Source organism: Phaseolus vulgaris, chromosome 3 (assembly GCF_051622355.1).
Source record: "Phaseolus vulgaris cultivar YP4 chromosome 3, ASM5162235v1, whole genome shotgun sequence".
Classification (NCBI taxonomy): Eukaryota; Viridiplantae; Streptophyta; class Magnoliopsida; order Fabales; family Fabaceae; genus Phaseolus; species Phaseolus vulgaris.
In genome coordinates, this window is record NC_143500.1 from 53,023,377 (window position 1) to 53,091,038 (window position 67,662).

General features: G+C 27.9%; 5 protein-coding genes across 8 annotated transcripts; 3 read left to right on the forward strand and 2 right to left on the reverse strand.

Annotated features, from left to right (window-relative positions):
* Positions 1 to 8,039: 8,039 nt before the first annotated feature.
* LOC137808605 (long-chain-alcohol oxidase FAO4A) lies at positions 8,040 to 16,134 on the forward strand. Its single transcript, XM_068609795.2, has 3 exons — positions 8,040 to 8,550; positions 8,651 to 8,920; positions 14,074 to 16,134. The coding sequence occupies exons 1-3, from the start codon at positions 8,203 to 8,205 to the stop codon at positions 15,910 to 15,912; spliced, it is 2,457 nt and encodes an 818-aa protein (XP_068465896.2). The 5' UTR covers positions 8,040 to 8,202; the 3' UTR covers positions 15,913 to 16,134.
* A 1,751-nt stretch (positions 16,135 to 17,885) lies between these two features.
* On the forward strand, positions 17,886 to 19,692 carry LOC137808606 (protein MODIFYING WALL LIGNIN-1). 2 transcript variants are annotated; one of them, XM_068609797.2, is made up of 3 exons: positions 17,886 to 18,493; positions 18,578 to 18,780; positions 19,141 to 19,692. In XM_068609797.2, the coding sequence occupies exons 1-3, from the start codon at positions 18,350 to 18,352 to the stop codon at positions 19,373 to 19,375; spliced, it is 582 nt and encodes a 193-aa protein (XP_068465898.2). In that variant the 5' UTR covers positions 17,886 to 18,349; the 3' UTR covers positions 19,376 to 19,692. The 2 variants fall into 2 exon arrangements, with proteins under 2 accessions (XP_068465898.2, XP_068465899.2); XM_068609798.2 differs by having other exon boundaries at positions 17,888 to 18,308.
* An 11,181-nt stretch (positions 19,693 to 30,873) lies between these two features.
* LOC137808607 (abscisic acid 8'-hydroxylase CYP707A2) lies at positions 30,874 to 33,835 on the reverse strand. The gene is made up of 7 exons (XM_068609799.2): positions 33,194 to 33,835; positions 32,775 to 33,090; positions 32,238 to 32,624; positions 31,895 to 32,069; positions 31,680 to 31,786; positions 31,434 to 31,552; positions 30,874 to 31,322 (listed from the first exon to the last, which is right to left on the reverse strand). The coding sequence occupies exons 1-7, from the start codon at positions 33,400 to 33,402 to the stop codon at positions 31,229 to 31,231; spliced, it is 1,407 nt and encodes a 468-aa protein (XP_068465900.2). The 5' UTR covers positions 33,403 to 33,835; the 3' UTR covers positions 30,874 to 31,228.
* Positions 33,836 to 52,900: 19,065 nt separating this feature from the next.
* On the forward strand, positions 52,901 to 59,515 carry LOC137808608 (arabinosyltransferase XEG113). Of its 2 annotated transcripts, none has more exons than XM_068609800.2 (13): positions 52,901 to 53,454; positions 53,855 to 54,148; positions 54,275 to 54,480; positions 54,877 to 54,982; positions 55,605 to 55,861; positions 56,038 to 56,173; positions 56,474 to 56,568; positions 56,656 to 56,709; positions 57,905 to 58,018; positions 58,257 to 58,355; positions 58,459 to 58,581; positions 58,770 to 58,856; positions 58,954 to 59,515. In XM_068609800.2, exons 1-13 carry the CDS (start codon positions 53,283 to 53,285, stop codon positions 59,119 to 59,121), a joined length of 1,911 nt encoding a protein of 636 aa, XP_068465901.2. In that variant the 5' UTR covers positions 52,901 to 53,282; the 3' UTR covers positions 59,122 to 59,515. The 2 variants fall into 2 exon arrangements, 1 of the variants encoding a protein (XP_068465901.2); XR_016519342.1 differs by having other exon boundaries at positions 53,006 to 53,454; positions 56,474 to 56,572.
* Positions 59,516 to 61,074: 1,559 nt separating this feature from the next.
* On the reverse strand, positions 61,075 to 62,912 carry LOC137808610 (uncharacterized). Of its 2 annotated transcripts, none has more exons than XM_068609801.2 (3): positions 62,715 to 62,912; positions 62,076 to 62,385; positions 61,075 to 61,515 (listed from the first exon to the last, which is right to left on the reverse strand). In XM_068609801.2, exons 2-3 carry the CDS (start codon positions 62,353 to 62,355, stop codon positions 61,211 to 61,213), a joined length of 585 nt encoding a protein of 194 aa, XP_068465902.2. In that variant the 5' UTR covers positions 62,356 to 62,385; positions 62,715 to 62,912; the 3' UTR covers positions 61,075 to 61,210. The 2 variants fall into 2 exon arrangements, with proteins under 2 accessions (XP_068465902.2, XP_068465903.2); XM_068609802.2 differs by having other exon boundaries at positions 62,076 to 62,388; positions 62,715 to 62,858.
* Between the last annotated feature and the right edge of the window lie 4,750 nt (positions 62,913 to 67,662).

Below are 67,662 nucleotides of genomic sequence, written 5' to 3' on the forward strand. Positions count from 1 at the left end.
ATAATAAAATGGAAATATAAATTACTAACCTCAATAATAAATATTCATCGATAAATACTTCCATAAAAATGTGCACCTTCACAGAGTCAAAGACGAAAGCACACTACATATGATAAAGTTTTGTTTGGGCTTGTTGCTCTTTGCACCATCCTTTTTCCTTTTGTGCGTTCTTTCTCTTTTTCGGCCCATATGTTTGGCCCACACATTTACTGTTTTTCTTTTATATATGTACTCCTCTAATTACTAAACAAATAATAATACTCTATTCAGTTCTTCACCTTGACGTGTATTGTTCTTTCTGTTTTTCCCTTTCTCTTAGGTTCCTCTGCACTTTCTTGTTTTCTCTATTTTCCTAAATCACTATCACAGTGTTGAAAGTGCTCTCTTCTCTGTGTTGCAGTGATGATGCGGTGATGAAGAACAACACTGTGAATGACGAACAAGACACAGAGAAGAAGTGAGAATTTTTTTTATTATACCAAACAAAAAAAAAAGAAAAAAACACTATAATTATTTAAATAATTTTATGTTAATAGAAAAATCCATATTTATTATATCTAACATAAAACTTCATATTTACATCAAATAACGTAATTATCTTACATAAATATAGATGTTTACATCATGCTCTTAAGCACCCCACATTTTGTTGTTATTATATTTTAAAATTTTAAACCAAGTCTTTCCAATCACAAGGAAAACGTTAGCCATTAGATAAAAAATTTGATCATATTATCATTTTTATTATACTTATTATTAACGTAATTTATACATATTAATATAATTATTATTAATAATAATAAAATAAATTATATTCATATTATTAATATTATTAATATTTTTACTAAAATTATTAATATTAATATTATAAATAATATTATTAATGTTATTAATATTATAATTAATGTTATTAATATTATTATTAAAGTTATTAATATTATTAGTATTAATATTCATATTATTAATATTATATTCATATTATTAATATTAGCGGGAACACATCCCGTGCCTGTGTATCCGCATTTTTCATTTTTACTATTTATATATTCATATAATTTTAATAAATATTAAATTATATGAGAAGATATGTAAATTATCTAAATGCACCATTGATAATAGTTTTATTAAGATTTTATGTTAATTTTTTTATATTTTCATTTTATTGTTTTTGAATATTAAATTTTGATTTAACTTTGGTGTAATCTTGAACTTTGTAAGGTTATCAAGATTAAAATTAAGGTTTAAAAAAAATGGACCAGCAACACAATGTCAAAACATAATGCAAATGGTTGTATGTTGGAAGTGGTAGAATCTATCACCATATCAATTGAATCCACAACTTCCATGACAAAGAAGTTGAAAAAAATAAAATAATAAACTAAATACAAATTACCAAACTTCCAACTTATGTAATATCTAATAGATCAAAGTATCAGTAGACATCAAAACTTTGTCCGCAAAGTTAGGCTTAGGATTCATACAAAAATATTAAAAAAAATTATGAAAGCAATAGAAACAAAAATGTACAAATCCTATAACAATGAGACACGTCTCTGCTTCGAACGCTTTGGGAAGTGCGAGAAGGAGGAAGCAATGGTGGTTGTTGTACAATGGTGATTGAAGGGGGACTAAGATGGGTGAGAGTAGGAAAAGAACATGGAGCGTGAAGGAAGAGGGTTCAAAATGTGTCAAAATTTATGAGCATTTTTTTTTTCTTTGGATGCAACTGGTGAAAACTACTTCTTATAAGGAGGTGGAAGAAAGTGGTAACCGCTCAACTACTCCTTATAAGGGAACCGCTCAGTAATAATCAAATTGTTCACGTTTGGTCACTACTCACATTTCCTAATATTTATTTCTCTCTCATGAAACAACACTTCCTCTCATTATGCAATTAATTTTCAAAATAAATTATCTCTTTTAATTCAACGGTTGCTCCATTTATTTCAAATATTTTATTAACAGACACTCTCTCATTATGCAATTAATTTTCAAAATAAATTATCTCTTTCAATTCCTAATCACTCATCCACCTCTCTTTCAATTCATAATCGTTCATCCACCTCTCTTTCCATTCATAATTGTTCCTCCACATCTCTTTCAATTCAAAATCACTTTTCCACCTCTCTTTCAATTCAAAATCGGCCCACTGCGTATACCAAATATTGTAGAAAAAATAAGAAAGGGCACAATGACCATAATACAATATAAGGAAAAAATGGGAAAAAATTAAGAGCAGTTAAGAGGGAAATAAGAAATGACATAATGACCATAATAGAATAATAAAATTAAATATTAATATAAGGATAAAATAGAAAAAAAAACAAAGAGCAGTTAAGATGGGAATACCCTTTATATATAGGTATAGATTATATTCATATTATTAATATTATATTCATATTATTAATATTAATATTGTTAATAATAATACTAAATAATTTACTCGGTGTAGTGGTTAAATTTTCTTTGGTTATCTCATTGCTTCGAATCCCATTCATTAAAAAAAAATAACAACAATCAATCCTTACAAATTAGTTCAACAACTCTACATTCACATTACAAATGATTTGTTCACTCCTCTATCTCCTAAACTAGCAACACATATTACATACACTTTGTGAAATACATTAGAAGAGTGATATGTTGCAAACCCTTGTGAGCAGCATCATATATTTATTGTGATGTGAACTAATCGATGCTCTTTCAATTAAATGAAGGGGGCATTGTTCATCGCACAACATTAATTTTATTTAGGTTTGAAATTTTCATAAATATTTTTGCAGACAATTATATTTTTGCGCAATAGGGTATCTGCTTCTACGTGTCTTGCATGCATAAATAGAAATACGTGTGGTGAAGAAAACCTCTCATCCTTCATCTACCTCTATTTTCTTCCTTTCAAATTCATCATTATTATTGCCCTTGTACACCCTCATTTTGCATTGTTAGGTCAGACATGGTCCTCACGCTAGGGTCACACCTACATCCATTTTTATTTTTTTTACTTTTTAAAAAAATAGGTTTATTCTTTAAAAAATCACAAAAAGAGTAAATATAAAGTTTGCATGTGTTCTACAGTGGTAAAGTAATTGTTTCAATTCTGAAAGTGACTCATTGAGTCAGCTGAGAAAACTTAAATCGGTGTCACCATGCATGTGATTGCACAAACACGTTGCCAATGAGTGCAGTTCTTTTTTACTGTTCCAGGGTAATTGATTGACACGTTTATTTAATCAAACTTCATTTATTATTCAAATACCTAAAGTCCTATTCATACAACTTCATCTAATAGTAAATATAGAATACAAAGGTGTAATATGGAAAACAAAATTTACCCTTTAAAAATTATATTTCTGTAATTTGTACACAAAGTTTACTCTGAAAGGTGAAAAACCAAAGGTTTTTATTTTCACGCAATATTTTTTTATATGAAGTTTTTATTGATGATATAACAAAATATTCTAACTTGTATATAGACTTACAAGACCATATTAAAATGATAGATATAGCTGCGGTAATAAAAAAAATATAGAACACTATCCTTCTTGATTGAAACTGTGTTTTAATGTTGGCAAAAAATGTTAATATATATTTAATTTCCTCATGGTCTACATTATTTATTATTTATTATTCCTTTTCATTTTATTTTCTTTCTATCTCTCTCTCTTCGTCCTACCTCATTTTGTCAAGTCTATTTTCATAGTTGTGCAACCTCGTTTTATGCTAAGACAGTTACTGTCATTAATGAAAACAGCTACTATAGCAGAATAGCAGGGTCCCAGAACTTAAATATGAGCATGCCCACCAAATATCTTAAGCATATATAAAAATAATACAATTTAATTCTTTGCTCTTAAAAAAACAATTGTTAAAATGTATGTTGACTAAATATTACTTTTACCTTTCTAATCTGTGTGCTTGTATTTTACGTTGTTTTATGTTTGCTGGAAAAGAGTATTTTGTACAGTTTTTATAATTTATATACGATTTTTTCTTTGCCCGAATAAAAAAAAAACTGAAAGGAAACCAGATCTTATATGCATATTTTATTTCCCAAATTCGTTATCATAAGAAAATATGAGTCTCCATATTTCAAACTCATTAATAAGCATATAGTGTATTTCTATTTAAGATGTAACATTTTCTAAATAAGGAGCGGAAGAATGGAGAGAATATGAACTAGCAAGGTACGAGGCCACTGAAAATGTTTGTATCTAGGTTCTATTTTAGAGTACTAAGTTTCTCTTTAATGGCAAGAATATATTTTAGATAAAATAAGATAGATATTTTTATATTTCTTACACCAATTTTGTCTTCTATTTTTCATTTTTGGTCTTTTGTTTTCTTAACTTTTTTTTTTTTTTTGTCTTGGGCTCTTTTATTTATGGTCTTCGACTTCTTAGATTATGATTTTCATATGAATGATTAAATTAAACTAAAGTAAGCTCAAGTACAATTAATCATGGTTTACAAATTGTTTACAATTCAATACTTGTTAATTGTATTGTCAGGCTCTTATTTCTTCTTACGTTGTTGAGGTGCTGAAATACTAGACGATATCTCAGATATTCGGATAGTACACTTACTCCTTAAACTCGAGATGAAGAGTCTAGAAGGAAAATTCATGTCAGTTAAAAGAAAACAATTATTTTTTTGTTACGTCCACATATTTTTGGTCTTGCATGGTATATTGGCCCCAAGCTCGAGTAGTGGTAACTTGCGAAAGGTCTAGAACGTTAGAGGTGACATGTTGTCAAAGGATGTGAAGGGACGCGTGATCATGATCATCAATGATGAAGCGATCTGACGGTTGGGGATAGTCGCGACAGTTGACATTCTCTCGTGTCCAAGCTTATAATTAGGTGGATCGTGTGTTCCATATTTCACCTTTGTTGATTTCTTTTTGTGTATGAGTGTATCGGTTGAAGAGTTTGCTGAGGTAAACCATATGTCTTCCTTCTTGTCTAATAGTAGTTTGTTTTAGGCTGAGTCAGGTGGTATTGGCAGGGGCATACTATAATATTTTGTAAATATATGTAGATCGAACTCCGGTGACTTTGAGAGCATGAGTAAATAATCCTAGGTTAGTCGTAGGTAAGGTGTTATAGGTAGCATTGCACCCGAAGTAAAGTCACCTCTCTTGGCATCATCGACTATGGTCTAGGAGTCATGTAAGAACCTTATCCAAAGTATCCGATTACGCATGGGGTGGATGGTCGAGTTCAAGAGTATTTTTTCAAATTTTAGTACACATTCATGCTTCAATCTCTCGCTACTAGCGTAGATATATTAGAGGACGATGTGTCGTACAATATCATTTTCTTGTGCAAATGCAAGGCTTCTAATACCATGTGTCTTGGACGAGAAGATTTGTCTAAATTTTTTTTTTATTCATGTTTAAATAAATATAGATATAAACTAATTTAAATATAATTTTTAAGATATATTTAAAATTTAAAATTGTTTTTTATCCCTATCAAGAGAATTTAGATTAAATTTGGATGTGTTGAATTTGAATATGGATAAAATGAATTGATTCCCAGCCCTACCAAAAGCTCAAAAAGTGTAAGAGATTAGTGTACGTGTGAGTCCCAACAAGAACAAAATTAAGTTACAACTTATATAATCAATGTCGTGCGGTCCCCAAGACACGAAGTTCTATTAATTTTGAATCATAAAATTTATGTTCAATATTCATCAAATCTACACTCTATGTTACTTTTCATGACACTACTTTAGAAAACGATATGAATCATATCTCTATAATAATGTTATTTTATAACATCAACAATAAAATAAATGATTTTACATGGTTTTATCAACTACTTTGACCTCTAATTATTTAGGTCAAGATTATTTTCTTGTTAAACAATAAAATATTAAATTAATTTTCAAATATCAATGTCTAATAAATTATGACACTATTAGAGTTAGTTCAATAATTCTAATATGATACAAAAGGATAATTTTTTTAATAAAAAATTAAAATTATTATAAAATTATTTTTTAAATAATTTAATTGTTAAACAATATCGTTAAGGTATTGGACACTAAAGTATGTTTGTTTTCCTCATAATGAATAAACATCTATATTATTTTCACTTGCATTCATTTGGTGTACCTATTTTTTTTTTAATAAATATTAAAAAATTATTAAATAAAATTAATTTTTAAAATTAAAAATAATTAATTATTATATAATAAAATTAAATATTATTTTAGAGACTAAAAAATCATTAATATGATACAAAAGGATAAATTTTTAATAAAAAATTAAAATTATAAAATTATTTTTTAAATAGTTTAGTTGTTAAACAATATCGTTATTGGACACTAATAGAGTATCTTTGTTTTCCTGACAATGAATAAAAATCTATATTATTTTTAATCTAAATGTCTAAATTTAAAGATGACAGGTCTCTTAATTTAAATTTTTTTATTTTTTATGTAAATTTTGTTACTCTAATTTTTTTTATTCACACTCCTTTCTTTCATGCATATTCACCTTTGGCATTTAGACTTATCACTTTCATCTACACTAATCTCTTTCGTCAACATATGTATTATCCACCATACTCATCTCCTCTATCCACTACAATATTTTTTTTGTATTTTATTTTGTTCAAAATGAAGACATTTTATGATAATTGTTTTTAAACTTATTGTCATTAGCTTTGGTCAAACCAATGTAAATTAAATTAATATTTAAAAGGGATTTTATTTAATATCAGTTTAATCTTTGTAAATTAAATAAATTTTAAAATAATAGTACATTAGCATGATTTAGCTTACACTAACCTACTTTAATTAAAAATTAATTTAAAAAATTGATGATGAATTAACATTAACTTAGGCGATGCTACTTATAGTTTCTCTATTAGTTTGGTGGTTTTTTTGTTTGAGTTGAAGTTTTATACCATGTATAAGGTTTGAGCCATCTCTGAAGTGACTTCTATTTATTTATTTTTTATTGCTGATAAAAAAAACTTATAGTCTATCTTTAGAAGTCGATGCTAATAAATTAGTGTTTATAATTTCAGAGTTTATTACATGTACAATGCAAACACGACAAGAAAATCGTTAAATAAAAATTAATTTTGGAGACCAAAATAATTAATTGTTATTTGATTAAATTAGAGACTATTTTATAAACTAAAAAAATTATTAGTATCTAAATTAGTTTCTATTATTAATATTTATAAAATAGTTTCTAAAGTTGTATCTAACCATTAACTACCAAAGTTTGAGCTACTTACTACTTTATATTCTAAAATAATCTTTATTAATTTTTTAAAGATTAATTTAAAATCTATAAATATTAATAGCTAAAATTTTAGTAATTATAATTAGATAGTAATTTAAAATTTATTTAATTTTTTTATTAATAATATAAACTACTTTAATATTAATAAAATTTAAATTTATAAAATAATATCTAATTTAATTAATATAAAAATTAATTTTTTATTTTTAAAATTAGTTTTTTTATTGATTTTTTTAATTATTCAAAAGTTACCGTCAATAAAAAGATTTGATGAACTGTTTTTTTTATGAAAAGAAATAAGCAAGTTATCAATTAGTCACCGTTTTTATTTTGAAAAATATTATTTCACACCCATTTTTTCACTTGCATTCATTTGGTGTACCTATTTTTTATAATAAACATTAAAAAAATTATTAAATAAAAATTAAAATAATTAATTATCATATTAACAAATTTAAATATTATATTAGAAACTAAAAAAATTATTAATATTTAAATTATCTTTTATTAATAAATAATTTTTAAATTAATATCTAATTAGATACATACTAATTTTAAAATCTAAATAATTGATAATTAAAACTTAGATAACTAACAATTTATAAAATATTTATTAATAGAAACTAATTTAAAAATAAATATTTTTTAATCTTAAAATAGTATATAATTTAATTAATATTAAAATTATTAATTTTTTTTCTCTAAAATTAATTTTTAATTAATAATTTTCTAATAGTGAAAATATTATAATAAAATAATAATTTATAAAGTTATAATTTGAGAATAAAAAAAAATAAAAGTGTGAAATTGTGATAACCCTCATTTTATTTTATTTGGAATTTGGTGTGAGGTTGTATTTATTGCATGAAGTCATAGCCAGAGCAGAGGCCTTGCACAGTGTTTGTATATATAGCAGTTGGCATGAAGAAAGAAAAAGGATGAACACAACAAATATGGAAAACAATGGGGAGAGCCATAGCAGAAGTGCTAGTTTCAGAATGGGGTTTGGGTTGAGTGTGAACGAGGCAAAAGTTCACACTGTGCTTCACCTTGGTACTCCCACTCTTCTACATGCTCATGGTGATGCCGATGTTGGTGATGAGGAGAGAGACAAACACCAAAAACCTCTCACAAACTCTCTCTCTCCTAGGCAGATGAAGTCCCTAGTTGCTCTCTGCGACACCATCATACCTTCCATCGACAACAACGTTGTTCGTTCCTCCGATGATGAATCTGTCGCCAACTTCTACAAGACTTCAGCTTCCATGGCTGGAACACCTCAACATGTAGCCACCTTTAATTAACCTTTCAACATTCTGTCTTTCTCTTTTTCTTCTTTTGATCTGCGTGAATTTCGTTGATGGTAATTTTGTGTTATTGTTGAAGCTTGGGAAATTGATAAGTGAGAAAGTGAAGCACCCAAGTACATGGCTGTTGCTGCTGACACTGTGGCTGCTGTCAACATGGTTTGGGACGTTGATACTGTGTGGGATGGCGAGTGTGTCATCAAGGTTTCCCTTCTTCCATAGCTACCCTGAAATGTCTCTGCTAAAACGCCAAAGGGTTATGCAGTCTTGGTCTCTGAGTTACCTTCGTCCCCTTAGGATGTTTTTCAGAACTATAAAGCTTCTCACTCTCCTTACCTTCTTCACTCAGGTAATTTATCTCCTCACTCTACCAACCCACAACATTTAATGCTTCTTCCTACCATCTTTCTATCTCTAAAATTCTTTCTTAGGATCTTGCCTTAGATTCTAAACTTCTAATTATACTTTTTATTTTTTAAATTAAACAATTTTGATTCGTATCACCTAATTATTAATATAAATATTAATACTTATAGTCTGATTTGGAGATTGGTGTTCCGTCATGATTTTATCACGTCTAAACAAGTTTAAGGATAAGAAGTATATAAAATGTCTTTGACATCGACTCCTAAGTTAGGTAGGACTATGATCGTACCAGAACATTAACTAAATTATATATTATTTTATATACTAAAAAAATATGAGTATTTAAATTATTATTGATAAATAATTTCTAAATTGATATTAGTTATCAATTATTTAAAGTGCAAAGTTGGTATCTAATTAAATATTAATTTAGAAATTATTTATTAATATTAATAATTTAGATATCAATAATTTTTTTAATCTATAAAATAATATCTATTTAGTCAATATAATAATTAATTATTTAAAAAAAAATTAATATATATGAATAATGTGTTAAAACTTATTATTAGTATCTTATGTGAAAAAGTAATTAATATTATTCTCACTTATGAATATGTGTTTTGGTAGTATGATAATAATTGAATGAACATTAAGAATGGACTCACAACTATGTAATTTGAGCTTTATAAGAACTAAAATTACATAAATATACGTAACAAAGTGAATTTAAGTCCTGGTATTTCTTAAAATATGTTATTTTTCTCTCTTTCTTTGATGTGATTAGTTTATATAGTTTGTGAAAATCAATAAATCTTTTTTACAAAAGTCTTTGAAGTGATGAATATACTACATACTTTTCTTAACTATAATATTACCTTTAATTATCATTAATGTACCTTTAACTATCATTAACGTAGGAGTTTTCTTTTTTATCAGCAATAAAATAAATAAGTAAATAGGAACCACTTCAAGAGTGGTCCAACCCTTATACATAAATACCTGACAATAACTCTTATTAACTCCTATCATTAACGTAGGAGTTAATTTATAAATTTGGAATAATAACATGAAAGATTATACATTCCATTATTGTTCGGAGTTTACATGTGATCTTTCTGGTAAGGTAATAAATAATGTGAATTAAGAGAATAATTAATGTTTTGTCTACAAATATATGATAGAAAAGGACAGGGGAAAGAAAAAAATGAAGCAAGTGGGTGAATTATTGTGTCCTTTTCTTAAGTAAAAAACAAAACAAAAAAATCTCACATTCACAGTTGAACTCGAAAAGAGGAACTGAGGAAATTAATAAACTCACTGTTATAACATTCTCACCATTTTGTAACTTATAATGTTTATACCAATTTGTATTTTTCTCTAAATCTTTTTTATCTCCTTTTAATGTTTTATTTATAAAAAATAGGAATCACATCAGATACGTTTTCTACATGGTTCATTTGATTAAATCGAAACACTGTTCTAACTAAAAATACTGTTCTTTTGTTTTGGTAAAGATTTTTTTCTTTTTTTTCTAAGTCAACGTGGGAGATAAAGGTATGTAAGACAATTTCTGTATAGATACATAAATATACATTAATGCATGTCCATTATTGGAAGTCGCAATTAATAATAGTTAAGAAAAGAAAATTAGAAATAGATATATTCAAAGTAGATTTATTATATAAAAGAGTAATTAAAAGTATTAAATGGTCTGGATATTTTGACGTGTTGACTTGCACACCCAAGAAAAAGAAATAATGGAGGAACTTTAATGTCTTAAATGATTTTTTTTATTATATATATAATAAAAATATTTTAGAAATTCCTCAACTTTTATACAAAAGAAATAAATAATCTCTAACTTGTATAAGAATTATAAACAATTTTAAATCTATAATATTTTCTACATTAAGCAAATCTGTTATTCCTAACCTTTATATTTTTTATAGACCTCATATATATTTATGGTTTTAAACATCAATTAAAGTAAGAAAAACACTTTAAACATAGCTTAAATGATACTCATAACCAAATTTTCATATCGATCTATTTTTTAAAAATCTTCTTATTTTTTATTTATTCTTTGTTTCTATCTATAATTGCTATTCACAAGAGTGTGAAATGTCTTCATGATACATGCACAACACAATAAAAACGTATGACAGCAACTACTTCTGTCACCCCACACTTTTGAGAAGATATTCAAATACAACAATAATTATAGGGAACATATTCTTATGATTCTTGGTATGCTAAATGAGAGAGAAAGGGTTTTACTAACACTGAAAACACAGAAATGCAGTAAAACTGTTTCTTTGTATATGATCATAGTTGCAGCCCAAGCCAGTTTCTTCATAATAGTATAAGATCAAACATTACAATCTTCAAAGAATTGTCTCCATGCAAGAACTTTTCAAATTATCACCATTTGAGGAAGTTGGTGTGCAAGTATTTGCACAAAAAATCTACTTTAATGTCCCAATGATCGGTGAAAAACATTCGTATAGCTGATACGAACCAATAGTATGCATGGAAGTGAAGTGATGAGTGTAGGGTATACAGTGCATTTGATGAACATGTGCATATATCCAAGTGGTGACTTATACAGCTCGGACATTCACTACAACTGTACCTTAGGTAGGGAATAAGGGTCCTAGCAATAGTCCTTCATGAGTGCCTCCTTCAATTTTCAGGTACTGTGCTTTAAATTGAGATTGCAGATACTTTAATGATTCCTTGTTCAAATCAAATAAATCCTCACAGTGTTTAAACTACAAGTTGTGTTAGTATCATTCCTGAAGGTAAATACCAAGTGTCCCACAAAAAGAGTAGTAAATTATGGCAGCTCAACAGAGAATAACATTACAAAAGATCATTCACCTCTCTTTCCCCATGAAAGCTACCAAATATAGCTGATAGGACAAACTCAAATCACTATTTCAGTACACTATCCCACTCCCTACACTCTCCACACATTACTATTTTATTTTATTTTTTTTAGTTTTCGAGTTTTCTTCACCCTAGTGGAGAAGAACCTGGCCAAGTGTTCAATCTTTAGATACACATATGATTTCTTTTATTTATTTGCTATTGTAGTTGTGACAATGTACGATTACTGTTTAGAATTTATACTTTAGGTTACTTTTAGAAAATAATTAAATAGTAATTAAATTTAAAGATAAAACTAATTAGTCACTGTATGATTAAATTAGATATTAATTTAGAGATTAAAAAATTATTAATATTTAATGTGATTTCTATTATTAATAAAATATCATAAAATAGTTTTTAAATTGGTATCTAAATTATTTACAAAAAATTTAGCTACTAATATTTTAGATTTTTAATTAGTCTCTAAAAGATTAATAGAGACTAATTTAAAACATAAGTTGTTAGTAGCTAAAACCTTAATAGCGTTAATAATTAAATATCAATTTAGAAAGTATTTTATAAATTTTTATTAATAATATAAACTATTTTAGATACTACTAATTTTTTAATTTATAAAATAATCTCTAATTTTATTAATATAGTGACTAATTGTTTTGGTCTCTAAAATTAGTTTTTATTTAATTATTTTTTTTATAGTTATACGAAAAAAATGAGTTTCCTTCCACCTTAACATATTTATAAAAAAAATTATTAAAAGATATCAGTTTACAAGTTTACAAATGTAATTTTAAAATTATTTTATTTTTAAAAAATAATTTATTTTCAACAGTATTCTATTTAATGTAAGGTTGTCAAAAACTACTTTATATTTAAGAATTTTAAATGTTAAAAATAAAACATAATCCTTAAAAAATATTTGTCACAAATTGTCCTGAACTTTGATTGGGATCACTACTAGCGGGTACTAATAATTTTATTTTTCTTATGTAGTCGGGTGGAAATAAGAGAGTGAAAATATGAAGAGTAAATATAATATTGGTGGATTGGTAAAATAAAAATAAAGTGGGAATAGGATGAGGGTACATTGATACTTTTCATTTCATTATTTATTTATTTTTCTACAAAACATATTTTATTATAATTTATTTTTTCTTTTTCCAATCACCCAAATTTTTATATTATTTGTGGGTATTGACTCCTGGAGGCTTGGGTTTGTTTGATCGTAATTATGTGCATCACATTTCCAAAGACCGTAGGACTTTTCTTCATGTATTTTTATATTTTTGAAAAGTATAATTTATTCTTTTCAAATTATAAAATTCAGAGGATATTTTTAAATTTGAAAATACCTTTCAAACTCTATAACTCAGAATATAAATGGTAATTATAAAATTCGAAAATACCTTTTAACTCTACAATTAATAATACATTTTTTATTTTGAATTTTATAATTTAGAATATAAAATTTTGTATGGATTGTAAAATTTGAAATACAAAATTTACATTTCAAATTGTAAAAATTCAGAATGTCAATTTTGATATTTTTGAAAATATGGGGGTGAGATATGAAACTGTGGAGGTGCAGAAAGAATTTGTGCAGATCCAAACAACTCACCTCTTCACAGTGGTATTGGGCTGGAGTGGGTAGCACTTCTATCCTCAACTACTCTGTAGGCCTTAGGGTACCAAAAAGAGTTCTGTTAGACTGCGGAAATTAGTTGGCCCAATTTTAAAGATATTGTGTAGGCTTTTGACAAAATTTGGGCCAATCTTGTCTCGACTGTTTAGCCCAAGAATGATGTACTGATATCTCTAGATAAATTTTTCTATAAATACTTTTAGAATAAAAGTAAATAAATATTTTTTTCATAAATTAAAACTATTTTATGAACATCTTAAAAAATTTATCATAGAGAAATTAATATCAGAGAATTTTAACAAATCAACTTATAATAAAAGGTTTTATTTTATCTCATGTTTTTGGAATATTTCATTTAAATATAATATAATTACGATCCATAATATTATGTGTTCAATATCATATGTTTTTTTATCCCACATCTAAATTAGGAGATTATGATGTTGATTTATACTTAAAATCCATTTCTAAATATAAAGTTATTTGGAGTTTATCTATAAATAAGGATTGCTTGTTACTTCTTAATATTTTTGGTTTTGGTGTGGAATTAAAAAGCATTTTGTGATGGTTATATAAAGTAATGATAGGTATTCCATTTTCAGGTTGATGAAGCAGAAGAAAACCCATCATGGAAGGCAATTGGCTATTGTGGACCTGATCCAGAGTTCAAAGCACAGTTGAAGAACAATTTCTTACATAGAACATCCAAGGAAGAAGAACACCAAAAAAAAGATGATGATGATGATGAAGAAGAATTCAGAGGCCCTCTTCACAAAGGCCTTGTCCATTTAAACTATCCACGAGACATGATTAAAAATTCTCTAAGACGATTTGGATTCTCTGTCTCTACCATATCTAAAAAGCATGAAGCTTCCAACCTGTCATCACCTTCTTTAGTTATCCAATGTGATGCAGTGGTTGTTGGTTCTGGCTCTGGTGGTGGGGTAGCAGCTGGGGTTCTAGCAAATGCTGGTTATAAAGTGTTGGTCTTGGAGAAAGGAAGCTATTGTGCTAGGAACAAACTTTCCCTTCTTGAAGGACCAAGCATGGATCAAATGTACCTCTCCAATGGTTTGGTTGCAACAAAGGATATGTCTGTCCTAATACTAGCAGGATCCACAGTTGGTGGTGGCTCTGCAGTGAACTGGTCAGCCAGCATTAAAACTCCTCAACATGTATGCAAGGAGTGGTGTGATCTTCATGAGCTCGAACTGTTTGAAAGTAAGTTGTACAGAGAAGCCATGGATGCTGTGTGTGGCAAAATGGGAGTCCAATCTGAGGTTGAAGAGGAAGGGTTCAACAATGAAGTCCTGAGAAGAGGGTGTCTAGAAATGGGATATCATGTGTGCAACATTCCAAGGAATGCTTCATCGGATCACTACTGTGGTTGGTGCTGCATGGGGTGTAAGGATGGAAACAAGAAGAGTACCTCAGAAACATGGCTAGTGGACTTGGTGAAATCAGGTAATGGAGCAATCATTCCAAGTTGTGAGGCCATACAAGTCTTGCACAAGAAAAAGAAAGGTACTGAGAGAAAAATAGCTCGCGGAGTGGCTTTTGTAATTGAATACAAGGGAAAGAAGGACATTTGTGTAGTGGAGTCCAAGGTCACAATTGTAGCATGTGGAGCACTCAGCACTCCAGCATTACTTAAGAAAAGTGGATTGAAGAATCAGAACATAGGAAAGAACTTGCACCTTCATCCTGTGGCAATGGCTTGGGGCTACTTCCCTGATTCATCTTCACCTAAGATGTGGCCAGAGAAACATAAGAAGAGCTATGAAGGAGGGATTATGACAGCAATGTCCACAGTTGTTGCACAGTTTGACACAACAGGATATGGTGCAGTGATCCAAACACCTTCATTGCATCCTGGTATGTTCTCAATTCTAATGCCTTGGACTTCTGGCCAAGATATGAAAGATCGAATGCACAAGTTTTCTAGAACAGCTCATGTATTTGCACTGGCAAGGGACCAAGGATCAGGAACAGTGAATTCACCATCTCTTATAAGTTATGAGTTGAAAGATGTGGACAAAGAGAATTTAGAGACAGGAATTGAGAAGGTGCTGAGAATTCTTGCAGCAGCTGGAGCTGAAGAAATTGGGACACACAATAACAAGGGAAGGAGCATAAATGTTAAGCAGGTGAGCTATCATGAGTTTGAGAAATTTGTAAAAGAAGAAAGTTCAATGTCTTTAACAGACCTTACAACACCATTGTGTTCAGCACATCAGATGGGAAGTTGTAAGATGGGCACTAATCCAAGTGACTCAGTTGTGAACCAAATGGGAGAGACATGGGAAGTGGAGGGCCTTTATTTGGCAGACACAAGTGTCTTTCCCACAGCTTTGGGTGTGAATCCAATGGTCACTGTTCAGGCTATAGCTTACTGCACAGCACAGTATGTTGCTGAAGTTCTTAGAAGGAAGAGAAAGTGAAGAGAAGAGAAAAGAGAAGCAGAAAACTCTAGCTGGTGATGTTCAAAATTCAATAAAAAAGAGTAGCATGCTAGAAGCAGTGGATATACTTTTACTTATGTGTTATCATGTATATAAGCTTCTACATGCACTTAGATGTAAAATGAATTGGATTTCTCTCATAAATTAAAATCTTCTTATGCAAGTAGCTTTTCTAAGTTATTTTATTTATCTTTTTCAAAAGCTAAAGTGCTTAAGTTGATTTTAATTTTGAGAAAAACTCAGTTTATTTTGATTCTTCTAACATGTGTTCATCTAAACTGGCTCATAAATGTAACCAGCAATGTTTGTTCTATAGAAAATCCCAATGTTTATTTCTGCTTAATGAAAGCAATAACAAAATGTATGAGACTTCATCAATGTACTAAACGGAATCATTCTCTGAATTGAAAAAAAAATCAAAAGTTTTAAATTTTAGTATGTTTAATCTTAAACACAAATGGAAAAAAATTATAGTATGTGGAGATGGTGAAGATGATGAGCCAAAACGAATAAAGTGATAAATTGAGGAAGAGAGACATTTTTTAATATGTGATTATTAAGGGTAGAGAAAAAATATTAATCAAATAAAAAGAAACTAATTACATGGATGACTCTTGTACCGGTTGGCACCCGGACGATCGAAATGTTTCCATTGAATAACTTAATCAAATAAAGAACGTGGTTACACGTGGAACGAGCGGTTATAACTTCCGTCGAATAAGTCAAGCACGTTCCTTAGAACACTCCCTAGATTCCAGGAAACCACTAAGCACGACCCAGAGACCACTAAGCATGTCTCTAGCCGTCAGTTGCTTGGGCCAGATGGCCAAGGCCCAAGTCAACCTACTAAAGGGACTTCTAAAAGGGGGAAAAGGTACGTTTTTTCATATGATAAGAGAATTCTCACTAAGCACCACTGCTGACTTGAGCGTCGGAGTGTAATCGCAGGTACCCCCGCCGACCGGCCAAAGCACGTGAAGAGGAAGAGAGACTTGAAGAACAGAATAACCAAGAGTGAAAAAGTATCGTGTATCGACGTGGATCAACATTACTCAGCCCTCCAATATCCATTCAGGTACAACTCTAAATCATCTTCCAACGAATCCAATAAACTTGTGTTCAAAACATATATACAAACAATAAAAAATAGCAATAACGATAAGTAAAGAGAAGTTTATGATTGTTAAGTACGAAAATATAATAGACGTTGTAAGATAAATAAGAAACAAATGACTTCCAAGTTATTCCACCAATAAATTATTCACAAGTTATCTAATATTATCATCTTTTAATTCTCACTCAGGATTACACTAAATTAATCATGTGTTAATCAAATTCGACGAGTAAAAGATATGTCTACTTATGGATTTAATACTCCACTTGTATTCATGCGTCTACTTATGAGATGTTTTTATTTTACCTATTAGATCATTCATCCAAGAGATTGATCAAACAATGTGAACTATTAAGAAATCCAAATTAGATAAAAGAATTGAACCCTCGTTTAGAACAACTATTTACAAAAATCATATTTAAAAAATATTAGAGGATTAAAACAAACTGTTAAAAATTAATTTAAAAATAATAATTAATCACTATATTACCTAAATTAGATATTATATCAAAGACTTAAAAAAAATATTAATATCTAAAATAACTACAGGATCTTAATTCATAAGATTTTAACTATCAACATTTTAGTTATCAATTACTTTAAATTCTAAAATTTTCATTTAATTAAATATAATTTAAAAGTATTTATAAATTTAGAATCTAATTTATATATTAATAATTTTTTAATTTATAAAATAATATATAATTTAATTATTATAATAATTAATTATTATTTGTTTATAAATTGTTTTTATTTAATGATTTTGATATAATCGATAACTCATTAAAGTCCACCCCTTAATGCATGTTTTTAGTAGTCTTGGTGGTCGAATTCAGATCCCACCCATTGAGTCTACCCCTGTCAACGCACCGAAAAGGAAAGAGAGTGGAAGAAGAGCAAAACCAATGGAAATGCAATTCCTCTGTCATCTTCATGGTTATCCAAAGTTGACCATTCTAACACAACTACACCAACTATGAACCATTCACATTTTAATTCTCCTTATTATCCACAATTCAAACGACAAAGTTTGATTCCTTAATCACTACCCAACTTTCTTGTCTCTTTGATTCATATGCATACATACTATGAATATATGTGTACCATAATAGTTTGTGCAAACAAGAATTCTCCAAAACCACTCCACATTCAACAAGCACTGATGTCTCCTTCAAACCAATGGTAGACTTGTTAAGAACTCTCAAACATCACTATGCAAGGAACTCAAGAAAAACATCTCATCTTTCTGTTCCTTGAGAAGGTTCCAAAACTTATTCATTAATTACTGTCTATTCTCTTCTCATGTGTATTCATATGAACAACCACCCTACCATGGAAAACCCTTCTAGGTTCAAATTCACACAGCTCTTTTTCATCATCATTTCCCTCTCCCTTGGCTTATTTTCCTTTATCTTTTGTGTTGCAGCTGAGATAAAGAGGAATAAGGTGGAAATGCTTACTACTCTATTGATTGCTCCAAGTTTTAGTCCTGCTAGTTAAGACTTTTGAAAAGGGTAGTTTGTTTTGCAGGAGGAGGATCTCAGGTGGACTGGGAAGCTATGTTATTTGCCAACAAGCAAGGCCTTTGGACTGGGAATTGCAGCTTTGGTCAGTGTCTTTCTTGCCCAGATCATTGGGAATTCTATATTATTGAAGTATTGTTCTTGCAGAAGAAAAAGTAAATCCCAGTACAAGATCCCTGCTTTTGCAAAGGTTCTGGTTTTGATATCTTGGTAGGTTATCAATCTTTTGCACATATTTTGTTAAGCTGTTACTTCACAATCACCAATTAGATATTGAGAATATGAAACTGATGAATTTATTATAAGGATAAGTGTTAAATTTTCATAGTATACAAGTGACCATAAACCTTATTTTATAAATCTTGAGATAGGTTTTAAAGTTCACTTCTTAAATAATATTTAACCTGTTATCACTGGTAACACATAGTGAAAATAATACACAATTGGTTTGTGATTTATCCTTGTTGGAGAACAGAAAAGAGTTGTGGTATTGAAAAAAGGTTAGCATTGAGATTATGGTTTCTTGGCTTTGAAGTTGAAATTGTGAGGGCAAATGGTGATATTTGGCAGGTTGAGCTTTGGATTTGCCACTATTTTATTGATTACAGGCACAAGCATGAACAGAAAGCAGCCATATAGGGTTGGATGGTTGGATGGTGAGTGCTATGTAGTGAAAGAGGGGACTTATGCAGGCTCAGCCATATTGGTCCTAGTCACAGTGTGTTCTGTGAATGGTTCAGCTTTCTCAACATTGAAATCTAGCCAACCAAATCAGACTACAAAAGTGCATAAACCAATGGGGTGAAGTTGTCTTTGGAAATCATAGAAAAGAAGAAAGAAGCACATTTTTTGAGTGACACAGGAACCAAGTTGCAGATGCAGAATTAAAAGGTCAAAAATGGAATCCAATTCTTTGATCTATTATTAATTAATAGTTGTTAATTATGTAAAAGAAGGTCCAGTGAGTGGCTTATCCAATACAAAGGAATAAAAATATTTAGACAGCAAACAGAGACACCTCATTTGTCCACATTTTCTCCAAGGTGATCACTCCCCTGAATAGGAACACCTTGGATCCCACCTCCACATTCTATTTATATCATTTTTCAGATTTCTTTAATAATTTTTCTTCTTTATTTTACACTTAATATACTCTAACAACAAAATTTAATTTAATTTTAATTACTTCATAAACATCGATATTTTTCCTTATATTAAGTTTTTATTTTTTGTTTGACTATTGAATCTTTCTAATATTTTTTGTTTTTGTTTAATTATTTTGCTGTTTGAATATTGTCTTCAATAAAATGAGTAATTATTACTCAGTGATATTGTATGGTTTTCCCATCAACACAAGGAATCATAATTTGAGATGATTGAAACAAGAAACTGTGCTAAAAGCTGGCGTATTTTAAAAACTACATTCAATTGGCTACAATGAGATCACGCTTAGGAAATATTTTCCAGAATAAATAAATAAATAAAAAGACATCCCACTAGACGAATCGGGCCTCTTGTTGGGCCGATTTCTGAATTGAATTGTTGGATTTTGTTTGTTGCACCCAAACACTTTTAACTTTCACCTCCAACAACAAAACCCCAAAAACTAAAACTATTTACAGAAAGATATTTTTGGAATTAAAATAATCATTGGGTGCAGTAAAAAAGTATGGAGGTACAGGACGAAAATACCTTTAAATCATATTTTTTTTTGGGCCTTTAAAGTTGCTTCATGTAGTTTTTGTGTCTTAAAAAGGCTATAGGGTAATTGGGTTGGGTCCAAAATGTGCATTTATATCATGACTGTTTTTTCCTGCACCTCCATATCTTCTTCTGCCACCTCCATACACAAACTGAAAATACATTTTTATCCCTCTTATAGTAGTTTCTGGATTATGTAATTCGAAAACTCATTTGAAAAAAGACTTCCAGATTACATAATCCGGACGCTGAATAAAACTTCCGGATTATGTAATCCAGAAATTAATCATCCATATGAAAAAAGACTTCTCGGTTATGTAATCCGGAAGCTAATTACAAATTTAAAAAATGAATTCCAAATTACGTAATCCGGAATAGTATAGAGGGGCATTTTTGGAAATTTGAAAATATATGCAGGTGGGAGAAGAAGGTATGGAGGTGCAGGAAGAAACAGTCTTATATCATAAGTTTGGGTCACGAGTTCAATGGGTTAGAAATGTTTTGTGCGTGATTACTATTTGCATTACTCGAAATTGGTGACTACACTTCCCACAGATTCTATTTGCCACGTCGTGCTTGCTGTTAATAATTCCAAAAGATAGATTTTGCATTTTAGGTTAATAAGGCCCGAATCAAGTTTTCTCACCTTTCAACCCATCTAAAAAGCATGAATGCATTAGAAAAACACAATTTTATATAAGCCAGTTTATATAATTAATATGAATATTTTTTTAAAACTTCTCTCTCTTTTTACTTATTTAAAGTCACTTATCACCACTATTATCTTTATTGTCTTACTATTTATTATTAGTTTAGTACGTAATTTAAAGATTGAATAAAACTAATGTTTTTATTAATTTTATGTTTCTATATTTTATTTTTATTTATTTATTTTATATACTATTCATGCATATAGATTCTTGGGTGTCATCTTAGATAGTGAATGATACAAAAAAAACATGTATAACGTATAAAAATATCATAGGAAATGAATCGAGTTTTCATTGAAATGAATATTAAAGATTAAAAATGATGATTTAAAATTTTAACAGGGTGAAAATTTAAGACAAATAATTTATCGTGAATAAAATAAAAATTCACTTATTTTATAAGGATTAAAAAATAAAAATAAAAAATTTATGGGATTGAGTAACAAAGAACAATCTTTTTAAAGAACATAATCAAAATCCATTAATTTTACATAAATTAAAATCTTATTTAGGTTTGTTTTTTATCTAGTATGTATATTTTCATAAAGAGTACGTAATTAATTATTTTTCAAAAATTCCTTTAATAATTTTTTTCATTGAATTTTTATTTCCTATTATATTATGGATGAATGATTGAGTAGTTCAAATGATACGTGTTTGGTCAGCTTTACTTAAGATATTTTACATTAATTTATTACATAAAAAATAACCATTAGTGGGGAGTATGCAAATAAAAAAGTATCGTTGTGGCCGTAAAGGAAAAAATCTATTATTCAACTAAGTAATTTATTTATTTTCCTTCTATTTCAGTTTCAATTATTTGATATAATCTTTGTTTATTACATTTCAAATTTAATTTTTATATCTATTAAAAAAAAATGTACCATAGAAAAAAATAAATACTATACCTAAGCCATCAAGATAATAGAATTTACAAATAAATAAAAAAACGTTAAATTTAAATATGTACGAGGAGAGAATGTTATTTTTTTTTATCAATAAAAAATAAATAAAATGAAATAAACATTTGAGGGTTTCCAATTCTTTAAAAAAACTCAGACCAAACTTCTCAACATCCAACCAAATGGGGATCCAACATACTCTACAAAATATCAACCAAAGTGATATAGATATGACAAAACTCATATAGGCATGACCACATCATAATACAATTACATTATCACTACAAAAGAGACACATTCTCATAAAATAAGACAATAAATATCACAATACACCCTTCTTCAACAACTGAATAGGATCTTTGCCAGTAAGCATAAATAAATCAAACATGTCATAAATATCAAATCAAACCTGCAAGAAAACTCTGGAAGTCAAAAACCTACGCTAAATCACACAAAAACTTTCAAACCTGGTCAAAACCTTAAACATAAATCACCTAACATCAATTTCTCAAATACCTTATAAAGTATAAAGATTTCAAACACCAATTCAAATAAGAGAAATCAATCAATCTTTCTTTTACTATAACCCAACACCATTATTTTATTTATTACCGTAAAAAATTCAACTAGATCAACTTACCCTTTATTAAAAACAACCTTATTGGCATGATTAGAAAATAAAATATATGTAATTAGTTGTAATCAAACCCTATATTTTATATATTCAATGTAAATAACTTTAGATAATGATTTAATGATTTGACATTTGAGATTTAAGTGAACACCTAAAGTCAAAAGCTACCACATTGTGCAGTTTCAACCTTATACACGCACACATTTGATTTTAGTTCTTTTTTTTTCATTCAAAAAGTTGGAAACTTCAATTCATTGACGTACAAAAAGAAATTTTTGGATTCATTTTGTTTCCAAATAAAACTAAAGTTAAATCTTTGAAACAGTCCATATTCGCTAACATATATGCATGCACACAAAATATCGTTCAAAGATGGTAAGTGAAATATTCATTATTATGGCCACAAACTATCCTCCATGTTTTTGCTACATGCCATTGGTTTCAACAAATCTAACTCACATGAACTCTTTTTTTAACTATATTCATATAATTTAGCATATTTTAATGTATATATATATATATATATATAAAATTCAAAAATTAGTAAAAAATAACTTAATAATCTTCTTCTACGTATGAATAAGTTGAATTAGTATATGTTAACCTAAAAAAAAAATCATACAAGCACAGGTGTCGTGGATGACCTACAACTTTTTTTTTTCAACATCTTACAATTAATTCAACTATATTAAAGAACATAATTGAGACACTTGTGCTTCTGTTATTAGAGATGCAGAACTTTAAAGTCATCATTTTAGGATTTGTTTTAGAAAAGTAGTGTACAATATTCTTATTCGTTTACCAAAATCGATATTTTATAAATTATTAAATTCAACAAGTACTTAAAAATACGATTTTATTATAACTACGTTGTGTTTATAAATATAATTTCTGTTTTTGTTTATAAAGAAGCCCTACTTTTAAGTATAATTGTTCTAAAATTAGTTTTTAAGGAAACAGTGTGTTTCAAAATGTTTTTTTTTTAATTTTAAAAAGATTGTTTTTCAAATACAATTCTATTTTTTAAAAATTGAATTTCCAAACATTTGAATTGATTCTTATAATTCATAATCTTAAAATTTAAAATTTATTCTTACATTTTTTTCATGCATTGCTTCAAAGTTGAAAGCTGAGGTGGATTGCATGGGGGGCTCAATCTAAAAGCAGATACTTCAATGTTGTGTTGTGTGGTGCACTCTTCACTAAGAATGAGCCAAGTGGCAAAGAGTGTGATAAGATGAACACATGGTGATTTGATTTGAATGGAACTTTTCCTCATTTTGGGATATCAACCACTATTTTTTTTTTTAATAAAGAAAAGCACATGTTTAAAAATATCACTTCTTGATTAAAAAAAATCATAAAAGCACGAATTCTTAAAATATAGGTAATAATTGATAATTCACAATAATCACGTCATAACTCTTAATACTATTATTTTAATATTTTTTATATTATTTAATTTTAAATTTATTTTTTATTATATATATTTATTTTTAAACTCATCACGTCGTCAAGAGTTATATAAAACTTTAAGAGTTGTCAAATTATCATTTTCTAAAAAATAATAATAACACTTGTTTTTATAAGTTAAAAGAAAAGGGTTGAAAACATGATTTGTTAAGGTTAAATATTTTTTTTTTAATAAACACGAAATTGATTTTTTTTTTTTGATTCAAAATATTATATTGTTGAAGTGTTTGTAGTATAAAAATGAATGCAATGAGTTCTTCTACATATGAAATTTGTTCAAATTGAAGTTTTATTTCATGAACTCATTGGAAGTAATTACGATAAATATTAGTTTACAATAAAAACAAATTTTGAAAAAAAAATTATCAGTCTTTGAAAAAAAAATTAACAATCATTTTATACATAAATAACTAATTCCAAACATTTTCATACAACAAATGATTTCCAGAAATAAAAATTAATTTATATATTATAATGAAAGGATGAAAAATATTTTTTTTATGATGAGATCGTGTTGAGTTATTTTGGTAAATATAAAAGTGAATTGCAGCGTTTGCATTGAAAAAAATGCATGTGTTTGGCTAAGATTTGAGGAAGTCCTAAACAAAAGTGTTTTTCTATATTTGTATTGAGAAGGATGTGAGATTGGAATTCAAGGTTTTTAATGAAGCCATTATAATGTGGGCATGTGTAGTTTTGGTTATGGAAAAGAGAGTAAATAAGACACTTCGTTTTCGTTTTGATTTGCAAGATATATGCATCCCCCTTTCACCAAACTCATGTCTCACTAGTTACCCTTTTGAAAGTGACCCAATTCAAAATTCTTGTTTATTTCATATTAGTGGATAATGACAAATTCTAGATTCAATCACAACATCTGGTGCTGGGTTATGTGAAAATGATGGTGCAAACTTTTGGATAAAAACTCTCTAATTTTATATCAAAGTCATGGAACAATTTATGTCATACTATCACCACATTTTAATATTATTCTTTCAACAATTATTTGTGTTCCATCTTCTTTAGGGAATTTTCCTCACTAAAACACATTCTCACTTTTTAGGGCAGAGAGTTCGTATATCCATATCCACTGTGTTGAATTAACCAGCTTATAATATTAATTTAACCTTTAAAATTTATTGAATCTTTTTTAGTTTAATTGAATCCAACCCAATTAAATTTAGTAAAAAATAGTTTGGATATTGAGTTTATGTCAAAACAAAATTTTACAAATTTGTATACCTAAAACAAAATTTTAAATTTGTGAAATAAGATATTCAATTGAATCCAATTGTTTTTTAATGGTTAGTCCAGAACACAACAACAAATTATTGAATATCAACTAAATTAGAAATAAAAAATAATTAATTATTATATAAATTAAATATTATTTTATGAATTAAAAAATATTAATATATATTATTGAATGCGTTATATAGAAAAGTATAAAACCATTTAATATTTTCACATTGGGTAAGATGAAAATTACTTATATCTTATTAATACTTTAAAAATATAATTAATATAAAAATAAATATCTATTTAATATAAATAAAAATGAGAATTTATACATATATATATAATTATTAAAGTATTATTACTATAGAAAGGAAATTTTATAATATTTTTTTGTTAAAATTATTTAATAGTCCATGTAAAATAAAATAAGGTGACAAGCTTGTAATATTTTACAAAATTTCATGTCATTTATGATAGAGACATCAAAGAGATATAAGTTTTCTAACATATTTGAAGAAACAAAAAAAAAAAGCATAATAATTTTTGTAAGAGGGTAATGTGAAATATTTGACAAGGTTATAGAAGCTTGTAAAATATTGGAGAAAGAAAGAATGAAGTGAAAAGATGCATGAACTCAAATAATCACATTATATTAATGAGAAGGTCATAAATTTCTCTTCGCATCACGATCATTGATTTTAGACCAAACAAGTTTATTGAATTTGCATTGGTTTGTTTTTCTTCTTAGCATTTTTTTTGGATGGTTCTTCTAATTGTAGTGTTGTAATCTAGGAGGATAGACGTTAATCCTCTAAATTTAAAAAATAAAAACAATCTAACTTTGAATACGACTTAATGTGTAGGATACCTAATCAAAATCTGAATATTCAACCAAACCTATATCTACTTACTCTCTTTGATTTCTATAGTTATAATTTGGTATTTCTGAACACTTTTTTGTGATCATGCTCACCTAAACAACTGGAAAATATATTGTTTAAACTTTAGGTCAATATTTTATGTAATTGACAATTTATTGTTAGAGAGAATTCAACTCAAGTTTCATAAATAAAAATATAGTCTAAAATCATTACATTAAATAAATAATTTTTTAATGATTATTATTATTGATTATGGTCATAACTATTATAATTATTATAATGTTATTATTGTTATTCTTCATACAATAATATTATCATTATAAATATTTTGTTAATAATAATATTATAATAACTATTATTAATAATATTAAAAATAATATAAAAAATTACATAAAAAATAATCTGTATAATGTTATGTGTATTACTTACAAAATAATTCTTAAATGCATTATATACGATTATAATTATTAGGTTATATTATCTACGATCATAATTCATATGTAATGAGAAGTAACATTATATACGAATCCAGAATCCTTGAGTAATATCTGTATGCAATAATGAATTTTACAACGAATAAAGATTTGTAAATAATATTTATATATAATGTTAAATTTAATTATGGATTTGTATCTGTATGGAATGATCTGTAAATAAATATGAAATTGTTTGTAATTATTAAGTGATATTTGTTTTAGTCTTAATATCATTTTTATTAAACATATAAAATACTTTAGTGTTACTTACTAAAAATATATATATAAATTATAGGAGATATGAACTTATTTTATTAAAATTATATATATATATATATATATATATATATTTTTTAAAATTAGAGGAGAAGTGAGTTTTCTTTAGAGTTAAGTGCAATTTTTACTTGTATTAGTAGATAGATTCAAAAGACTTGAAAACTATTGAATCAATCACGGATTGAGATTATTTTTGTGAAACAATTATAATTTATTTCATTAATCACGTATCATTAAGTTCAAATTTATTATTTGTATTAATGTGAAATATATTTTTTTTATCAGCAAGAAAGATATAAGAAAAGTGATCAAGTTTAGAAGTGGTTCAACCTTCTTACAAAGCAAAAGAGACATACATTTCAAGAAAATCTCAACTGCCTACCTTGCCACAACTAGCTAAAAAACCACTTAAAATTTAAAGACCAACTTTGTCATCCTATTAACAACTATTAATTGAGTATATACCTACCACGAGTTAAGAAACTCGTTAAAAATACATTTGACGAAATCCAAGACCAAATCTTAACATTTACTTAAAAAAAAAGCCTTTATAATAGTATATCACTCCTCCGTTAAATAAATAATTATTTCTATATGACTCCAACATATAACCTAATCCATCCTCTTCCACCTTTGTTCCTGAAATTTGTTGTATTTGGGTTTTGTTTTATGATTGGGAGATTTATGTTCCTTGCGGTGCCGTGGTTTGTTGATACACAAACTAGTGATTCTAGACTTTCAAATTGAACTGCATGAACGAAATAGGTGATGAGGTGTTCCTACGTACGTGTTCATCATCTATAACTAATGGAACTATGAGCACAATAAAGGAAACTTCACCTTCTAATCTAACTCACAATTCCAACAAATTTCCGACTACGATTAACCTCGTCATTTTTAAAAGCGATTCCACGTTATACCAGAAAAAACAACCTAAATCCAAACACAGCCTACAACATCTACGTGTTCAACAACTACAAGGAGTGGAAGACGTGAGAAACAGGGTGAACGTTATTAAGTTGTGTTTTTTGTGGTTTATGTTTCAATACCCTTTCTACTTAAATTTCAATATAATAAAAATCTTCATTTACCAGTAAAAAAATATTACACATGATTCATTATATATGTTCATGCAGAAGAAACATATGTTATTACGTTGAATGAAACGTAGCACAACATGAAAAAACATATATGTTTGAATAGAAGGAAACCAAAGGTTGATTGTTTCACTATTGTATTAAATAATGGTCAAACTTTGAAGCTTTTAATGCATATCTGTTTGTACAATGCCAAACACACAAAAATCTGCTACTCAAACTTCAATTACTCAGAGGATAATTTCACATACTTTTCCACAATAATACTTATATACAATTAATTAATATTTCCGTATCTCTTTTTTTATCCTTTTTATTACGTACTTACTTATAATTTTCTTCTGTTTTATACACATATCGAATTATATATCTTCTTTCTTCTCATTCCCTTCATGCAAATCTTCACACATGTATGAAGCAAAAAATAGGTGTTTTTATATATTTTTAATTACGTAATTGATTAGGACTATTTTATTATAATAATAATAATAATAGATAATTTAAAAAGTATTAATAAATTTTGAATAAGAAATAAATTTATCTTAATTATCATTCTTTTACACTCAATTTAAACAGTTTATTTTTTATGTTCTTTCTTTTTCTCTTGCAATTCCCATCACATCAAGCGAAGCATAAAAGGGAGAATCTGAGAAAGGTAAATGAAAGTAAGTTATCTTCTATTGAAACTATAGACAAAAGTTTTTAATACCCATTTTTTGAAAAGATAAATAAAAGTTTTAAGTATACCAAACAACTCTTTTAATTTATTAAAATAATATAAAATTGTAAAGAGACTATTGTAATTGCCAAGTTTTTTTTGCAAATATACAATACTATAGTAGTATAATTTATAAATTAGTAATTCAAATAAAAAAACTTAAAAGCATTATTATATTTAATTTTTATGCGATTCTTTTAGCTAACTTTGAAGTTTCATTTATGAAAGTATAGTATCAAGACAAAACTCTAAATTAAATTGAAAAAAAAAACACAAAAAATGCAGCATTTAAGTGTTTTATTAATACTTTATCTCTTACTCTTAAAAGTAAGATAAGGATCAGTACATGCAGATTACTTTTCTTGCAATTGAGTCTCACAAATTTTATACACGTGCCTTATAAGTGTTGACACCATATATTTTCTTAATTGGTAATTGGATTAAATATGAAAATTTCACCGCTTCTAATATTCAGACATTTTTTTAGACGTCGTTATACACTATGACGTGACTGTTACCTGACATTAAGTATTAATTATATCATATTTTAAAAAGATAAGTTTAAGGATAAAAATATGTTTTTATTATTGTTTTCTAAGAAAATTATATTATATTATTTTTATTATTTATATTAAAAAAAATCCTTAAACTTATTTCAAATATAAGGTGAAAAATTACAGTTACTTATATACTATAAATTTTTTAATCTTTAATTGATTTGAAATTTTCAACACATTTTTTTATGTTGGAATTATCAATTTATGTGTAAGATAACGGTTCGATAGCAGATGGTCTCATAAGCTTAACAATAATCACTATGAATCGAAATAATCATATTAAAATATAAATTTTAAGTATAATTTAATTTTATAAAATTAATTTATAAGATAAAATTTGTATCTATTTATATATTATAAAATGTCTTGTTTGATATGGCGAGAGTAAATAATTTAACTACGATAGCAACTTCATCTCTTTCTTGTTTTTTTCTTTAACATATTTTAAGCTGCCTACTTAATTACATTGTTTTACACTCATGAACATTCTGTTTAAAAAAGTGTGTTCTTTAGACCTACTTTTCCCATGTTGCTGACATCAGTTTCACTTCTCCTTTTTCTTCTTTTTAAGTTTATGGTGTATTAATTTAATGCATGAATGTGTTCTTTTTACATTACAATTCAAATTTGCTTTGTAATTATTGTTTTTACGTGCACACATTTTATGATGATTTTCTTTTTTTTTTTTTAAATTTTATTTAAGGTATTATTTTATTAAAATAATTATTACTAAGATAATACGATTTTACTTCTGTTGGAGATCTCACATCGACTAGAGATGAGGAAAATTCATTGTATATAAGTGGGTGCAAACCTCAATCTCATGGTCGGTTTTATGGGGTTGAGTTAGGCTTAAAGTTCACTTCGTAATATGGTATCAGAGTCATTTCGAGTCTACACACGAGTTAACCGTCTCAGTGTGAGGGGGTGTGAGATCCCACATCGACTAAATCTCATAATAAAATATACTTTTATCTAATCAAAATTGGTCAGAGTTTTTGCATTTTAAAACATGGTTATGTTCCCGTAAATTTTGCCAAAAATTGAACTTAGTTCTTATATTTGAAAAGTGTGGTTTTCTATTTGAAGATTTGATCAATCTTAGTTTGCATTTTTTTTTAAATATTGTAGTTTTGATTTGTTTTTTTAAATGTGCACCCATATCATTAGTGGTTGGATTAGCCACATAAGAAATGCTAACGAGTTAGGATGAAATATCAATCAATTCCATCTATTTTCAAGAATACCACTACTTCTAAAAAGAAAACTACGAGTACTTAAGATAAGATAAATAAGTTCAAGCATTAAAAACAAAATCATTGAGTTTCTGTAAATTAAAAAAAAAATATTTAAACCTTAGTAATTCAATGAAAAAAGAATTTTAGTTTTGTAACTATTTTAATTTATATTTTAATGTAATAAAATAATACTTTGTGAATCAAACATTTTTATAAAGTTAAAAATTCTAACACCTGTTTTTCTTTTAATTTTACTTTATATAATCCATAACAACTATTCTTTCATATTTTACCTATATTCATAAATTCTTGTGAATCTTACATTTTTTTTTATCTTACTAATTATCAAGTTATTAATTAAGTAACACTCAATAAAAAAAAGTCCATAAAAGATGTCAATATTGGAGAATACAATATTTGAATTTTCATTCAATTTTTTTCTGTATTGCATTCAATACATTCAATCTTTGGAAGACTTTTCCTCCAGATATTATTCGAGTCAAAGATGAAAAAAAAAATCTAAGAAAAAAAAATGATAAAGGTGTTGCTGAGACCTACACCTGTACAATAATGAAGCTCTTCAATTTGGTTTTGTTTTGTTCAAAAAAATAGAGAAAAGAATGGATGATTTCTTATACATGGTCTCTTTCATCACTTTCTCTAGTCTAACAAATTTGACTGTGATTATGTCCACAGAGAAGAAGTTGGTTCCAGCTGCTATGGTTAGTGTGCCTCCACTCTTTGTTTGAATGATATCTATTTTTTGGGATACAGTGTGATGGGCAATCCATTTTGTGGAAGGGCAAAAGGGCCATACTGAATCCCATTGTTTGCACCTATTGCAGACCACCTGCATAACAACAACAATAACAAAACAACAACTCTTAGAATTATTCAAAACATTCTAATATGTGAAAGGGTTAGAATGAGATTGTGTTTGGTAATAAAACAGATTTCCAACCTGTACTTTGTGATGAGGTGATGTAGAAGTACCAAAATCTCCAACTTGGCTAATTCATTGCCAGGACATGCATGGCTCCCATTGCCAAATGGCATAAAAGTATTGGGCTTTGGAGCCACCTAGCATAATAATTTAGCAGATCTGTTACAAAAATATGTTCTGATAATGCTTGAAGTTGTATACAATGTGACCTTAGAATCACATATGATATGATAGAGAAGGCATAAGTTCCTTCACAACAATTACCTCAAATCTTGAAGGATCAAACTTCTCTGGCTCTTTGAAGTTGTCAGGACTGTGGTGGATGTTTCTAAAAAGTGGTAACACTTTCCACCCTTTGGGTATGAGATACCCTGAAGAAATGTATCCACCAAACACAAAATCACAAACAAGGAATAGAGAAGAATTGTTTGGTATATTGAGAAACAGAAAGGGGTATCTTATCAGATTTGGTTTCTGACCTTGAAATTCAACATCCACTACAGCCTCTCTGAAAGTAAAAGACAAAATTGATGCTATTCTTAGAGTCTCTTGTATGACCCTGGATGTCACAGGCATGTTTTTTGTGTCTGACCAATTCAGGCCCATTTCTTCTCCATTTTCTGCCTTGCACCTTAATATGGACTCATGCTCTTCCTGCAAAAGTCACAACCAACAACCTTAAACCACAGATTTTACAACCTAGTTCCATTTATTTGTCATCAAAGGTTGAAACTAGACTCTTAAAAAATGTTTTTTTTTTCTGTCATTAAATTGTCGGTTAAAGAAAAAGTAGATGATTATAGGTAGGAGGCATATGCTTACAGTTGCTGCTTCTAAGACACTGGGGTTTTCTCCAAGGTACTTAACAATCCACGTAAGTACTGAGGCAGTGGTGTCACGAGCAGCAAAAATAACACCAATGATGTTATCAATTATCTGTTCATCAGTGAATCCTGCTTTTTCATTCATGAACGACCCCATCAAGTCATTGTGTTCTTGCTTCATCTTCCTCCTTGTTGAGATTTTTTGAGCTAAAATCTCTGCAAGCTCTTTCCTTGCCTTCATGGCCTTATGGAAAAGTGTTCCTGGAAGGTTTATAGGCATTGAGTTGTACCCTCTCTCAAGGGTGTAGTAGCATCGCTTCAGATCCTCTGCATTCAGAGTTTCATCTTTTCCAAATATTGACAGCAGGGCCACGTTGAAGGTGTACTGTAAAAGAAAACACGAGAAGAAGAAAATTTTAAAAACTCATCGTTTATTTGGTAAAAATACAACAACAAGAGTTGTAAAGGTTTTTTTTTTCTTAAAAGGAGGACAGAAACAGAGGATTTTGCTCTGTGCTCTGGTTTGAGGGCTTACCGTTTTCATTTCGAGGAAAGTGGTGATGAACTTTCCTTCCCATGATTTGAGGCAAGTTTGGGCAATGGATTCAATGTCAGAGACTACATTTTTAATGGCCTCAGTGGTGAAGGTGCGTAGGACAAGCTTTCTGAGGGTAGCATGGTATGCTCCTTGGTGAAAGAAAATTGCTTGCGTCCCCAACATCCTCTGTTTGCTAGCAGGAAATGTTGGTTTGAAGAGTTGAGCTTTGTTGAGCACGAACTTTGCTGCTTCCGGGTTAGAAATCATCACACAAGGATAACCCAAAATGTGTGACTTAAACATAGAACCATACCTATTGAAAAAATTGAAGAGTTAACCTCGAGTACCAAACAGCACATACGTTAATGCAAATGACCATTTTGTTGAACAAGATTGAGAAAGGAATTGTTTTGAACCTCTTGATTTTTGTGGCAAAGAAAACATTTGGGTCTTGAGAATACATTTGGAAGGTTTCTCCTATATAAGGCCAACCCATGTTGCCAGGAGGAAGTGGCAATTGTCTCCTCCCTTTGGAAGGAAAGAAGAAGAAGGATTTGATGAGTGAATTGAAGAGAAGAATAGATAGGAAAGGAAGAAAGAAGCAGAAGATAGTGGTGAGTTCCATGTGTATTGGTTTAGTGTTGTAACTTGTAGGCGATATATAGTGAAAGAAGAAGAAGAATAAGGTATGATATGTTGTGTTGTGAGAGAGAAAAAGGAGAAGAACTGAGGTATTTATAGGGTGCAGAGAGTGAAATGAAATGATATGAAGGAAGGAGAAAAGAGGAAAGAGGGTGGTTTTGAATTACAGGTAAATTTGCACACACGGAATCTCTCTCTCACCAGCTAGCTAGATGATTTGTGTTTATATGTTTTGGACTGATTGTGTTGTACTTGTATTGTATTGTATCTGTCAAGAGAGAGAAAGCATGAATGTGAGCACGTGTCCCAAGAGTGTATCTATATACGGACGGATACAGTATTTTGAAGAATTGAATTTGGTCACTCGTACCATAACAAGATTGGGAGGAGGGGAAGAACACCACCACTGGACCCCCAGAAATTGTGCATATACAAGGTATTCTCTTTAATCCAACACTAAACTTACGTCATATCACCAAATACAAAATTATATACTATTGTATGTATTCTTAGAATGAGAAAGTCTTTCATATAAATAACAATAATAATAATTAAATAAATTAATAGGTTACTAATGTTCTCTTCCTTTTCTAAGTTTGGATTGTTGGAGATCGACTAAAGATAAAAACATTTTATTGTATATAAGTGAGTGAAAACCTCGTCTCATAAGTCGATTTTATGGAATTGAGTTAAGTTTAAAGTACACTTCGCGATATGATATCAGAATCATTTCGAGCTTATTCTAACTAGAGAATATAGTTGTTATAGTCAATGTAATGGAAAAAAAATGGAGATATAGAGAACTCAAATTAAGTCAGTGCTTTTATGTAAAAACTAAGGGTGTTTGTGTATCTTGTGTGCGCGATATGAATTTTGTTATTTATATTTTTTTTTTGTCTTAATGCAATTTATGTAAAATAATATTAAATGTTTTTTAAGGAGAGAGTGAGAGACTATAAAATTAGTAAATTAACAATTTTCTTCTCCAACGTATTATTGAAAGTTAAATTTCTATGAGCACACACTTAATCTGTTGGTAAAAAATTGCTGTTACGAATAAGTTTTGGGTTTTAGAATTTTCTTGAAATGGGAATTGTGTGTGGTTTGAACATTTTTGCAATGTGCTGAGTGGGTCGAGCTTTGGCTGCCCCACCCTTCACGATGCATTCGTGTATTCTTATGCTAACAAAACGTAAATTCTCATGGCCCAAAAGAAAAATATTTTATAGAAATTTCAATAATTTATTACTGTTAAATATTCTTTTGTTAAGAATGGGAAAAATGAAAAAAAATGCATATAAACAAAATGAAAATATATATAAACATTTTTTGTTAGATGTCAGTAAAACGATATTTATTTTTAGTAATATAACAAATTAACAAAACTATCTATTTATATTTTTACATTTACTGGCATATCATTCGTTTAACTACAGTAAGAGTTGGTGAAATTTTTTCATACACAGATACAGTAAGAGTTGGTGGTAACCACCATAAAAAGTTTGTTACGCATATAATGTAACCTAACAACTTAAAATTCAAAATATCCAACTTGTGAACATGAAATGGTGATCGATGATTAATGAAACTCCTCAACTCTGTTTCAACGTGATCTTGGTCGGGAAGCATGCTCCAAACACACTCAACACGTTTGAGAAAGTAAGAAGAGACAGGAAGGATTCAATATTGAAAGCAAGTAAGGTTATCTCTAATGAGGCAATTAGGAACTGTTGGTGTGAGAGGTAACTAGTTAGAATAGTTACACTAAATTATCATTTTTTATCTTGTTATCAATTACTTGAAGGACTTATCTCTTACCGACTAACTATATTGGAATGCTAATTCAGTTGGAATCAAAATGCAGAATTAGAATCCAAATTAAGAGGGATGTAATAATTACAAGTCACAGTATAAATATGATCATTATCATAGTATGGGTACACACTTGAAAGAGAAACAAACTTAGAAGATGAAAAATGAGTCATTAGATCTACACATCTATCTTATTCACGTCAAAAAGAAGAAAATTATTATTTTGTATACATGTGCGTACTTATGTCGAGTGAGATGTCTCTGACTTCATTAACTATATTTGATCTGTATAAAATATTATTGAGTACATTTCGTTATTTGGTATGTTATTCCATATTATTTTACCAAGAGGAGTGTCCTTAACCACATTATTATTATGGTTGGATTATTATATGAGTTTAGGGTTTATAGTTTTTTTGTGTCACTTCATTTTGACTTTATTTGGAAAGTGAAAATTAAATTATATGTAGTAGGTGGCGTTTCATTAGGATCTAAATTATATGTAAATGTTCTCACTTTTTTTTTTTGTTTTTCCTTTTATGAATATAATAGAGAGATTTTGAGTACATATACATGATATCTCCTTTTGTGGAACAATTTTCAGCATCAGTGAATGCTACATTTCCAAGATGTGGGTGTGCAAAATAATACACTGACATTTAGAGGATATGGATCGTCTTTGTTAACTTTACTAGATGAAACCATAAATTCTATCATTGGACCAATCACTAATGTTTTTACTATTCTAGAAATATCAACACGTGTTAATCTATTTTAGACTATTCTAATTCACCAAATTTCGTAAATATGATCGTAGTGTATACAATTTGTTTGACTAATTAAATGCATCATGAACAAATCAAACGTATTAACTTTATGTATCATTTTATTTGGATCGAGAAACAAATTGAAGTGTGAAAGATTGACTTATATGTTCACCAAACTTATTCTCAAGATCCAAACTTATTTCCAAGAACAAGTTCATCCATTAATTGAAGTTCTTCCCAAGATCCAAACTTATTTCCAAGAACAATTTCATTAGTTGTTCATTGGTATAACATTCATAATCACTCACCTACCATAAGTCCAATGATGATAATGGAAGTTTGTAGTTGTATTGTCTGAAAACTTTAGAATTTAGTTTTAAATAAAATGTGATGTTTTTAATAATCAACTTTAAATAACCTTGAAATGATTCAAGAATTAATATTAAAAATTAAAAATAAGAAAAAGAATTTAGTGAGTCTTATTATTAATAATAAAGTATAAAAAATATGTGAAATTTGAATAAGCAAGGGCAAAATCTGAAAAGAATATTAAAAGAAATGAAGAATCCCATAGATTTGTTTCTCAACGCAATCTCTCCATCAAACTTTATCTCTTCTTCTTCCCATTTCCCCATAAACTCCACTTGTCCGGTGCACAACGTATATAATATAAAGCTGCTGCATCATTTGTTTTCTTCTCTTTCATTTTCTCTGCAATTTAAACATCATTAATGCTTTATTAATATAACTTCCAATTTCATACATATATTTTTATTATAAAATGCTTTTATATACAAACTTCATCTACTCAAAATATTATCTTATTACTATATCATGATCATATATCAAATCTTACAAACTATTCATTCTGACCTTAAATCCGTAGGACCAATCAATCATTGTATTTTGAGATATTTTCTATTTTGGAATTTCTGTATTCAACATATTCTTTATTTTTTAAATTCAGTTATAAGATATTTAAAAATTGTTTAGTGTGCTTTTTAAGATGAGTTGGAATGGTGATTCGGGTCGTTTCAATTGATTTTTCTTACTATTATTTTTAATTATACAATTTTTTGAACTGTTTGATATTATTAGTAAAATTCTTTTATATAATAAAGGATGTTTTTTATAATATATAGTATTTCATTTATAATACAAAATTTTACTTTAAAAGATCTGTATAGAAAATAATTTAATTTACAAATTATATTTTCATTATAAGAAAATAATTAAATAAAAATTAATTTTAAAAAAATTATTATTATTCTTATATTTATTAAATTAAATATTATTTTAAAAATTAAAATAAATAATTTTTAAATTTATATTAAAATTGTAGCTACCAACTTTAATTGTAATTAAAATTTTAGTAACTAATTAAATATCAATTTAAAAATTATTTCTCATTAATAAAAATTAATTTAAATATTAATATTTTTAAAACATATTTAAAATAATATTTAATTTATTTAATATAATAACTAATTATTTTTAATTTTTAAAATTTGCTTCTGTTTAATAATTTTTTAGTTGTATTTATATCTTACATTTTAATTAAATATATTAATAAAATTGATATATTATATTAAGAGTTGGGTAATCCAGACTTTGTCCAATTTATTTCAGGTTTTGATATTTTCAATTTCGAAATTAAATTGAATGCTTTAATTAAAATTTTTAATTTAATCAAAACAATGAAAAACCTCACCCAACCCAAAATATGCTTACCCCTGTAGTATAATTTAGTTGTTAACTCACTTTGAGTTTCCATAGAAGAATTGAACTACATTAGGATTTAGTTAAATAATCAATCCAAAAAAAAATCAAATTTCTGAAATCTTTTCATCATGCTTGTTCTCTTTCTATTATTAAATTATTTATAACTTCTTCTCTTCTTATATATTTTTTACCAACAAAATTAAGTTTAAACTTATATCAAACACAATATAACATGTTTATTCATGACATTTTATCTTTGAAAACTATTATTTTATCAAAAAAATCTAATCTAATACATTAATTGAACAAGTATCACCTATCAAGTTTTTTAGCTAGTTTTTTAGTTAACTTACTTTTCAGCTTCTTAAAAATACATATTTAAACAAAATAGAGCATTTGGTGCAGTCTTTTAATACAGTTATCATTACTTTTTTGAAAAGTTAAAAAAGTTTATAAAAAGAAAATATATTTTAATGTAGAAATTGTGTTGTGTGACAGAAAAACTTGAAAATGGTATAAGCTGAGTTGAAAAAAGTAGTCCATTGCACTTCACTTGCATTTGGTTGCGTGCATAAGTATTTGATTTGAATACAACTCCTGTGTTTAATTATATAAATCTCTCTGCTTATCTTAATTTATGAGCATGCATGCCCTAACCATAACCATTTGTCAGAATATAAATGTTTAGATTCTTTTACAAAGGGATCTTAACAATCTATCCATTCTATCATGCTAATGCTTTACAACTCATAATAACAAGCCAAGAAAAAAAAGGTAGTGTTTGACAATGCAAACTTGTGCTATAAAGTTGCTAAACCCTATTCTATAATTTTCTCATACTACACTTAATTTTTTTAATTAAGTTTTAACTGTATGATAAATTTGAGTGTTTTTTCTTGACATTTTATTAATTTTTTTATCATCAAGAAAAAAAAAACTATAAATATTTTATGGGTGGTCCAACTCTTATATGTTTTGAATGTCTACCACTCAACTCTACAAACAAAAACATCAAACACCTTAGCAACAAAAAACAACTCCCTTGTTTTTAATTGAAAACATATATACCAGGAGATCAAGACACAAATCTTAAAAGGAAAAACAAACTGAAAAAATTATGGAGGTTACTCAAGAACAGACAATTGAGCCACGGAGAAGATTTATGAATGATCAATCACTCTTTCTTTAAAGATGTGCTTATTTCGATGTCTCCAAATCTCACTAACCAACACAATTCAAATAGTTCCAAAACTAAATTAACAGATGTAAGAGCACCAGACAAATTAAATTACAAGAAATATAAGGCAGAAGCATGATGGTTAACCAATATCAACCCTAATTAAAAAAACAAAAATTCCAAACTAATCATTATGTGTTTCTATTGACTACTCAATTTTTTAATATTTTTAATTACATTTTTATTATTTAACTTTTTATTAATAATACGATGTGACTATTATTTTGTCTCTTCCTTTACTCATCTCCATTTAATAGAAAATGTAAGATTTTATGAATAATATAAAAGATAATCGATTAATATAAAATAAAAAGTGATTTTTATTAATTTTATTTGAAATACATGGTGAATAATAAGAACGGTCTCATGATAATGACTTAAATAATCTCTTATTTATTATAAGTGATGACGCATAGATCTTGTTATCTAATATATTTTAAATGAACAAAAATTACGCATCATTTTATATTAATAGTAATATCATTTTTATATTAATTATAGAAATATCATGTTATCTTAATCTAAAAATATAAAATTTTAAATATTTAATAATTTTTTAATAAAAAACCTAGTTAAAAATACTAAATTTACTAAAAACTTGAAATTTAATTAACTCTAATTTTATTTATCATTATAGTCACTGAGACTAATGTTTTCAAAATTAAAAGAAGTGCATATATATGAAATAAATATGGATGGTAGTATGATATATTTAAAACATAATAAATTTTTAAAAAGCTGAAATACTTTTATAATTTGAATAGAAAATCTTAAAAGATGTCGATTAATTTTCTTTAAAGGTCTCACTAATTTTAGTAATCACGAGATCATATGAAAGGCCTAATAATAAAATGTGAAGTCAGTTTCTTTTATATTGAATTTCAAAGTACGAGTTATATTGAAGGAATTTGAAAAGAAAATTTGAGATTAATTTCTATCACTGTTTAATGTAAAATAAATTCGTACACTCTGAAAATATAAGAAATAGAATTTTAATTATTATTTAAAGTCAATCTATGATATGACAGATAAAATAAGATATAATAAAATAATTGTATATAATATTTGACACATTAAATAATACTGTGTTATCATATTTCATATTTTGAAAAGATAAGTAATGATAAAGTATGGAGGATAGTGACAATTATAGCAATTGTAACAATAATGTTGACAAAAAACAAAAGTGACAATAATAATAAATATAATAGAGGTGAAGACACTGATACGATAAATTTAATGATAATAGCAACAAAAATAGATTATATATGTAATGTGTATCTAATTTTACCATTTTTTCCTAATATTTTTCTATTAAATTTTATTTTAAAGTTTAAACTTAATTTTTTTTACAATATTAAAAAACTTACTATTTTTCTTTAAAGAATGGTTGAAGAAATTTAAGTGATATAGATAGAGGAAATAGGTCATTTTTCGTTATTTTGTTACAAATTGGCACCAGAGAGATAATCTCACTGTAAATTAATATCAATTTAATTAAAATAATAACTAATTATTTTAATCTTTAAAATTATTTTTATTTAATATTTTTTTTTAGTACTGATAGTCTTACAAAATGAAATAAGAAAGATAAAATTTGTTTGACGTGTAAATAGTGAAAATAAAATATTTAATAATTGTTTTGAGTGAAATATTATATTATAATAAAATAATAATTTATTTAAGGGTGAAATGAATCTAACCAACCATGTTAAAGTAATAAAAATTCTTATATTATTTCTCATTTTTCTTTTTTGGTCTTATAATATTAATATTTAAAAAAATAATGAAAACTATTTGTTAATCTTAATCCGAACATTGAAACCTCGTATTACTTATAGCAACAAATATGGATACAATTTGCATATTATAAGTTTCCTATTTTGGAGTGTTGGAAACAAAAAAGGTGTGAATGTATCTTAGTCCCTATAGCACAAGTGGAGTGGACCCATCCACCATCTTTTTTCTTGCTCTCACAAACTTAAGGAAAGTAACATTAATTAATGTCTTTGGTTCCAATGTTGTATGCTGACAAAATATTAGTTGAAAAGCAAGAAAAGGAAGAAACAGCACTACAAATGTACGGATAAACTACATATAAATTTATGAAAAGCCATGCAAAAGAACATGTTTGCTAAGTGCATGAACAATGGTCCTCTACCATAATTGCAGCTTCCTTATCAATCTTTTGCCAAAAACATACATAGATACCCAAAACAAAAATAAAGACAAATAATAGATTTTCAATGGGTATTTACAAATAATGAATATGCAGGTATCTCTTTTCATATTCATTAATAAAATCATGGAGAAAAATAATTCTTTTGCATCATACCTAAAATTACTATAAACACTTTATATAACAATTAAATATATGTATTTTTTTAAGATCAAACTGTTCTAGTTATCGAGTTTTATGAGATTATACATGTTATATATGAAATAAGCTCAAAAGATGGAACTTACTAATGTTTGACTGATATGTGATTTTGTTTTGGTTTGTGTTACGTTTACTGCTAGGACCAATGTTCCTTTATTGTTTCATAGATGAAATATTTGTCTTAGTTACTGTGGTAAAATCAGAGTTAGGGTTACTCATATTTTTTGTGAAGGGAATATTTGTGCTGATAAGTTGGTTAATTAGAATTTATTCATAGAAAATCTTTGCATTGATATAATAGGCTACTACTATCTAGTCTGTTTTTCGAATTTTTTATGAATGTGTATAGTTTACCTATGTATGATTTTTGTTAACATGTGGATTTTGGTATCATTTTCTATATTTTTGTATTTTTTACTTTTTTAATAATATTTTTTTTAAATGATTTTAACAAATTTTTTAATTATTATTTTTTTTCTAATTATTTATTTGATTTCACGTGTCACCCACATTTCCCTATGGAATAATAGAGTCACATATGTAGTTACAAAATTGATGTTTTAAAAGTAATTTTGTGATTGGTTTTGTGTTTAAAAAATGATTTTGACCTTGAAAAGAGACAGTGTGATTGTGATTTGGAGTAAAAAGTAGAATTTAAAGAAATAAAAATAATAAAATTGATAATGTGTGTGAATCTTGAAAAGGAGATTTGAAAGTTGTGGAGTAGTGAATTTGTATAGACACAAGTTCTGACCATTGGATACGGATCTTATCTGGTTCCACACTTTCAGTGTTGGACAAGATTTTTGTTTTACAAGTGTTGGGCTGAGGAAGAGTTTGTAGGGTGAGCAACCGCATTGGGTGGTTCACGGGTGAACCAGAAGCCACTACCGTTCGATATATCACTAAAATAATCAGATCAATCATTTTCTGCACAATCTGCACACAAACTAGATTTTCAAGGACCATGGTGCACTGGAGCTTCCACCCTACTGCTGCGTGGTGTAGGAAAGGATTAATGAATTAATTATATGTAATAAAACTTAGTTTTCATTTTGTTTCTTATAACTTCTTTTCATTTTATAAATTTAATTTTTTTTTATAAAATGACTGAAAATTAAATAATTACTATTTTTAGTAATATATATTTTTTATTTTCTAAGCTATAACTTATTACAATCCAAGAACAAACCATTAAAAAACCTATATACATACTATGCAATTTGTGAATGAAATATCTTAAACAAAAAAGTCTTACTAAAAGCTAAAACATCACAAAATAATGCAACAACCAACCAAAAAAAAAATCAAAATCAGAAGTTATAAAACTTGGTTTTCTTAGTAGTTTACAGCTGTGAAAACTAAATCCAAAACCAAATCCAAATCTCAGGAAACACTATGATTCAATTTGTTATGTCTTCATATGCACAACAATAAATACATAGTTGCAAAGGTCAACAACTCAAGGTCCAAAAGTGTTGGCAACATCAACCCTCTGACCTCAGACTAAAAGAAAATAATTGAATAGAGACCAAATTACATACTATTTTAGAGACTAAAAAAATTAGTGATTTCTAAATTATTTTTTATTTTTGATAACTAGTTTTTAAATTGGTATCTAATTAGCTATCAATGCTTTTGTTATCAAATTTAGAATTTAAATAATTAGTAGTTAAAACATTGATAGCTAATTAGATACCAATTTATAAATTATTTATCATAATATAAACTATTTATCAATAACATATAACACAAAACATTTCTTTGAAGAATTATGACCACATGAATTGGATTAAGACTTTAAGCTTGATTGTTAACATAATTTAAAGTAACAGCTAATAAAGTTGGTTTTTATCAGAAGAATTGTTTGTTGTATTTGGGGTGTCTATTTAAGTTTTTAATTAATCATAAAATTAGTGGCATAGTGAGGACTGAACTAGGCGCCGAAATATTAAGTGAATATCATATTCCCGGAAATCAAGCTATGATTTTGTTTCTTTCGTCTACAAAGTAAAGATTCACAAACAAAACACTTTCCCATAACCCCATTCATCAACTAGACCTTCACTTATAGCTAAGATATTTTAGGATCTTCAACCAACTAGTCTATTTCATAGCCTCTTAACTATAAAAGAAGAGAGTATATTGGTAATTCAAAATTAAAGACTTTTAAACATATATTTAACAGAAAATAGAATAATACAAGGATTAAAATGCTGATATTTATGCTAATTTAAGTCATAATTATGAGGATACAAAACATTTTTATAAATATTGAATATTTGATTGGTCTTTTATAAGTATTCTCATTGAGACCTGTTGGGTCATGGGCCTGGGCCGACCATGGGTCATTAAGATATGAATCTGATCTACATGAATAACATAAAGGAAATAACGTGGAATAGAAGATTTGAATTAATTAGCATTAACTAGACAATAAAGAGATAATCATAACGACATACATGGGGGTTAAGACTGATCCCCATATATATTAGGTGAAACCTCACAGTTAAGTGGATCTCAATTTAGATTAATAGCACACTTATTCTTGACTACCTTGAATGTTCTGGGTTTAGGTTACTTATTTGTCTGTCTAGAACAAGACCAAAGATCAAAAGTCAAGACTTATTAAGTGTCAACACCAAAGAATCAAAAAGTACAAGTAACGAAAAAAACAAAACTTTTTCAATCCATACAAGAACAAAAACCATTAGCTTACTACTCTATCTTTTTTTTTTATCAACAAGAAACAATAAAATTAAATAGACTGACTTAAAGGATGATTCAACCCTCATACAGAGTAAGAGAGACAAAGGGTACCTTTTCATGTATACAACAAAAACCAAAATGAAACATCTTAGTACCTACACCAACACTACTAAATAAAGAAAAACAAAAAAATCAAGGACCAACCCCGTCACCCTTATAGTAACATTAAATCAAATACATACATATCAAAAATTCTAAGCATCGGTTAGAGAACGAAAATCTTACTGAAGAAAAAAAACTTCATTATAATCAACCACTTCACCTTTAAATAAATAATTATTCCTGTGTCTCTAACTCTATCTTTCTATTATTTCATTGTATTAATGTGTCCACCAATATAAATACAAAATAACCTAATTCTTAAATATGTAGCAGTTTTACTAACACTCCCTATTATAAGCTTTAGTTGTCAATTGCAATAGATGTAAAGGGTCCACCTCCAGAAAAAAAAAAAATATAGTTATGATGTTTCATTAGCTTCTTTGTAGTATCTACAGATGATTTTATTTCTCTTGACTAACATACTCGAAATATTCTTGAAGGTGAGTTGGAGAAAAGTATTGTAATTTTGGACGAGTTTTGAATGTTGAAGTAGAAGCACCAAAATTAAAAGTTTCTATATTGAAGACGTTGTTTTCCAAAACCAGCTGGTGATGGATAAGGAATTAAATGCAAATGGGTTATAGGCACTTGCAAAAGACTGAAATCATGGGTGTTTCTGTGTGTGCAACTCACGGAATAAAAAAAGAGAGGACTATGTGTCAATTCATACCAATCCTTGGAGGATAATAACCATACTAGCCCATATTGGAACAAAGAATTGACTAGATGCAAAGCAAAATCAACCAAATGCTACTCGAATCTTTCTTCACTTTAACTCTATTTTTCCCCAAATGGATGAACTCGTCACTTCAATAAATTCTTATTATTATAACCTCTAAATGATTATAATATCATATTAAAGATTAAACTTTAAATTTAACTCAATTTTATAATATTCATAAAATGAGATTTACACTCATTTATATACACGGTTAGACAATTATAAAATAGAAACTATTTTAGATATTATAAATAATTAATTGATATATAGACTAAATTAAATACTATTTTAGAGACTAAAAAAATTATTAGTTTCTAAATTAATTTCTATTATTGATAAATAGTTTCTAAATTGATATCTAATTAACTATCAAGATTTTAATTATTAATTATTTAGATTTTAAATTTGGTAGCAAAAACCTTGGTAGTTAATTAGATACCAATTTAGAAACTATTTATGAATAATATAAATTAATTTCGAAACCAATAATTTTTTTAGTCTCTAAAATATATGAAATTTAGTCAATATAATAACTAATTATTTTTTTTTCTAAAATTGATTTTTATTTAATGATTTTTAATTATATATATAAATATTCTTAGTATCTAGTTGATTATATATATTCGATCTTTAAGAATGATCCATGTTTTTGTTGGAATTGTGTGCTCCAAATGATTGAGATGTAATCTACACACCAAATCTATGATAGTAACCTATGGACTTGAAGAAAACCAGAAGAGGAGTGTGATGATATTGTGGGAAGGAAATGAAGTAAAACCAGTGGCCAATTCCAGAGTGTTGTTAGTTTAGGGTTTTACTTGAGTTCAGTTGCTTTACTCTCTTTTTTATGATTGGAGGAATCTTATATCCTTAATTTATTATTCTGCGTAGCATACACTATTATTTGTCTATTTTTGTCACATTTAGCATTTGAATATGTTCTGCCTAAAATATACAAGAGAATTTTTAGGATCTAGGAAGAATTGAATTGTTGTCAAAAGTATTTATAATGGAATTTGAAGTTTAATTCAAATTCTTTTCATTTTACTTTGCATCCACCAACCGACGCTATCTATCTTTAATTAATTTTAAATAAAAAATTATTATCCATTTTAAGTGTCGATATAAACATCACAACATTTTATATTTAAAAAAAAAATCATTTTAAAAAGTTTTAGTGTTGATTAGACTCTAATTAGGCCACTCTAACCTTTATAATTATAGTAATGTCTTAGTTGCATCAATTTAAAACAATCTATTGGTGTTTTCTTTTTATATTTCTTTTTATAACTAATTCATTGCATTTATAATTATTATAAGTTGATATTTAATCATGAGATCTTTCACAAAAATTGTTAATAACATTAATAAAAATAATAAGACAAATTATAATAATAGTTTAAGAATGTTAAAAAAATAAAAAAATGAAAAATAAAGGTGTAGAGAAGTTGTTTTTCCCCACACCACGATTTTTTTTTTTTCTTTTCTTTCTCTCTTCATATTATTTTCTCTCCCTCTCTCTTATTTTTCTCTCCTAATCTTCATCTATTTTAGAATCTGATTATACTACGTTGTAGCAGAGGAGTTAAGGAACATTTCTACCCGATCATATTTTTAAACGGAGTAAGTTCATTTTTGCTTTAAAGTTCATTTGTTCTCTATTTTTCTTAGGATTTAGTCATCAATCTTCGTGGAGTCAGTTGAGAAGTTTAATCCTCTCAACTTATTCTACTATATACTGAATTTTTGTTATGTTTAGATAACTTGCTTTAGGCCTGTAAATCTTGAAGTTTATCCCGATTGTGTGAAATAAAATTCTAGAAGTTGCTTGGAAAACAAGCAATTGAGGTAAGGGAAGCTAAATTTAATTTTTTTTATAGCACCCTAGGATAGAAGATCTGAATGCAGAAGGGACGTGGTCCCAATATTGAATTTCTCTTGCAGGGGTGTTATTCGTTTATATATTGTGTGTGTTTATATATTATTTAAACTTTATAAATATTATATTTTGATAGTTTGAGAGTTAAATATTGTTTTTGACGTTGGACAAGTTCTAGAATGATATGAATTTTTAAATGTTATGTGATTGAATGATATGTATTATATACGAATGATGTAAATTGTATGAAAGTGATGTCATACATTTTGGATAATGTATGAGTTGTTGTTTGATGATACGTTAAGTATGAAAAGCCTATGTTTAACGGGTAAGAGGGAGTTCATACACACCGGGTCCCACTGTAGACACTCGGTATTGGATGTTTGAACTTACCCTGATCCTTTCTATTGGATTCGCTGGTAATCTTTGGGTCAGGTGTTAGTCTCTGGTAGGAGCATACTTAATGAGTCTTCCGGAAGATGAAGTGGGATTGAAATGAAATCCAATGATTGTGATTGAAAATAGATCCATGAGTGGTCTATATGAATGATGAAATTGATATTGAAATTTTACATGACAACATTTAAAGAAATATTTATAAATGATTTGTTTGGTTGGTTCTTTTTGCAAGAATTAGATATGATATGCAATTTCTTTTCACTAGCTTACCCTTGCTTTTCTTGATGTGTTTGAACTGCGATGACTGTACTACGTACACGAGCAGATGATATTACAGGTGTCAAAGGGTCTGAAGAGCTTTAGGGTGTTGACTTTGAAACTTATGTTGTAAATAATTGTATTCTATATCTCCTAATCATATATTAGGAATGTTTTGAAAAAACGCTAATTTTGTATAGAAATACGTAGAACGTTTTAAATAGTTTATTTTATCTCCACTCTACACCTTCTTTACTATAAGAAAATCATGAAATAGAAACTAATTTCAGATACCAAAATTATTACTTACTATATTGACGAAATTAGATACCCTTTTATAAACTAAAAAATTATTAGTATCTATTGTAATTTCTATTATTAATAAAAAATTATAAAGTAATTTTTAAATTAATATGTTACTATTAGCTACAAAAGTTTTAATGACTAATTACTTTATATTCTAAATTAGTCTCTATTAGACTTTTAGAGACTAATTTAAAATCTAAAATATTAGTAATTAAAATCTTGGTAGCTAATTTAAATATCAATTTAGAAATTTTTATTAATAATATAAAAAATTTTAGATATCAATAATTTTTTAGTATTTAATTTAATTATGAATATAATGATTAATTATTATTTTTCTCTAAATTTAAAAGTTATTTAATGATTTATTTTAGTTTTACTTAATGCCTGACATACTCTACAATGTCATCATCCATAACATCCTCAGGGCTTCAAATATATTAACTAACAAATAATAATAACTAATAATAAATGTAATTACTAATTGTGAGAATTAATGTAACTAACAAACTCGTGCTTCAATTTAATTTTACCTAGACATAGGTTATTAGGTTATATATATGGTAGTGATGTATGGTTACTAGGTTAAGGAACTTTTGAAGAAGGCACCACTAAGGCCAGTGTCAGATTAAGCCCTTTTATAAATAATTATATAACAATTAGTTGCTAATCATAAAATTAACATAAAATCTCCCCTTTTTTTATTCATGATGATATCACGTTTAAATTTTTATATATATAATACTATATATGTCGTACTTAATAGTTAATTGCTTCATAAAAAGTTGTCAACCATGATTAACTCACTTCATTGATGCTTGGTAGCAGTGCATCACTCTTTTATTCTTCCATATACTAATTAACAAACCCAACTAGGGTTCTTATGCTATTAAAATCCACTTGTAAAACATATATATTGTGGATTTCAAGCTTCACTAAAATGTTAAATTGCAATTTAATAAATTATAAATAGTTTTTATGACAGTTTTTAACATGTTTATATACATGGTAAAGAGTGCAACGTGAAACCTGAATCCTGTACATGTGTTTTTTTTATAGATAAAATTAGCATTTTGATCGTTTAAGTAAATTAAGTTTAAGGTTAGTATTATTTTGTCCTTTGATTTTTTATTTAATTTAGTCTATATTAAGAAAGATATATTGAGAATGAAAGTAGGAGCTTTCACGTGGCGTTTAAAAGAATTATAAATTTATTAGATTCCGTGTAAGATAGTGGGTTTTTTTATCATCATGGGATTTTTTTTTTGCTTTTTACCGAAATGGGATCCGTTTAAAAAAAATTACAAATTTAGGCAAGTCGTGTCAATTCGGCACGACTTCATATGCACAAATCGTTCCAATTAGACATGACTCTGTCATGTCATACTGAAGTCGTGCCAACTTGGCACGATTTCTGCCTTGTCATATTGAAATCGTGTTAACTTGACACGACATTGCCCTGTCATACTGAAGTCATGCCAACTTGGCACGATTTTTGCCACGTCAAAATTTATTTATTTATTTTTAAATTTTATTGTTTATATATTGGGTAGTAAGTTATGTAATGTTAAAAATTAATTTGATACATAATTTTCTAAGAGTGTTAGTTTTAAGGAACAAAAAATTGGATAATCGTGTATTGATCATGTTTGAATTGAATGAATAAATACATAAATAAAGAAAATGAATGTTCTAAGAGTGTTATGAATAAATACATAGATGAAGTCGTACTGAATTGACACGACTTGCCTAAATTTATATTTTTTTTAAAACGGACCACATTTTAGTAAAAAAACAAAAAAAATAACTTTATAATGGTCAAAAACCCAAGATAGTGAGATTAAAAAGGATTAAGATAGAGAAGTAGAATATCTAATTATCTTCATACAATATCAAAGTTTATCTTAATAGTAGCTAATGAGCACCTGAATTAATTTATGTTGAATAATGATAGAAGATAACTCTTGGTCACGTTTTTATATGCATGTGGAAGCAACTTGGTTGGGTTTGACTTAGGAGCTATGTATAAACATTTAGTATACTAAGTTGTATGCAAATGTAACATCATCAATTTGATCCACTTTTTTTCTAGGTTCATTTGAAAACAGCAAGCTCCAACTTGGAATTTCAGATTTGGAGGCTAACTTTTGAAATTATACATAAAAGTGATATTTTAATGACAAGTGGTTGATTTATAGCCTCTTTTGAATTGAAAAACTGGATGATGGGGAGCCACGTCAGAGCAAACTTTTAATTTAGTTAAAAAAAAAAATTTAATTTAATTTTAAAATGTGTAAAGAATATTAGGTTTTAATTCTTTAAGATGATTTTAGCATTAAACTCTATTATAAGTTATATACGTTGGGCATAACACTTTGGTTAGATTTAAATTTAATTTTAATATGGTATCAAAATCATTTAGAGTATATTTAACAAGTGTTGGTTGAACTTATCAAATCATCCCTTATCGTATTGTTATCTGATCATCCCAAAATATATAGTTTCATGCATGAGTTGGTTTGTTTCAGCGTGAGGAGTGTATTGGAGATCCACATTAAATAGAGATAATGACTTTTTGTAATATATAAGTGAATGCAAACTTTATCTTATAAGTTCCTAATGTCAAATATCTCAAATTAATTAAAAATAATAATTATATTATAATATATAAATAATATTTTTGGAGTTTATTTTATAAAATTGTATTAGATATAAACTTATTAGGTATTAGAATAATATCAAAAGTAATATTTTAATTAAATTTGTTGGAACTATTATGTATTTATTATTCAATATCTAAAATAAAGTCTATAAGTATATAGTTTCACTAAGTTTGAATTATTTATTCCTTAACATATTATTAGAGAATGATATAAATCTTACTTTAGAGACTTGTTTTTGTGAGTTTATATAAAAATAATTAGTACTAACTAATACACTTTTAAGAAAAAGAAGTAGGAAAAAAATAAAATAATTTTCATAAATTAAAATTAACTACACTAATTTATAAATATTATTTTATAATAACTTAAGTGAAAAAGGATTTTTTAAGTTATCCACAAGTTAGTTTTAACTTATGGTGAGATTTATTATATATTTACTTTTTTTTAACAATAGTATTTGCCAATAAATTTATCTATATAAATTAATTTTAATTTATAAAAATTCTTTTAAAAATATTTATGGAAAATTTTATCTTCTCAAACCCGTAATTTTAAAGGTTAATTTATTTTTTATAAAAGGAAAAAAAAATCACATTTAATATGAGGTGTTTCAAGAATGTATGGAGGTACAGGAAGAAGCAGCCCTCTTAGATTGATACATGGCTTTTTTTTATCTGGACACAAGGCCTGTTTGAAGACAACTGAAAGAACCTTTCAATGTGGAGATTTCATTTTACACCCTATAAATATGAAAATTCCCACTTTATCCTTTTAGTTTATGAAAAATGATTTTTTGGATTATGTAATTTGAAAGTTATTTTTTATAATTTTTTTTTGAATTATGTAATATGAATTTTTTTTTACTTGTGGATTGCACAACTCAGAAATTTTTTTACTTCTAAATTGTGTAATGTGGAAGACATTTTTTTGCATGAAAAGAAACTTTGGAATTGCACAATACAAAAAAGTCATTTTTTACTTTCACATTGTGTATTTTGTAAGTTTTTCTTTATAATCTAAAAGTCATTTTTCTTGCATGAAACAAAATATTTCTAATTATACAATTCAGAAGTTATTTTTTTTATTAAAATAGTTTTTAGAGTGTATAATCCACGAGTATACCAATTGTTTAATTTAAAAGTCAACTTTTATTTTCAAATTTTACATTATGGAAGTCAAAATTTGTTTAGATTGCATAATTTGGAACCTGAATTTATCTTTCAAATTGAATCATTCAAAAATCAAAATTACTTCTAAATTTGTGGATTGCATAATCTCCAATCTGAGCTCTCTACACCAACCTCAGGAAAACCAACAATGGTGTGCCTACTCCATTGCCATATAATAGAAGAAGGGTAATGTGATTATTTTGAATTATATGAGGTGCGGATGGAAGTTATGGGAGTGCGAAAAGAAATATCTTATGAACAAAAAATCATTAAACCCAAAACAAAATTGAGCTTTTTGTTTCGTGAAAGAAAGTAACAAAAGGATCCTGCTATTTCTAGACCCGTTTTATATTAGTACACTTCCTTTTTTATTTCTTAAAATGACACATTTAAGAAGTTGTAAGACAAAAGGTATTCTTACATTTAACAAAAAAATCATTTTATCTTCATCTTAGGTAATTTTCCATACATATCTAGGAATTAATTCCTGCGCAAATAAATAAATTAATGAAATGAGGATATCATCACCACATTTTTTTTTATGTATTATTATTATTATTATTATAAAAATTGAGTCCAGATTAATATGTTTAAGAGATGTAATTACCTTTTTTTATAAAGAAATAAAATATTATTGATTTTTATTACAATACGTGTAGAGAATGTTATATTATGCCACAAACTTCAACCCAACCTCAATGTAAAGCCCCGTCTACTCGTAGCATATTACTAATACTAAAAAATTAATAGCATATATTAATACTATGTTTTCAAAAGTAATACATAGAAACATTTGCACCCAATTTGCACTAATTTCATAGATTTGTCTTTTTAAAATCATTATTTATGTTTAAAAACTGTTTATGTTAGTAGTTTTTAATTAAAAATTTAAATGGTTAACTAATATACAAATCAACTCTATTAATCTATTTAATATTTTTTCAAAAAGATAAAATTAATATTTAAAAAAATAAAATATTATTACATCTAATAATTTATGTTATTCGGTTGAAGCCAATAATAATTTATATTTTTTTTTTGCTAAATCTTCTTTTAAGAAGAAAATTATAACAGAATTCTAAATTGACAATACATCGAATTATGGTATCAGATGGTGACTCTAGTGATGTTATTTCTTTTTTATAAAAATATAAATAAATTATAGAGATTGAATAAATAATTTATTTTTTAAAATGTTAAATAAAATACTAATGTGATACTAATACAAAAGGCTTTAAATCAAAAACTTCAATCTTCAAAATAAAAAATTCTTCTTATATCCCCTTTGTGATTTCCTGAAAGAGAAAGGGATCAAAAGCTGTGATGAAAATGAAAAAAAAAGTCAACAGATCCAAGATCAAAATCAATGTAATTATAGAGTAATTAAAGAAGGTTGGTATTTGGATTCGTAGAGACAAATACAAAATAACAAAACAAAAGAAATGCTGTCATGTCGAATTGATAAGCAGAATGAGTTGACCATTACAAATTCACAGAATTTGGAAGTGCCATTCTGAACCGAACAAACAACTCTCTTTCCTCCCTCTCTCACAATCAACGATAATCAAATCTTGGTTTTTAATCCATTTCTTTTTCACCACCACCTTCTACTTCTTGTTCTGAAGCAGGGAAAGGTGGCGATGTTTTATTGGTGATTTCTGAAACATTGATTGGTAAAGATGGCGTGGAGAAAAGGGTGTGAAGAAGTGGCTAATTCGAAGCCTCTGTTCCTCACGATCTACACTGTTGTCGTCATTGGCATCGTGGTTTCCTCCTTCTACGTCTTCTCTGCTATATACTCCAGCAACCCATCTGCTGCTCAATCTTCTGCATGGCTCTCTTCCCTTCCGAGTATGTGTTTCCTTAAAAATCATGCCTTTTCTTGTTCCGCACTAGTTTTAGTTTCATTTTTAAATACCCATTTAAACTTTTATCGCTGTTATTGCTTAGATAATGATATTTACTTTTTTATGTTATAGAAGAGAAGGGTAGTGGTGGTGGGATGTTAGAAGGTGTTTGGGTTTTGGAGCAACAGCTAAATCCTTAAATTTTGTCTTGTTCTTCTGGTAGTACATAATTCTTGTTAGAAAAGGAAAGTTGAGATACATGTTTTATGTATGTGAGATGTGAATTCTATTGGCAGTTTAATGATGGTGCCTGTGTAGGACAATTTTTGATGTATTTAAAGCCCTGGTTTTCTTCCATTATGAGTGTGTTAGATATTAAAACTTAGTTGATAATGGCTTTGTAGGTGAGAATACTCGTGTTACGGATCAGACACTAAATGTTTCTCGGTCAGCTGTGCATTTTGTGCCAAGGCCTTCCTCAGGGGCTCAAAATGAGTGGTCAAGGACTATATGGGATATTCCACCGACCAATAAAAGGATGCCACCATTGTCGGATTTCCGGCTGACAAAGGCGCTGGTTCAGCAAAGGGTGAAGGATAATGTGGTAATAGTGACCTTTGGTAACTATGCGTTCATGGATTTTATTCTGACATGGGTTAAGCAATTGAGAGATCTGGAAGTTTCTAATTTTCTTGTTGGTGAGCAGCTCTGTTTAAGTCTTGTTCTATCTGTCTTGTTAATGCAGTGGTGATGTCTTCTTGATACAAACGCATATCCACAATTTTGTACCATTGATTGTTTGAATTTTGAAACCTGCTGCTTAGGTGCAATGGATACCAAATTATTGGAGGCACTGTATTGGAAAGGGATACCGGTTTTTGACATGGGCAGCCATATGAGCACAGTAGATGTTGGCTGGGGGTCTCCAACATTTCATAAAATGGGGAGAGAAAAAGTGATTCTGATAGATTCAATACTTCCTTTTGGATTCGAGCTGTTGATGTGTGATACTGACATGGTTTGGTTGAAGGTGATATTCATTTTTATATATATGCTTTCTTGAGTCAATTTGTTTTAGTTATAAGGATGGTCCATATGCTTGCTTAGATTTTGATTATTGATCCAGAATAAGCAGTAAAATTCTATTGGTTAGGACACTTTCTTTCTCTATAGGGAATGAAATAAAGTTATCAGAGATTTTGTTCAGTTTCTTGTCCAACTGGCTTATGGCATTTAAATTCAATAATTCCCCTAGTATCATTTGCTTTTATCATCTACCTCTATTTTTTTTATGTAATTATTATGTTTTCTTATAATCTTTTACATTCATTTAGCACAATCATCTTTTACAATATCTCCAAGCCAATGATGTGATTGTTGTAATTTATTCCCATTACGAGTGTTCAATTGTGTAATTGTTAAACAGAACCCACTTCCATATCTTGCTCGTTATCCAGAAGCAGACGTTTTAACTTCAAGTGATCAAGTTATACCAACAGTTGTTGATGATAGTTTGGAAGTTTGGCAAGAAGGTGAATATTAACTTACTGTCATTATTTTTCTGGTTTTGTTGTTTCTTTAGCATAGTTTTTTGCTGCAATGTAACTATGTTTGATGGTGTCGTGTTATCTATATAGCCGACCTCACCTAGTGGATAAGGCTTTGTTGTTGTTGTATAGTTCATGTAACCAAGCATTTGCCAGTCAAATGGCAAGTATGGACATACAAATTATTCTTTTTTGAATGATAGTCACCTTTTATGGCAATAAAAACAGTTTTGAGGCATGACTGTAGACGTTAGAGTGCCTTGTTTTCCTTAAGTTTGGCATGGCTTTAGATTTGAAGTAAGCACATTGAATTTCACACAATTAATTAAAAAAGTCACAACTCTGATTTTTTCCCCCTTGTTATTGTTATTGTTATTGTTCTTCCCTGTACATAAAAATAAAACCATTTTGATGGAGGCTCACGTCACTGACTTATAAAATTAAATGGCATAGTTTGAGAATTTTTTCTCTCCCTGGTTATATTGTTCTAGAATCAGTGTAACCAATCCATTGCTCTTACTTATTGCTTCTCTTTATCTCTCATGTATTATACATGGTTCACTTGTTATTTTGACTGTGTTGATGACCTTCTTACCACCTTGCATAGTTAGTGGTGCCTACAACATTGGAATTTTCCATTGGAGACCTACAGAGTCTGCAAAAAAGTTGGCAAAGCAATGGAAGGAAATGCTTCTAGCTGATGACAAGATATGGGATCAGAATGGGTTTAATGATATTCTTCACAAACAGTTAGGTCCATCTGTTGATGATGAAAGTGCGCTTGTTTTTGCTTTTGATGGAAAACTGAAGATGGGGATTTTGCCTGCGAGTATCTTCTGTAGTGGACATACATATTTTGTCCAGGTAGGGTTTGTTCAACTAACACTTTTCAACTGTTTGAAGTATTTAGTTCTGATTTTTTATGTGTTATACCTTTGTTTTCTTTCTCGCAATTAAATACCTTGAGGAATCTATATAGGACTAGAGAAAATTTTGTCTACCTTTCTATTGTAATTTTTATTTCTATATTATGGTTGCAGGCTATGTACCAACAACTAAGGTTGGAGCCATATGCAGTGCACACAACATTTCAATATGGAGGAACTGAAGGAAAGCGCCATCGACTGCGAGAAGCCATGCTCTTCCTTGATCCACCAGAATACTATAATCCTCCTGGTGATTAGTTGTTCCTCCTTCGATTTTGTGTGCAGACAACATTCACTTAATAATGTTTTTTTAATGCACTTCTGTAAAATATACTCATTTCACTATTTTTCTTTACTTGTTACTTAAACTTTGTATTGAGCGGTTTCTACTCTATCTTCATTTAGGCTAGCATCATACAATGATGCTGAATTTGAAATGTTTTTATGCTTTTGCATATGCAGGAATTGGTTACAGTTTCCCCTTCTGATTGATTAGTCAACTCTGTTTCATGAAATTACTGCAACATAATTTTTAGATGAACTTTTGCAGGGGGATTCTTGTCATTCAAGCCACATATTCCAAAAAGCTTGTTGCTAAGTGGGGAGCATAATGTTGAATCACATTTTACTCTTGTTAATTACCAAGTATGTACGTATCGACCTGAACTTGTTGTTTTCTACATTTTCAGCAAATTATTTGCATGTTGTAATGTGTTGCACATTTTTTTTCAGATTAAACAGATTAGGACTGCACTTGCAATTGCTTCCCTTTTGAACAGAACACTGGTAAGAACTAATTTTTGGGTTCCTACTCGCTTCTTTATGAATCCTATTAAGTGATAAACCACTAACCTTTAGATGAAAGATGGACTACACTCAGTTTTTCTGGGCTAATGTCCAGAAAAATATTTGTTGTACAGTCCTATAAAATCTGGTTTATATGAGACTAAAGAACTAGCTTGTTACTTTAAGTACAGTGTAATTTCGTCATTTGCTTAATATAGACCAAAAGTGTGGCATCATGTGATTTATGTAATTAACCTCACCTAGTGCGATAAGGTTATTGTTGTTGTTTAATATGAACAAAAAACATGTATATCAGATTTATGTTGTATGCTTCCACAAATTTATGATATATTGCATATTGAAAGCATACATTCATGTCACATACAATCATTATTGTGATGAGCACTTGTTACTACTTGGTGACCTACGTGTCCCATAGTATTTTTGCATAGGTATTCATATGTTTTAGGGTTCTAGATTTTTTGAAAAAACTGTTTGTATTCCTGGGGAATAGATTTCTAGGATAGCTAAAAAGACAGGTTTGTATAGTGTCACATCACTATTCTAGGGAGTTTACATTTTCTGATTATTGCTCTTAAATGTAGCATGAAAGATTATAAAGAAAGATGCTGCTAGTATTTTACCAAAATTTAGTCTTCAACTTAGATTATATTTGTATTTTGTTTGTCATACTTTGATTGAGCTGAAGATGTTTGGTTCTCATTGCCATTATTAGCAAAGTCGTGATTATAATTTATAATTATTATTACAGCATTTATTATCATAATTTTCCATGATTCCTTTGTGCTTTTCCTTCCCGTTTGTTAATATTTTTGCTTTCCAATTATTCAGTGACTGGAAAATAACTGCTAGCATTATTCTGTTACTGGATTCTGCTCTCCCCCTTCTAATAAATAACATTCCTTGAAAAGCTGCTATCCAAAATATAATATTTGAAATACATTATTCTATGAGCTAACATGTTGAATGGTTTATATAATGACTGGTTTTGCATTTCAGTTTTAGCTGAATATGTTTTCTGATAAGACAGTTTGAATTGAAATATACACCTGGCTAAGGTGATTTCGCTACTGTGGGTATTCTTGGTTTTTATAATTGATGGTTTAATTTTTTGCTGCTATTTTTACTTGATAAATTCTATTTTTCTATCTTAAAGTAGATTCTTTGTGTTTAGGTCATGCCTCCACTATGGTGCAGGGTTGATAGGCTATGGTACGGCCATCCTGGTGTTTTGGAAGGGTCCATGACTAGACAACCTTTTCTCTGTCCTTTGGACCATGTTTTTGAGGTATTTCCTGTTTAAGTGATTCCTTATTATTTTATTGTTCATTTGTCATTTGGATTTGGAACTGGAAGACTAAAATCATCTCAATACAATTGGGTCCACAGAGCGAAGGTTTTGAGTACAAATTTTAATAATATCATTTAAAGTAACTTTAGAAGAATAGTTCAACCTATTTTTTACATAATTACAACATTTTATCAGTCACTTCCTAATGCTGATATGTAAATGTTTTCTACTGTAGGTCAATGTCATGCTGAAAAAGCTCCCTGAAGAAGAGTTTGGTCCTCAAATAGATTTTAGAGAGTACTCAACACTTGATAATCCCTCTCTGCCATCAGAGGTAATAAACGTCAATTACATCCATTCAAGTCATGATTCATGATTCTTGTTTCTTGATTTATTTCACTTTGTTTAAACTTATTTACCTTGGTTCTTGAGTTCAGATAAAAAACTCATGGCTTGATGTTAAGCTCTGTAAAGAAGGAACCCAAGGTTGTGATGTCTCAAATGATACCACTAGTGTAGGGGGAGTACTTAAATTTCCAAAGCACAGCAATGAAGAAACGGTATCTGATTCTATATCATTATATCTGTTATCATATCTATCCATTTAATACCCATTTCTGTTTAAATTTCTCTAAATCAACCCTATAAACTACATTGATATGATTATATAGAATGTCCAAATGATCATATGTCATATCAATTATCATGTCTATCCATTTAGCACCGTTGTTTCTACCTGTACTTGCAGTTTATGAAAGTATTCTCATCATTCAAGGATGTAAAAGTGATCAAGTTCTCTTCAGTGCAAGATGCTTTCCAAGGTTTCACTGACAAGGCAAGGACATTTTTCTTTTTCAACATGAAGTTTACTTTTTTGAGTAACAAAGAAATGAATGCCAATCATTTGCTGATGCCATGCATTTATTTTCCAGGAAAGGGAAGATAAGTTCAGAAATCGTGTTAAGAGGTATGTGGGCATATGGTGCTGTGTGCCAGATCTCAGCCCTGGCCACATATATTATGATATGTACTGGGATGAGAAACCAGGATGGAAAGCAATTCCTCCTCAAACTTCGGAGGATGATCATCCCCCTTGGTAAGATTAACATAGATTTTGTGTTTGTTGTGACACTGCAATGGATAGGGGAAATAAGAGACATAAGTCCAAAGGAGATTCAGTTTCCAGCTAATTGTCAAAACCAAGATTGTATACAAGTGAGGAATCTGTATCCATACTGAGGATGTAAGATATTCTTAGAGACTAGACAATTGGTTCTTGTAACATTTAAGAGTTTTTTTTGGTTTGTATCATGTTACTGATATTGAAACTAGAGAAATGGAGGCTCGCAATTTCTTAGAGGTTTCACATTTTGGTCTGTGATGTTCTTATTGTTATTGTATTGGCTGTAATTAAATACTAGAGACATTCAATTGTAACACACTTTTCTACCTTATTTTAATTTGAACACTTGTTTTTCTGCAGTCCAATTACAAGTACTTACACTATAAGAAAATCATTAAATAAAAATTAATTTTAAAAATCTAAATAATTAATTATTATATGATTAAAATAGATACTAATTTAGAATTTAAAATATTAGTTGTTAAAACTTAAGTAACTAATTTATATTCAAATTTAAAAACTATTTTATAAATTTTTATTAATAATAAAAATCACTTTAAATATAAATAATTTTTTAATCTTTAAATTAATATCTAATTTAGTTAATATAGTAATTAATTATTTTTGTCTCTAAATTTAGTTATTATTTAATAATTTAATTGTAGTTAGTAATATTACAAACTAAAAAATAATCGTCGCCTAGTATTATACGTTTCTAATACAAATTTTTGTTATTATGTCATAATTTCAATTGGGGAAACAATTGGTTAGAAAGACACTAAAAAAATGGTACTTAAAACTTTTCTTGTATCAAATGTCTTATGGAGATGAAGGTCAACTAAGAAGGAAATGTTTAAAAAACCATATCGTATTTTTTTTCTAGTGTATTATTGAGTAAGAATGTTCAAAATTCATAATCTTCAAAAAAGTTATCCAAATGGCTACACAAAATGATGTGTTAGGAAGTTTATAACATTCTTTCTTTTTATTAAATAATGATTAAAAAACACTAAACTCTTATCTCTTAATTTATGTAGCATAGACATTGATATAAACCCTAAATCTTAAACACTGATACAACACTGACATAAACACAAAAATACATATAATTTTTAGAATGTATAACATAGAGACACAAATCTATATATTATATAATTATGAATTATATAAATTGATAATAAATATTTATGTGTATTAAGTATGTTTCAGTGTTTTTTAGCAGAAAAATGTTTTTTTATTACAGGTTCAAAAGGATTTTTTTATTTTTATAATTATAAGAAAAATTTATATAATAAGTTTGAGTTTCTTAAAAAATTAATGTATTAAATTATGTTAGATCCGTGTTAGAATTATCAGAAATCCAATAATTTTTTTTTGAATTGGACAACTCACTATACATATGTTAGTGTTATCCGACCCACCATTTAAGATAAGATAGCTCCTAATTCCCTACATCATTTTGCTTTTCCTATTGTTTTTTTACTTGCATTATTTGTAAGTCTATAAAATGTACTTAGTTGAGTGCAAAGATCCAAACAAGTTAAAATGTTAATCTTGGAGAAATAAAACGTATACAGAATTACACTTAATACTTGTTAAATTTTTTTAGTGTGACTATTATCGTGTCACAATTTAAAAATATATTATTTGGTGAGCAATAAAATTCATTTTTCTCAACATGATTAAGAAAATATTTCTCTAGTCAAGTAATAATGTGTACTTCATATATGAACAAGAGAAGCTCTCGCTTCAGATGAGTAATGGAATGTAAAAGACAACGCTGAATGCAATTGCAGTAGCAATATGCCTATGGTTATTTGAAACTTGCTCTTGATCTGGTGCAGCTGTGTGTTTTGCTGTTCAATTTCTACAATCTAAAGAGAACCTCTTATCCTAGCCAATGCCAAAAGCATTCAAGTAACAAAAGAAATAAACAAAACAAGAAAACAGGAATCATACTTTAATAGATCGATTGATCACATCATCCCAAGTATGGTTTATTATAAAGCAAAAAGCTCTACACAACAGAGCAGCCTTTTAGAGTCATGGTTTACCATATACAATCCTCACTTCCACTTCTTGAACCCACCACCATGCTTGCCGAACTTTCCATGCTTTCCATGCTTGAACTTACCATGTTTTCCATGCTTGAACTTGCCGCCATGTCCATGCTGCTTGAACTTCCCGTGTCCATGGCCCATGTGACCACCATGTGCATAGCCATGGGCCATGTGAGCACCATGTGAGCCATGTGAGCCATGAGAGCCCTGAGCGATATGGTGAGCACCATAAGCTACACCAGCTGCGGCAGCACCTCCAGCAAGCATTGCTCCCATACCACCATGCCCGTGCCCTTGGTGTCCATGGTGCCCTGCTCACATACAGAAGTTAATCAAAAATTTCCAAAGACAGCAAATTGTCACAGCCAGATCAAAGCTTTTGAATGCATAAATCAAATTACAATTGAAGAGAACTTCAAAGAGCTTGAAATACAGTAATGAACAGCCAAACCATACATTACATGAAAAGGTTGCTCAACTAGTGTTAGAATCCAAACAACAAGACACTCAATCTAATTAAACCACCAAAGTAAATATTTCTCAACCCATGAATTTGCTTCTGTGGCCTAACAATCAGTAACTTTGTACGGATTTGGATAACTTTTTGAAAAAATAATGTAATCTTCTACCCTTCATTTAAAGTAGGTTAAATTAAGGTGGCTCTTCATTAAAAATCGACAGCAAGTATATATATCCTTACCTTTTCTTTTTACAATAATATAATATTCATATTTGAGGGTGGAATATGTAACTCTTAAAGAAACTACTTCTAGGTAGGCATCCTCACAAGTTTTTAAATATACATTGTAGTAAATAATAATCAGTAACTTAAAGATGTAATAAAGGAGAAACAATATAAAAGGAAACGTACCTGGAGCATGTGATGAAGCAGGGTAACCAGCAGGAGGGTAGCCAGCAGGAGGGTAGTTACCAGGAGGGTAGCCACCAGCAGGAGGGTAGCCACCGGCAGGAGGGTAGCCACCAGCAGGAGGGTAGCCACCAGCTGGAGGGTACCCTTGATGTGGAGGGTATGCCCCAGGTTGGGGTGGGTAAGCCCCAGGTGGGTACCCATGGCCACCATGTGCCCCATGAGCAAGGTGTGAAAAAAGTCCTTTGTCAGATTCATCATGCGTGTCCTTGCCACCTCCCATCTTTCAGAATCCAAGACCCTGATGCTGATGCTGCTGATGGTGATGATGATTAGGAATCATGCTTACACAGTCAGGTCAAAACAAAGAAACACAAAATCGGAATCTCCAATCCAGACCATTATTCAGTACAAAAGTTTCAAAAACCTTGATGAATTCAATTTATGTTGCATGAAAAACAAAAATTAAAACCAGTGATCAACATAATTCAATGAAGAGATCAAAGATGAAAACAATGACAGCTAGAGGACTATGAATCACCCTAACATAATTAAAGGATTTCATGATGAAGAATTACACGTAGAAATTAAGAAAGCTACACAAATGAACATTGATAATTGTGAACAAATTAGGGAACTTACCTCTTTGAATTTGCAGTAATTAAGAAATTTCAATAGAAATGGATGAAAATGTGAGAAATTGGGGATCTTGTGTTTGTAGTGGCTTTTGTATTGACAATTGAATGCTTAGCGAAAGAAAAAAAAAAAAAAAAAAAAGCGCGTAACGTCTACTTACGCGTCATTGACGGGGAAATTGTCCTCAACACAGAATGCCACGTGGAAGATCCTAATTGTTCGAGGTTGTGTTTTATCTTCTCGGGTACTTCACACGTATTTTTGTGGTTTCATTGTTTCCATTTTTCCTTCTTCAAACTTGGACCATGCCTTAGATCTTAAGAAAATAGCAATTAATTTTCCTCTGAATATATTATAGGGTAGAAGAATATTTACATATATCTATTTTAATGCCACCATGCAATTTCTTTTACTTTATGGACTGTTTCTGATCAAGATAAAAACTACAAAAACTCAATAGTTTGATTTGATCAAATGTAGCTAAGGTCACAACTAAAATCAATCAAGAAATACTCATCGTGTCATAGAGTAACTAAAGTTACAAGTTATTCAATTAAAAATTAAATAATTAAAAACTAAAAGTTATTAAAAAAAAATTAAAAATAAATTATATATTATAAAATTTATTTATATAAAATAATTTCTAAATTAATATCTAATTAGTTACAAAATTGTACCTATCAATTAATTTAAATTCTAAAACTCATAATTATAAATTTTAATAATTAATTAAATATTAATTTTATAAATTTTATTAATAATAAAAATTATTTAAATATTAATATTTTTTTTATTTAAAATAGTATTTAATTTAGTTAATATAATAATTAATTATTATTTTTTTAAAAATAATTTTTATTTAATAATTTTTGTAGTAAGTACTTAAATGGTGTGAAAAAAATTAAGAACCAGAAATTAAGGGATAAGAATGTAGAAAAAAAAGTTAGAAACTAAAATTCCGAATTTTATAAAATATAGGGTCGAAAATTATAATTAAGTTTTGTTGAAAATTCTTTGAATATGTTGAAGTAGGTAGTCACAAGTGAAATAGGAAATATATATATGTTCGAATAACTAGTAAGATGGTTTAAAACATCATATTTAATACGTGATGTTAAAAAAATTTACATAACTCAAACAATGTTCAAAGATTTTGAGCACAAGGTTCGAAAAGTCTGAAAAAATATATTTAAAAATTGAAAGAAGATTTTGAGAAAAGTTGTTTCAAATTAGAAAAAATGAAATAAATAAAAAAAACAAGTTATATCTTTCTGAGAACATTGTAGAGGATTGTGAAGTGAGAAGAAAACGTAAGTTGAAAGTAATATAAATTGGTCATAAGACTATATAAAGTAAAGAAAAGGAAGCAGTTGAAACAATTTTTTGATCGTAATAAAAAAGTGACTTTAAAAACTAATAACTTTTTATTTTTAAAATTGATTTTTAATTAATGATTTTAGTAGCAGTAATAATCTCACGTATAATTTTTTAAATTTTTTAATAAAATAAAAGTTTGTAAGTAATTTTAAGAATTGTTGATGAGGATATGAATTTTAGAAATAGGTGTGGTGTAGGTTTTAGGAAATTGTGAAAAGAATATAGTTTTTGTTTTGATAGGTGGTATAGCTATCATACTATATACACCCCTTTGGACAATTATATGTCAATTATTTTGAGAAGTTTGATAGTTGCAGCCGACAGACATATTGGATATGTGCATTTGTTTGTACGCATGCATGTGTAACATCATTAACATTCATTATTGAATTCAATGGTTTCATCAATCTTAGACAACCTATGAACTAAATTCCCATCAACATTTTCGCATCTCATTCCTATTTTTTATTACTTATCTTTCACTCATTCATTCATTTCACCTCTTTCTCTATCCCTTCTCCATTCATTCCATCCACAAATTCATCACTTTTTCCATTCTTATTGTACTAAATCACCAACAAGATATGCTCATAATACACTCACAAACTTTAAAACACCAAAAAAACATTCACATTGAATAACTTGTTAAAGGTTTCTAAATTATGTAGTTTGAAATTGTTTTATGATTTAACTGCATGTGTTTCGATAACTGCGTTTTCCTTAATCAGTGCGTTTGTATTTTGGAATATCTAATTGTTTGTCTTATATTAAATCTTTTTTTTTGTCTAGTATTGTTTGTCTAGTTATATATATGATTTACATAAGTTAATTAGAATAATTATTTTCTGTATGGTTGATTTCGGTTGGTTATGAATAAGATTAAAATCAATATGAATACAATCTTAAATAATAATAAATATTGAATATAATAATTTTTTTATTTTCTTCTCGTATTATAATATTTAAAATAACAAAAATTGTTTTGTACGGATAATTAACATTTAATATTGAAAAAATTTGAAAACAAGATTAAAATACAACCAGATATGAGAAATAGGTAAAATATAAAAATAACACATATGATCGAAAGAAGGTTAAAAACAAACTCAGCTAAATTATCTATCATTCTTTATTAAAATAATATTAAATAAGACATTCTATTAACCGTTCTCTTTTAACTAAGAATTATTATTTAATAAATAAGTATATGAGAGATAATATCGTTAGGGTCAATTATCGCATTCGAATTATTGTGTTTTATCATAGTTTTATCCTTAAAAGGCACGTCAGTGTTTTGAAAGAATATATAAATTATCATTAACTTAAACTCTCATGAGCGATGTGAAACTATATGGACGGTACAGAATAAAATATTTTACGTCTTATATGCATTATTGATATTCGAACATGCATGTCTAATATTCTTTGCCTAAGGAGAAGATGGATGTTTGAATTTTGATGTAAACTTGAGATTCCAAAAATTCCTGAATATAAATTTGATATATGTTATAAGCAAGAAAGCTAATCCCGAAGAAGAAGAAGCTTAGGAAATCTGAATATATGAATATTGTAGATGATGTTTGTGTGACATTTTAAAAGTGAACAGCCAAAAGTCAACATTCCTAAGGATATAAAAGAAGGAGATCGAGTGGCTCAGACTTATTCTAACTTTCATTTTCTCTTGGAATATTTTTATTTAACTATGCAACCAATCAATTTTTTCTTCTTCATTTTATACAAATAAATTCAAAAATCTAATTTCAAATTCATAAAAATGTTTTATCCACTCTTAATTGTTGTTATCCTCTTTCTAGTGCACTGGTGGATAACACGTAGGATAATCCTTTCTTCTTCTTCTTCTTCTGGGACTATGAATTGTGATCAAATTAATTATTGTATTTTTTTTATACTCTTCACTTTAAAATATGTTTTATTTTTCTTACTTAAAAAATAATCATAATTAAATTTTAATAAAAAAATACTTTGTAAACAAAGAATAAGAACTATATATATATGTGAGAATATAATAAAAACTTATTGCGAGAAATAAGAGAATTTAATAATAATTTTGATTAATAATTTTGATTCAAATTGTCCATCTGCATTCTTTTTTTTGTTAAAAATAAAAAACCATCAACCACTCATTTAGTATATACTTTACACTAATTTTATAATGTTTTTAGAAAAAAAACACAATGATATAATATACGTGAGATAGAAGACAAGTGAAGTTTCTAAGAGTTTGTTTCATGATTTTTTTTAATATTTTCAAGAATTAATATAAAAATAAAAATATGTATTTCTCTATTTATTAATTAGAAGGTTATAAAAAAATTTAAATTTCTGTTTTATTAATTTCTAGGACGGTTATATAATTTTATTGGTACAGTTTTTATTCATGTGACCAAAATTATTTTTTAACTTCCATTCTTAATTTTGTTTATTTTATTGAATTTAAAATTTAAAAGGAATTTGAGAAATAAAAGAATTAACATAAGTTTGTTTAAAGTAAAACTAAAACTTGAAAAAAAGTAGCCCTAATGTTATAACCCTAGTTGGAGTGATGTGACAAAAGTTCAAAATAGTTTTAAAGTAAAAAAAAAATGGAATTGAAAAGTAATTTATAGTGGAAAATGTACTATTGTTCCGTACTTAGATTCTTATAACATATTGGGCATCCACCCACTTTTCAACTTATTCACTAATTATTTGAGTTTGAATTTTGATTCTATGCATTAACAAAGCTTAATCTTTATTATCATCATAATAATGGTTAGGCTTCCAAAATAGCCATCTTCTCCATATGCCCATTCATTGGTTGACTTCAACTTTCATACATATAATCATGCTTCCAACTTTCTTAACACATCTTAATATTTTAATGGAATTATCTTATTTTATATATATGTATCACAAGAAAATTATAAAATATAAATTAATTTTAAAAACCAAAATAATTCCTTATTATATTGACAAATTAAAGATATTTTACAAAATAAAAAAATTTTAGTATCTAAAATAATTTTTATTATTAATAAAAAATATAAAATAGTTTATAAATTGGTATCTAAGCATTAACTACTAAGGTTTTATCGGTTAATTACTTATATTTTAAATTAGTTTTTAATAGTCTTTTAGAAAAACTAATTTAAAATCTGAAATATTAGTAGGTAAAATCTTGGTAGCTAATTTAGATATTAATTTAGAAACTATTTTATAATTTTTTATTAATAATAGAAATCACTTTAAATACCAATAATTTATAATTTTTTAGTTTTTAAAAAGTTAATATAATGACTAATTATATTTAATTTTTAAATTTGATTATTATTTAATGATTTTTTTAGTGATATTGAGACATAGATAAATTATTTTAAACATGTTATTTGTCATTTGTTAATATAATTATTCTAATATGATTCATATCTATTTGTTATATATAAGGTAAAAATAATGAAATATTTTAATTTGAAGTAATTTTATCAAACCTTATATACCAGAATTATTCTTTTACATAACAGTTAAGTTTCATGTTTTATTGAAATATTTTTTTTATCTATATATTATGTCATATTAT

Excerpts from the sequence above, each read along its gene's own strand:
- LOC137808607 (XM_068609799.2), bottom strand. The coding sequence starts at position 33,402 with ATGGAACTCACCACTATCTTCTGCTTCTTTCTTCCTTTCCTATCTATT. Across the intron at positions 33,091-33,193 it reads TTTGCCACAAAAATCAAGAG|GTATGGTTCTATGTTTAAGT; the intron begins GTTCAAAACAAT and ends TTTTTTCAATAG. Across the intron at positions 32,625-32,774 it reads CTTTCCTCGAAATGAAAACG|TACACCTTCAACGTGGCCCT; the intron begins GTAAGCCCTCAA and ends TTTCTTTTACAG.
- LOC137808608 (XM_068609800.2), top strand. The coding sequence starts at position 53,283 with ATGGCGTGGAGAAAAGGGTGTGAAGAAGTGGCTAATTCGAAGCCTCTG. Across the intron at positions 56,174-56,473 it reads AGAATACTATAATCCTCCTG|GGGGATTCTTGTCATTCAAG; the intron begins GTGATTAGTTGT and ends GAACTTTTGCAG. Across the intron at positions 58,582-58,769 it reads AGCACAGCAATGAAGAAACG|TTTATGAAAGTATTCTCATC; the intron begins GTATCTGATTCT and ends CTGTACTTGCAG.
- LOC137808606 (XM_068609797.2), top strand. The coding sequence starts at position 18,350 with ATGTGTATTCATATGAACAACCACCCTACCATGGAAAACCCTTCTAGG. Across the intron at positions 18,494-18,577 it reads CTGAGATAAAGAGGAATAAG|GAGGAGGATCTCAGGTGGAC; the intron begins GTGGAAATGCTT and ends TTTGTTTTGCAG. Across the intron at positions 18,781-19,140 it reads GTTCTGGTTTTGATATCTTG|GTTGAGCTTTGGATTTGCCA; the intron begins GTAGGTTATCAA and ends GATATTTGGCAG.
- LOC137808605 (XM_068609795.2), top strand. The coding sequence starts at position 8,203 with ATGAACACAACAAATATGGAAAACAATGGGGAGAGCCATAGCAGAAGT. Across the intron at positions 8,551-8,650 it reads TGGCTGGAACACCTCAACAT|CTTGGGAAATTGATAAGTGA; the intron begins GTAGCCACCTTT and ends TTATTGTTGAAG. Across the intron at positions 8,921-14,073 it reads TCCTTACCTTCTTCACTCAG|GTTGATGAAGCAGAAGAAAA; the intron begins GTAATTTATCTC and ends TTCCATTTTCAG.
- LOC137808610 (XM_068609801.2), bottom strand. The coding sequence starts at position 62,355 with ATGGGAGGTGGCAAGGACACGCATGATGAATCTGACAAAGGACTTTTT. Across the intron at positions 61,516-62,075 it reads TGCTTCATCACATGCTCCAG|GGCACCATGGACACCAAGGG; the intron begins GTACGTTTCCTT and ends GTATGTGAGCAG.